Raw genomic sequence first — 72,089 nt, forward strand, 5'->3', positions numbered from 1 at the left:
CAGTATTCAGGCACCAAATAGCACTCTCTGGATTTTTCTTTTGCTCTCTGTTCGCGTGTATCCACGCGTCAACACTGCTAAAACTCGCGTGTATCTACGCGGATACCCTGGAAATTACGCGTGTATTAACGCGTATAAACTGCCAGTAATGCGTGTATAAGCGCATCTAAATTAAAGAAACGCGTATATAGAGGCAAGTAAAAAAGCGTCTGGGACATGGGAACTGAGCGGGATGCGGCTATACACCCGTGTATAAGCGCGTCTAATATAATAAAAAGCGTGTATACGGGCGTGTATTACCGCGTCTGTGGAAAAAAACGCGACTATATACCCGTGTATACGCGCGTCTGAGAGGTACTGTACACGCGGTTTTACACGCATGTCTCTGGCCGCGATTATACACGCGCTGATACACGGGCCCGCTACTTTTTTTCACAAGTCATTTTTAGCGGCTAAGAGCGCGGGTATGAGCCCAATCCCTTGTAGTGAATCAATTATCATGTTCTAACGAGTGAGGTCATCTCTAGTCACTATAACTAAGTCTTAACTATGCTTATGCATTAGTCCATCCGGTGTATATAGACAAGGTAGTCAATCTTGATAGCAATTTCTAAGACAAAGCCTAATAACTGGTTTCTTTGGGAGAGTAATATCTTTCAATCTATGTAGAATTAGAGAAAGGACAAAACTATAAAGTTTTAGGACTTCTAATGCTCTTTAAAGCACGTCTCAGTGATGGTTCTCTAAAAATGAGTCCTAAGGTCTCTTTGAGAGCATTCAAAACAGCCAAAGTTGTGTTTTCAGCGTGAAACTATAAAAAACAGCCAAGTGCCCCCTTTGCACTCGAATAACTCAAAAACAAAAGGAATTTGGCTTTCTATAGTCTCTTACACTCTTGTAGAGTTGTTTATCTCAAAATCTGATTCTAAACACACGGACAGATAGAGTCTTTGCAAAATACCCCCTAATGAAGGTTATTCCTAGACTCTAGTCATAAACTAGTCAAATATTCTATCTTCTAATTCTTTAACTCCAAAGTTTTATTCTATGAGTCGAACTAAGGCAATCAACAATAGTTCTTTGTGGGAACCCCCCCTCCTCCTCTTCTCGTGGTGGTTTCCCATCATTCCCATGGTTAAGCATGCCATACATCGACTCAAATTCTCCCAAATATGCGCTTATCAATATATTTATTTAATCTCAAAATAAATTAAAGAAAATAATAGAAAGAGTGTTTGTATACTTCCCTGATATATTTGATGATGTCTTGATTGATTTTGGGAATCCATGTCTACTCTCTTGAAGTTGTGGAAAAATCGCTTCTAGATTTGGCAAGGCTCTCAAATCTGCTGTCAGGGCTATAATCTGCGACAACAGGTATAACTCCGCGCAGAGTTATCAGATACTAGCTGTATGGATACCTAAAATTACTGGAATATGTGCGGCCTACAACCCAACGTGGGTGAAATCGCTAAAATCTGTTGTATGTGAAAGTCGTTACCAAAAATAGGTCACGTTTTACTTTTTTATAAAATTTTGGTTTGCATGTCCATCTACACACTTAAAGGCTTCTTTTAAGTATGCTAACTAATTGAAAACTCAATCTTAAACTTTCACTTCATTTTAACACTTAGAATCTTTACTGCTAAAAAACCACTGAAAACCTATTGGAATTCATTACTGAAATCTGTAGCATCCAAAACTTAGGATTATCTTTAATCATAACTTGGTTAATCTCAGAGGTATGTTACAATGGATCAGTGGCATGGCTAGTACGGACGACATGATGATGGTTACACATTTTTGGCGTACATATTGGTACACATTTTGGCATGATTATATTTATCGCGATATTATATTTTTAGCAAAGTTAAAATGAGTGAAGGTATTTGGACAAGACTGTAAATAACAAAAAAGTATGCAAAATTAGACATTTATACGATCTAATATTTATGTTGTGACTTTCTTTAGAATTCAATGCATCAGAGGAGTACTTTTGACATACATTAGTTTTGCAGGCCTAAAAATAGATAAAATTAAGATGTTTTATTTTATCTAATATTTAATTACCTTCTTTAATATTTGTAAAAGGACACTTCTTGTAAACAGGTCACTTTGGCCTGAAACAAAATTAATACATTTAAATACTCATGCAAGGGGGGGGGATGATTGTACTCGGTGATAGTGTTGACGGTGTACTCTGTCTATTTCTTTCTCTCTCTCACTCATGTCTACTATTGAAGATTATTATCTATCATGCTCTATGTTGTAATTTATTTATGTGTTCCAATTCTAATTTCTTGTTTATGAATTATGGAGGGGAGGGGGAGTTGACTTTCACATACAACTAATTTTGGCAATTTCGCCCACACTTGGTTGTAGAATACACATGTTCTAGTAATTTTAAGTACCCACACGACAAGTTTCTGATAACTGTGCATGAAGCTATACCTGTTGCACGTTGCACCCCTGACAGCAGATCTAAGAGGCTTGCTAAATCTACAAACAGCTCTTCCACAACTTCTTGAGAGTAGACATGGATTCCCAATCAATCAAGACATCTTCAAATATATCAGGGAAGTACACAAACTCTCTTTTTATTATTTTTCTTCAAATTCTTTTGATATGAAATAAATAAATAGATAAGTGTATACAAGAGAATCGGAGTCGATATAGGGCGTGCTTAATGATGAGTTATTCTTAATTTTATTAATCATACATGATCATCTTGGTCTATGAGACTCATGGAATAAATAGTTTTGGTGGGGTAAAGAATTAGAAGATAGAATATTTGACTAGTTTTTACGACTAAAAACTTGAACAAATAATCACTTCCTGATGTTTAAGGGTGAAAAGTCAAATGACCCTGACATCCACATCAATACATTTGAGCAGGCCATGAGCAGGCATGGAAGGTCTATAAGCCAATAAGAGAATCCTAAAGGAGCTCAAAAGAGATCAATTTGCTACCACCTTTGAAGATATTCTGATGGATTGGCTCATGCAATTTGATGATGACCATTTTTCTAACTATGCTGAGTTGAGGGATGCATTCGCGAAGATATTCAAAAACATAAGTTTCTCTTTTCTTATTCTTCTTATGTTCTTCCCTCCTTGTCATATTACCTTATGTTTGATGAGAAGTCGAAGTAGAAGAAACATGAAATCTTTTTATTCTTTTTCCTCTCCATATGAAAATAAAAAACAAAGAAAGTAGAGGAAGTGGAGAGTAAATTAAGTAGGCATGTTATTATAAATAATATAAGACATAGATTTGGAAGAAGGAATATCATTCAAATCAACAGAGTGCCCACCATTGTGTGCACAAGGTTTTAGGATCTCTCAACCTAGATAACATGACTTTGTCAAAAGCAATTGGATTTTATATTGATGCTAGTGGCATGGCTCTCTCTCTCTCTCTCTCTCTCTCTCTCTCATATTATGATATACCCTTTTTCACAAAATTCATAGCATCTCTATCAAGTTAAAACTAATAATGTTTGAATAACATGAATGCTACTCCTTTGTTTTGTAAATATATACAAGTAATTTTAACAAGCAAAGAAAGATTGTTCTTTGCTTGATTCTTATTAAAGTGTTCACATTTCACGTTCAATAATCAAGTCATTAGTCTCTTCATAATTATTTTTTAATCCCCTCATTGATTATATCCACCACACTAGTTTTATATCATTTCGGTATAAAAGCCTTTCCCTTGTCCAATAGCATTTAAACCATTACTCATTTTGTCTTTCATTTACCCAAGTTTCTACCCATTAATTTTTATTTTCATTATTAGTTTTTAATTAAACCTGTGAAAACTGCACTATGCTCAAAGCATAATCTACTACTATATGAAGACAATCACATGTTTTTTGTGATAAGGGTTGGTATCTAAGATCTCAAGGCTAGATATTAAACATGATTTTGTAAAGCCTTATAAGACTTATTACTTCTTTCATTAACATTGAGCAATGTGCAGAATAGATTGAGGAAGAGCAACACTTTGCATGATTTGTGCACCACTAGATGATCCTAAGACAAAGCATGCCTTTTAAAGAACCTTGTTGATGTAAACAAGTAGTCAACCCCACTTAAAAACATCCAACAAAATGGTGTGAACCATTGTGTTTGCTTTATAGCGATTGCCAAGATCAAGATTTCATTTGATGTTACAAAATCCAAACGAATGTTTGAAACAAAGATAAATTCTAACCTATGCTTAATATTTGGGATAAATAAGGCTTTAACACCTTCATGGTATAAGAGGGCGTTGCTATTCTACATAAACAAAATCTTTATAGATAATTTATAAGTGCATGTTTTGGCTAAGATGTCTAATCGATAATGTTATGAGTAGTATATATAGTGTGCAAAATCATGAACTGATGAAGTTTTCAGCAGCAGAAAAGTTTTGAAGGGGCTATACATGTAAAATAAGTTTTTTGTATGCATGAATTTTTGTGTCTATAATTGAGTGAGTTGATGATGTCATTAATTCACTAAAGTTTCCTTGCAAAAGTTTTGATCAAGTTTAATGTGCCCACTTAGATTTGCGAGAGGGAGGTATGTTTTTGGAAGCCCACACTTGCATGTGTGAAGAAAGTCAATTTTTTGAAGCCTTTTCTTTTATGTTAAGTTGTTTACAAAGATCTTTAAAATGTTAAAGTTTTATTGGGGCACCATAAAGAAACTAGACAATAAACATTATCATGTGCAGAGATTCAAAATAGGAGCACAGTGACAAGTATAGAGGAGAAACCAGTGCCCTTTGTTCTTCATTATGGGAAACGTAAGCAAATAGTTAAAGAAGCCTACGATTTAGCCAACCACTAGCACATGGAGCTCAAGAATTTGAATCTCAAGAACAAAACAGTGATGAGCAAAATGTAAGGCAAGTAATCACACCTCACATTGAACATTGTGATTTAGTTGAAGAATTATGGGATATTCTTGCAAACATGTATAAGAGTGTGTCCAATTCACGTAAAATGCAATTGAAAGTAGAGTCGTGAATAATGTTAAAAGCTAAAATATTTCCATCTCAAATTATGTTAAAGAATTGTGTTTCAAGCATGCTTGAATAGCTTTTGTTGTGAATATATATTGTTTTATTCATTTATCATGGTGATAGAAGAGTTACCTACTTTTAAGGATCTCATTATAAAAGACGATCCGAGAAGAACACATTCTTGGAGGTATATCAAAGTCTTATAATAATTAGTATGGTCAGGATGCAATCATTTCCTTAAAAATTCTAAAGGAAAAAGAAATAAAGGAAGCGGCTCTGACTCATATGGAAGCGCTAATCAAACCTCATATCAAACCCAACATTAAAATTCTTGGAAATTGCGGAGGATCACAAGTAGGCTTTTTAGAATTCAAGAGGCAAGGTAAGCTTCAAATGTTCAACAAGTAAGAGTAGATTTTTAGAATGTGATACAAAAGGGGAGCTTAAAAATTTCAACAATAGAATGAGGTACATGTTATGCATATCAAGATATAAGAGGTGTTTTTTAAATTTATGAAATCAAAGGCCAATGTATCACTACTATTATAAGCCAAGTCATGTCATAAAATATTGTTTTTCAAGATAAAAATATGTGAAACAGGGTAGATAAAGACATGTGCGAGAAGAAAATTTTAATAAAGGTAGTCATGCATCAACATCAACTTAAAACAACGGTGACAGAGAGGAGCACATACTTTCTAATGCAACATATGGTTAGTGTTATAATTGAAGAGCCATTTGATGATAAGTGTTTTTACCATATAAATTCTCATGAAGTATGGTTTTCATATAAGAAATAAATTAAGGGTCTTGCATTTGTGTCCATAAAATAAGACTCAACACATTCTATTACTGTTATAGGTGACAGTAGTTGATTTTTCAAATAATGTTGTGAAATATTTGCATGATGTATTGTGTGTTCCAAGTATAATTTAAAATATTGTGTCAGTTGGTGAGATTGAGGAATGAAATTTAGAGGTTATTCTCAATTCATATGAAAGCACGCTGTAAGAGCACAACAATAATTGTAAGGTTTTGGGCAAAGCTAACACAGATGGTATAATGTTTATTTTGGATGTTATTTTATAGCACAAAGTGTGCTCTTATGTAAAGAACAATAGTCTACCAAAGTTTGAGCGATGGCATAAGATATTGGGTCATACAAATGTATGAAGATAGAACGACTAGCTAACTTCAAAGATAAGGACTTGTCCAACATTATCAGTCCATGTTTGTTGGAAATTGAATGAAGTATTAAGGCTACACTTTTTCTCATTAGTTAAGGCTTAAAAAGATACGGGATCCAACAAAAAAAATGCCAAGCATTGGTGGATCTCATTATTATATCACCTCAATTCATGATTGCGCAAGGACGTTATGGATCTAATCAGTTAAACATAAAAGTGAAGCTTCTAAGAAGTTTGTTGAATTTAAAAAATTTATAGAAAACTAATGTAATTATAAGTTCAAGTCTTGAGAAGTGATGAAGGTAGTGACTACGTCTTGAAAATTTGACAAATTTGTTAAAACTCATGTAGATGTAGAAGGAGTTTCATAAGTCACATCGACCTCCCAAACATATATGTCATGGAGGACTAGAATATAAAGAGACAAAATTTCCCACAGATTTTGAATCAAGAAATTCAAATGTAGAATATACACTTTAGTCAAGTAAACCTATGTTTGAGCCCCCTTTATACCTACGTAAAACTCTACTCATTCATAGAGAAGAAAGAATGGAATGCAACTTGTCATTGAAATCTTACCTCGCTCTCTCAAGATTATGCCTCTTTAAGTACTAAATCTCAACTACTTGTTGAAGCTCCACTCTCCTTGAAAGCCTATTGAAATTTTTTTCTCAAGGAAGCTACTATATCTGCCTACAAGGATACTCGCTTCTCACGCTCTCTCCAAAGAATTCAAAGACAAAATCCACCAAAAACCCACAAGACTTTACTCTAAACCCTCAGACATAAAATTGATGCAACAATAGTGTGATGGATATAATTAATGAGGGGATTAAGAGATAATTATGAAGAGGCTAATGACTTGATTAATGAGCCCAGAATGCACACGTGTTTGAGCAAGCATCAAAAGACATGCCCACAAAAAGAAGATCATTTCTGTATTTGATAAAAATCCTTGTATGTGTATACAAAGGAATGAGTTGTTTATATAGGCTTTAAAACTCATATGACTTGCCAAATCTACTCGAGTTCATTCTACTTACATGTACTTGATAAAATAAATTCACACTAATCTCCTCATTTATAATATTTTTCCATTCTTTAGCACTTCTGAGAAAATCAAGTTCATTCCATTATGATATAGCTACCATAAAAGCGTAATGTGGAGATAGAAAGGTATCATAAGCTAACCTCTGAATGAGTGACCCTCTTCTTAGTACCTATACACATTGATCTCCATCATTCTATATCTTCAACGTCACATCCATACTTCAAACACACCATAATTGCAAGCTTTTGCCCAATAATGAGCATACATTTTTGTTCCAACATGGCTTTAGCAATTTGTAAAATGTATCAATTATTCCTCTATGCAACACCATTCATCTCTCAATTATATACTTTAAGTTATTTACACAATAAGAAACAATCTCGTTAAGTAAATTATATTTTGGGCTTAAGGTTCTATCTTTTTTGTTAGGCTTTATTTTTATTTTCTCAAAAATAAGGTTCTAAGTGTGTTTATTATCCAGTAGGGACTTGCAATATCTCTTTATCCATTGGTAAGTTTCTCTTTTCTTGTTCTTTTTATGTCTTATTATCTTATTCTTGATGAGAAGTCGAGGTAGAAGAAACATAAAATGTTCTATTCTTCTTCCTCTTTGAATGTAAAGAAAAAGAAGAAAGAAGAGAAATAAGAGAAAGAGGAGTGTAAATTGATTGGTCATGTTATTACAAATACTATAAGATGTAGCATGGCAAGGAATAGCGTTCAAAGCAAGAGAGTGCCCACTGCCGTGTGCTCAAGATTTTAGGACCTATCAACCTAGATAATATGACTTTAGCGAAGGAAAATGGATTCTATATTGATGCTCCTGACACGGCATGCTCTCTCTCTCTCTCTCTCTCTGTCTCTCTCTCTCTCTCTCTGTCATGATAATATTAATCCTTCTTTACAAATTTCATAGCATCTCCATGAGATAAATACTAAAAACAAGAAATTTTATAATTATGAAATTCAATATGTCTCTTATATGATAAGAGGGCACACATATAGAGACTTAGTAGAAATGGCAAGAAGAAGACATGTTATCATGGGCCGGAAAGAACGTAGAAATGCCAAGAAGATGAACCACACACGCTACTAATCATCATCTTGCAATAGACCCAACCAACTCTACGAGTGCCCACATGCCATAGCCTTTCTAGGTGTATCTTTATTCAAGGAAAACTAGAATGAATGAAGGTGCATGGGCCTAAATCTTCCTAGGGTAAAATCCTCTCATATTTTCATTTCCAGCCGAGTAGTTTAAGCAAGGGGGAGGCTCTTAAGGAGAAGAGCCTCGCAAGTCACACCCGGGCCAAAGCTGACGAGCACCCCCCAATCGAATCCCTCGCCAGAAGTGGCGAGCTTCTTTTCCAAAGAGTTGCGCCGCATGTGCTCCATGATGAAGAAAACACAAGCGCTGGACATGTTGCCGTATTCAGCGAGCACTTGTCTAGTGGCTGCGAGTTTCTCGGGTTTGAGCTTGAGTGCCTGCTCCATTTGGTTGAGAATGGCGGGGCCACCTGGGTGCGTGATCCAGAAGATGTCATTGGGACTAGGGGCATGGCCATCATCATCATGGACATTATCCAGGGCATCTTGCAAGACGGCAGGCAGGTTCTGAGAGACAAGCTGTGGAACGGTTTTGTGGAGGTGGAATGTGAGGCCGATTTGCTTCCAGTGGCCTTGGATGGCACCATCACTGTGGGGCAAGATGTAGGAGCCGGTCCAGTGAACCTGAAACCAGGGCTTCTCCACGTGAGCGATGGGGTCGGAGCCGACGATGAGGGCGGACGCACCGTCGCTGAACAAAGCCTGACCCACAAGGCTGTCGATATGGGTCTCATTAGGCCCACGAAAGGTCACCACGGTGATCTCACTGCAGACCACTAGCACGCGTGCGCCCTTGTTGTTCTCGGCCAGCTCCGTGGCCATGCGGAGGGCCGTGCCTCCACCAAAGCAGCCCTGCGAGTACAGCATCAGCCTCTTGATATTGTGGCGCAAACCCAGACGCTTGGTGAGAGCCCAGTCCGCCCCGGGCAAGTCCATGCCGCCCGTTGAGCAGAAGACAAGGTGGGTGATGCAGGACTTGGGGCGGCCCCACTCCTCCAACGCCTTGAGGGCAGCTTCCCCACCAAGCCTGGGTATCTCCTCCACCATGTGCTCTTGCCTCGCATCCAAGGACTGGCCCCAGAAGTCGCACATGCTCGGGTTGGCCCGCAGAATCTCCTCGTTCAGGTACATGTGCCTCTTCTGGATGCCTGATCTGTCACCTGGAGTAGTACGTAGTGTGTACAGAGAGAGCAACGTTAGCTTGGAGTTGCGTCTCACCGGCATATTATTATACAGTATTATTGCAATTATATATTAGTATATATGAGGGGGCTTACAAATGCGCTGGAACTTTTGCTTGAGGTCGGTCATGTGGTTGCTGTTGGTGACGTTGAAGTAGAAGTCCGGGTACTCGTGCTGCTTGAAGAGGTGCGGAGGGGTGGCGCTGCCCATGGCGAGCACGCTGGCAGGGCCATCGGCTTGGGCTTTGGCTAATTTGGCTTTGCATGCGGCGCCATTGGTGGTGGAGATCGGCATGGCGGCGGCGAGCTAGCTAGCGCAGGAGAGGAGACGAGACGAGCAGAGCAGGCAAGAGGCTACTATAATTTGGAACAGTACTGCGCTCGCTGTGTGTAGATCAGCCCAAGGGGTGGCTTAATTATGATATGGCTGGCTGTGCTGTATTAGAGGGGCGCAGCGCTGCTTGCTTTTATAATGCGCTAGCAGCAGGCCTCCCAATTACTAGTCTTGCCTACGACTAGTCAGTACTACTAGTGCCTCCGTTTTCCTGAGAGGACGCCTCCGATTCCATCACACAACTAGTGCTGCTGTCAATATTATATAAATATAAATATAATATAACATTATGGCCACCAACAAAATGTTCTCTCGATATAATTTGTGTGGAGAAAGTGTATAAATTATGCGAACTATACTATATCGACTTCGGACTAAATTCAATATATGTGCGTTAGAATATAATTATACAGATATATAACCATACAATAGTATGGTATATAAATCATACAGAGAGATTAACGTGCTCGTACTGAGGACTTACTGGACGACGGCTACTGAGGGCAAGCGATTAGCGGAGAAAGAGCTCTCCCCGGCTGGATGAGTATGAGAGAGAAATATCTCGTCGGCAGACCGAAGTCTCATGAACTGGTGTGCACAATCGAACTTTGTCACGAAGTCTCATAACTATCCGACTAATATTCTAGTTCCGCTTCAACACAACCTTGTCTCTCTCGCGCCCAGTAACATGCACATCGTGCGTACATTCCCGGTCTAATAGAATTTGTGGTCTCCTTATATACGCATGCGCCACGTTTTTCCCGGTCTAATAGAATTTGTGGTCTCCTTATATACGCATGCGCCACGTTTCAACCAAAGTTGGTGTCACTTACCACCTCCCCCAAAAACAGGGAAAGCCTCTCAAACATCATTAGACTGGTCATTATTATTCACATGCTATATTATTCTTTATATAAGTTATAAAATCATGTTTGCTATCGTTGTCCTCCCTAGAAAAGCTAAAGCTGCTTCTGCAGTGGGAACAATAGACAAGGAAAACCAATAAACCTTGCATACTTAGAAATACAATTAACAATATAGCTAAGGGAGACAACTCTACTCTTGAGGTGAGTGAGCGACATGACCTTTTAATTCTCGCGTGCATGCTCAATCGAGCGGGGCACGTTCCTCGCACAGGGGTATCCAAGGTATGAAGTGAAGGCAAAGCTCCCCAAAATTTGGGCCAAAGACTAGAAGATGGTACCGAAAAGTCAAACACCCCTCCTTTACTTTTGTAGCCTTCATAGAAAACCCCCTGGGGACTGGACCAGTGGTGAAGGTGTGGATAGGAAAGCAAATCTTGGAGAAGCGGCCCCCAAAAGAATGCACTACTCAAGCAATGATGAAAGCCTGTATGCAACTAGGATACCATGTATCTTGGAGCCACTCTTCCTTTGTCTGGTGGAAGAGGATAGGTGAAATATGCTATGTAATCTCTGCTCAATTGCAATGTAAATAAAACTAAACCTAAAACTACAATGATTTAGTGTAAGATTCAAAAGTAAGGTTCCAAAATATTCTTTTTAAGGAAACCTTAGATTGAGTAGATGTTAAAAAATATGGTGCATAATTATAAAAATCATTCTATATGCTTCATTTTTATAAGTAAATCTATAATTTATGAGCTTCTAAATCTCATCATTGGCCAACAATCTTAGTGATTGAAACCATTGACTAGATTTCCCTTTGAGGCTTAACCCCAAGGTTTGGACCTTCGTCACACACTTATCCAGTTCATAAGAAAAAAATTCAAGAAGACATGAGCGAGGGGATAGTCACCCTCGATTCTTCTACTTTGCATAGATGAGAACAAGAAAACAAAATCCAGTTAAGGGACAATCAAAATGGTGAGTCCAATACTTAAATGGGATACAAAAGTACAAATGCAAGCATTCTAAAAGTGGACACAACTTAACGGGATTGAAGAGAGTTATTTGGATTACCTTTTGTGTTCATTAAAGGGTAAGGTAGAAAGGTGGTGTCATCAATACCTTCCCAAGAGACTTAGCCACTTATAAAAAAAAGCTCAAAGATTAATTGAAAGATGTAGAGACACATGTAGTAATGAAGAATTACTCTAAAAAATGTCCAAAATCAAACAAAAAGGGCATTTAGTATGCAGATACATTGACCGAATGTTATGGATACAAAAAGGATATTTAGTATGCAAATACATTGACAGAAGGTTATGGATACATTGATTGAATGTTATGGATAGAAAAAGGGCACTTAGAATGCAGATACATTGATCGAATATTATGGATTATGAAAATTATTTGAATTATTAAAAATGTTATTTTAATAGATAATTTTATCGTCGATATTTATTTCTGATTATCTGCCACATGGTTAGTGAGGTGCTGGTCGCACCGTGTTTGGTAGATAGTCACTAGATATAATCTTGTGCATGTGTGTTTGATAACGGATGAAACGTACCCAAATTCTAACCATATCTTAATCTTACAACTTCATCTAAGAAAACATTAAACTTATTTAATCCTGATGTTTCTACAGCAATACAATCAAATCAACCTTCTCAAATAGCAAACAAGCATGCATGCATATCTAAGATTCTTATCACATAACCAAAGAATCATGTAATCTCAAACAAACATTCACATGATATAAATCTCTATCAATTACAGCATAGCATCTCAATCAATCACAATGTATGTGTCTATCTTAAGACTCTATCATCATCACCATGCTCGACAACATGGTTAGTCATACTGACCAAAATCCAGCCAATCTAGGGCTTTCTCCGATGCCCGTCCACCCAACCTCACCCACTAGACATCGCGGCTATCCTCGGGTATGCCTCTTTGTGAATCTCGTCCTCTTTAGGTTCTACCACATGGCTCCCAAAGCGCATAAATCTCGTTCTCTGTCCGGCGTTCCCTGTCTAAGGATGGCCAGCTTGAATCTCAAAATCTCAACAAGAACAAAACAGTGATGAGCAAAATGTAAGGCAAGTAATCACACCTCACATTGAACATTGTGATTTAGTTGAAGAATTATGGGATATTCTTGCAAACATGTATAAGAGTGTGTCCAATTCACGTAAAATGCAATTGAAAGTAGAGTCGTGAATAATGTTAAAAGCTAAAATATTTCCATCTCAAATTATATTAAAGAATTGTGTTTCAAGCATGCTTGAATAGCTTTTGTTGTGAATATATATTGTTTTATTCATTTATCATGGTGATAGAAGAGTTACCTACTTTTAAGGATCTCATTATAAAAGACGATCCGAGAAGAACACATTCTTGGAGGTACATCAAAGTCTTATAATAATTAGTATGGTCAGGATGCAATCATTTCCTTAAAAATTCTAAAGGAAAAAGAAATAAAGGAAGCGGCTCTGACTCATATGGAAGCGCTAATCAAACCTCATATCAAACCCAACATTAAAATTCTTGAAAATTGCCGAGGATCACAAGTAGGCTTTTTAGAATTCAAGAGGCAAGGTAAGCTTCAAATGTTCAACAAGTAAGAGTAGATTTTTAGAATGCGATACAAAAGGGGAGCTTAAAAATTTCAACAATAGAATGAGGTACATGTTATGCATATCAAGATATAAGAGGTGTTTTTTAAATTTATGAAATCAAAGGCCAATGTATCACTACTATTATAAGCCAGGTCATGTCATAAAATATTATTTTTTAAGATAAAAATATGTGAAACAGGGTAGATAAAGAGATGTGCGAGAAGAAAATTTTAATAAAGGTAGTCATGCATCAACATCAACTTAAAACAACGGTGACAGAGAGGAGCACATACTTTCTAATGCAACATATGGTTAGTGTTATAATTGAAGAGCCATTTGATGATAAGTGTTTTTACCATATAAATTCTCATGAAGTATGGTTTTCATATAAGAAATAAATTAAGGGTCTTGCATTTGTGTCCATAAAATAAGACTCAACACATTCTATTACTGTTATAGGTGACAGTAGTTGATTTTTCAAATAATGTTGTGAAATATTTGCATGATGTATTATGTGTTCCAAGTATAATTTAAAATATTGTGTCAGTTGCTGAGATTGAGGAATGAAATTTAGAGGTTATTCTCAATTCATATGAATGCACGCTGTAAGAGCACAACAATAATTGTAAGGTTTTGGGCAAAGCTAACAAAGATGGTATAATGTTTGTTTTGGATGTTATTTTATAGCACAAAGTGTGCTCTTATGTAAAGAACAATAGTCTACCAAAGTTTGAGCAATGGCATAAGATATTGGGTCATACAAATGTATGAAGGTAGAAGGACTAGCTAACTTCAAAGATAAGGACTTGTCCAACATTATCAGTCCATGTTTGTTGGAAATTAAATGAAGTATGAAGGCTACACTTTTTCTCATTAGTTAAGGCTTAAAAAGATACGGGATCCAACAAAAAAAAATACCAAGCATTGGTGGATCTTATTATTATATCACCTCAATTCATGATTGCGCAAGGACGTTATGGATCTAATCCGTTAAACATAAAAGTGAAGCTTCTAAGAAGTTTGTTGAATTTAAAAAATTTATAGAAAACTAATGTAATTATAAGTTCAAAGTCTTGAGAAGTGATGAAGGTAGTGAGTACGTCTTGAAAATTTGACAAATTTGTTAAAACTCATGTAGATGTAGAAGGAGTTTCATAAGTCACATCGACCTCCCAAACATATATGTCATGGAGGATTAGACTATAAAGAGACAAATTTTCCCACAGATTTTGAATCAAGAAATTCAAATGTAGAATATACACTTTAGTCAAGTAAACCTATGTTTGAGCCCCCTTTATACCTATGTAAAACTCTACTCATTCATAGAGAAGAAAGAATGGAATGCAACTTGTCATTGAAATCTTACCTCGCTCTCTCAAGATTATGCCTCTTTAAGTACTAAATCTCAACTACTTGTTGAAGCTCCACTCTCCCTGAAAGCCTATTGAAAATTTTTTCTAAAGGAAGCTACTATATCTGCCTACAAGGATACTCGCTTCTCACGCTCTCTCCAAAGAATTCAAAGACAAAATCCACCAAAAACCCACAAGACTTTACTCTAAACCCTTAGACATAAAATTGATGCAACAATAGTGTGATGGATATAATTAATGAGGGGATTAAGAGATAATTATGAAGAGGCTAATGACTTGATTAATGAGCCAAGAATGCACACGTGTTTGAGCAAGCATCAAATGACATGCCCACAAAAAGAAGATCATTTCTGTATTTGATAAAAATCCTTGTATGTGTATACAAAGGAATGAGTTGTTTATATAGGCTTTAAAACTCATATGACTTGCCAAATCTACTCGAGTTAATTCTACTTACATGTACTTGATAAAATAAATTCACACTAATCTCCTCATTTATAATATTTTTCCATTCTTTAGCACTTCTGAGAAAATCAAGTTCATTCCATTATGATATAGCTACCATAAAAGCGTAATGTGGAGATAGAAAGGTATCATAAGCTAACCTCTAAATGAGTGACCCTCTTCTTAGTACCTATACACATTGATCTCCATCATTCTATATCTTCAACGTCACATCCATACTTCAAACACACCATAATTGCAAGCTTTTGCCCAATAATGAGCATACATTTTTGTTCCAACATGGCTTTAGCAATTTGTAAAATGTATCAATTATTCCTCTATGCAACACCATTCATCTCTCAATTATATACTTTAAGTTATTTACACAATAAGAAACAATCTCGTTAAGTAAATTATATTTTGGGCTTAAGCTTCTATCTTTTTTGTTAGGCTTTATTTTTATTTTCTCAAAAATAAGGTTCTTAGTGTGTTTATTATCCAGTAGGGACTTGCAATATCTCTTTATCCATTGGTAAGTTTCTCTTTTCTTGTTCTTTTTATGTCTTATTATCTTATTCTTGATGAGAAGTCGAGGTAGAAGAAACATAAAATGTTCTATTCTTCTTCCTCTCTGAATGTAAAGAAAAAGAAGAAAGAAGAGAAATAAGAGAAAGTGGAGTGTAAATTGATTGGGCATGTTATTACAAATACTATAAGATGTAGCATGGCAAGGAATAGCGTTCAAAGCAAGAGAGTGCCCACTGCCGTGTGCTCAAGATTTTAGGACCTGTCAACCTAGATAATATGACTTTAGCGAAGGAAAATGGATTCTATATTGATGCTCCTGACACGGCATGCTCTCTCTCTCTCTCTCTCTCTCTCTCTCTCATGATAATATTAATCCTTCTTTACAAAATTCATAGCATCTCCATGAGATAAATACTAAAAACAAGAAATTTTATAATTATGAAATTCAATATGTCTCTTATATGATAAGAGGGCACACATATAGAGACTTAGTAGAAATGGCAAGAAGAAGACATGTTATCATGGGCCGGAAAGAACGTAGAAATGCCAAGAAGATGAACCACACACGCTACTAATCATCATCTTGCAATAGACCCAACCAACTCTACGAGTGCCCACATGCCATAGCCTTTCTAGGTGTATCTTTATTCAAGGAAAACTAGAATGAATGAAGGTGCCTGGGCCTAAATCTTCCTAGGGTAAAATCCTCTCATATTTTCATTTCCAGCCGAGTAGTTTAAGCAAGGGGGAGGCTCTTAAGGAGAAGAGCCTCGCAAGTCACACCCGGGCCAAAGCTGACGAGCACCCCCCAATCGAATCCCTCGCCAGAAGTGGCGAGCTTCTTTTCCAAAGAGTTGCGCCGCATCTGCTCCATGATGAAGAAAACACAAGCGCTGGACATGTTGCCGCATTCAGCGAGCACTTGTCTAGTGGCTGCGAGTTTCTCTGGTTTGAGCTTGAGTGCCTGCTCCATTTGGTTGAGAATGGCGGGGCCACCTGGGTGCGTGATCCAGAAGATGTCATTGGGGCTAGGGGCATGGCCATCATCATCATGGACATTATCCAGGGCATCTTGCAAGACGGCAGGCAGGTTCTGAGAGACAAGCTGTGGAACGGTTTTGTGGAGGTGGAATGTGAGGCCGATTTGCTTCCAGTGGCCTTGGATGGCACCATCACTGTCGGGCAAGATGTAGGAGCCGGTCCAGTGAACCTGAAACCAGGGCTTCTCCACGTGAGCGATGGGGTCGGAGCCGACGATGAGGGCGGACGCACCGTCGCTGAACAAAGCCTGACCCACAAGGCTGTCGATATGGGTCTCATTAGGCCCACGAAAGGTCACCACGGTGATCTCACTGCAGACCACTAGCACGCGTGCGCCCTTGTTGTTCTCGGCCAGCTCCGTGGCCATGCGGAGGGCCGTGCCTCCACCAAAGCAGCCCTGCGAGTACAGCATCAGCCTCTTGATATTGTGGCGCAAACCCAGACGCTTGGTGAGAGCCCAGTCCGCCCCGGGCAAGTCCATGCCGCCCGTTGAGCAGAAGACAAGGTGGGTGATGCAGGACTTGGGGCGGCCCCACTCCTCCAACGCCTTGAGGGCAGCTTCCCCACCAAGCCTGGGTATCTCCTCCACCATGTGCTCTTGCCTCGCATCCAAGGACTGGCCCCAGAAGTCGCACATGCTCGGGTTGGCCCGCAGAATCTCCTCGTTCAGGTACATGTGCCTCTTCTGGATGCCTGATCTGTCACCTGGAGTAGTACGTAGTGTGTACAGAGAGAGCAACGTTAGCTTGGAGTTGCGTCTCACCGGCATATTATTATACAGTATTATTGCAATTATATATTAGTATATATGAGGGGGCTTACAAATGCGCTGGAACTTTTGCTTGAGGTCGGTCATGTGGTTGCTGTTGGTGACGTTGAAGTAGAAGTCCGGGTACTCGTGCTGCTTGAAGAGGTGCGGAGGGGTGGCGCTGCCCATGGCGAGCACGCTGGCAGGGCCATCGGCTTGGGCTTTGGCTAATTTGGCTTTGCATGCGGCGCCATTGGTGGTGGAGATCGGCATGGCGGCGGCGAGCTAGCTAGCGCAGGAGAGGAGACGAGACGAGCAGAGCAGGCAAGAGGCTACTATAATTTGGAACAGTACTGCGCTCGCTGTGTGTAGATCAGCCCAAGGGGTGGCTTAATTATGATATGGCTGGCTGTGCTGTATTAGAGGGGCGCAGCGCTGCTTGCTTTTATAATGCGCTAGCAGCAGGCCTCCCAATTACTAGTCTTGCCTACGACTAGTCAGTACTACTAGTGCCTCCGTTTTCCTGAGAGGACGCCTCCGATTCCATCACACAACTAGTGCTGCTGTCAATATTATATAAATATAAATATAATATAACATTATGGCCACCAACAAAATGTTCTCTCGATATAATTTGTGTGGAGAAAGTGTATAAATTATGCGAACTATACTATATCGACTTCGGACTAAATTCAATATATGTGCGTTAGAATATAATTATACAGATATATAACCATACAATAGTATGGTATATAAATCATACAGAGAGATTAACGTGCTCGTACTGAGGACTTACTGGACGACGGCTACTGAGGGCAAGCGATTAGCGGAGAAAGAGCTCTCCCCGGCTGGATGAGTATGAGAGAGAAATATCTCGTCGGCAGACCGAAGTCTCATGAACTGGTGTGCACAATCGAACTTTGTCACGAAGTCTCATAACTATCCGACTAATATTCTAGTTCCGCTTCAACACAACCTTGTCTCTCTCGCGCCCAGTAACATGCACATCGTGCGTACATTCCCGGTCTAATAGAATTTGTGGTCTCCTTATATACGCATGCGCCACGTTTTTCCCGGTCTAATAGAATTTGTGGTCTCCTTATATACGCATGCGCCACGTTTCAACCAAAGTTGGTGTCACTTACCACCTCCCCCAAAAACAGGGAAAGCCTCTCAAACATCATTAGACTGGTCATTATTATTCACATGCTATATTATTCTTTATATAAGTTATAAAATCATGTTTGCTATCGTTGTCCTCCCTAGAAAAGCTAAAGCTGCTTCTGCAGTGGGAACAATAGACAAGGAAAACCAATAAACCTTGCATACTTAGAAATACAATTAACAATATAGCTAAGGGAGACAACTCTACTCTTGAGGTGAGTGAGCGACATGACCTTTTAATTCTCGCGTGCATGCTCAATCGAGCGGGGCACGTTCCTCGCACAGGGGTATCCAAGGTATGAAGTGAAGGCAAAGCTCCCCAAAATTTGGGCCAAAGACTAGAAGATGGTACCGAAAAGTCAAACACCCCTCCTTTACTTTTGTAGCCTTCATAGAAAACCCCCTGGGGACTGGACCAGTGGTGAAGGTGTGGATAGGAAAGCAAATCTTGGAGAAGCGGCCCCCAAAAGAATGCACTACTCAAGCAATGATGAAAGCCTGTATGCAACTAGGATACCATGTATCTTGGAGCCACTCTTCCTTTGTCTGGTGGAAGAGGATAGGTGAAATATGCTATGTAATCTCTGCTCAATTGCAATGTAAATAAAACTAAACCTAAAACTACAATGATTTAGTGTAAGATTCAAAAGTAAGGTTCCAAAATATTCTTTTTAAGGAAACCTTAGATTGAGTAGATGTTAAAAAATATGGTGCATAATTATAAAAATCATTCTATATGCTTCATTTTTATAAGTAAATCTATAATTTATGAGCTTCTAAATCTCATCATTGGCCAACAATCTTAGTGATTGAAACCATTGACTAGATTTCCCTTTGAGGCTTAACCCCAAGGTTTGGACCTTCGTCACACACTTATCCAGTTCATAAGAAAAAAATTCAAGAAGACATGAGCGAGGGGATAGTCACCCTCGATTCTTCTACTTTGCATAGATGAGAACAAGAAAACAAAATCCAGTTAAGGGACAATCAAAATGGTGAGTCCAATACTTAAATGGGATACAAAAGTACAAATGCAAGCATTCTAAAAGTGGACACAACTTAACGGGATTGAAGAGAGTTATTTGGATTACCTTTTGTGTTCATTAAAGGGTAAGGTAGAAAGGTGGTGTCATCAATACCTTCCCAAGAGACTTAGCCACTTATAAAAAAAAAGCTCAAAGATTAATTGAAAGATGTAGAGACACATGTAGTAATGAAGAATTACTCTAAAAAATGTCCAAAATCAAACAAAAAGGGCATTTAGTATGCAGATACATTGACCGAATGTTATGGATACAAAAAGGATATTTAGTATGCAACTACATTGACAGAAGGTTATGGATACATTGATTGAATGTTATGGATAGAAAAAGGGCACTTAGAATGCAGATACATTGATCGAATATTATGGATTATGAAAATTATTTGAATTATTAAAAATGTTATTTTAATAGATAATTTTATCATCGATACTTATTTCTGATTATCTGCCACATGTTTAGTGAGGCGCTAGTCGCACCGTGTTCGGTAGATAGTCACTAGATATAATCTTGTGCATGTGTGTTTGATAACGGATGAAACGTACCCAAATTCTAACCATATCTTAATCTTACAACTTCATTTAAGAAAACATTAAACTTATTTAATCCTGATGTTTCTACAGCAATACAATCAAATCAACCTTCTCAAATAGCAAACAAGCATGCATGCATATCTAAGATTCTTATCACATAACCAAAGAATCATGTAATCTCAAACAAACATTCACATGATATAAATCTCTATCAATTACAGCATAGCATCTCAATCAATCACAATGTATGTGTCTATCTCAAGACTCTATCATCATCACCATGCTCGACAACATGGTTAGTCATACTGACCAAAATCCAGCCAATCTAGGGCTTTCTCCGATGCCCGTCCACCCAACCTCACCCAACCTCCACACTAGACATCGCGGCTATCCTCGGGTATGCCTCTTTGTGAATCTCGTCCTCTCTAGGTTCTACCACATGGCTCCCAAAGGGCATAAATCTCGTTCTCTGTCCGGCGTTCCCTGTCTAAGGATAGCCAGCTTGAATCTCAAAATCTCATGTCGCGACTCATCATACACATGCATATCAATAAGTCATACGCGTGCATATTAATCATTCATCCCAAAACAAAGCAATCATAACTCATACATATCATCCCACACTCATCTCTAGTCCATAATCTTTCAAGGCATGCATATTCAAATCAATCAAAATCAATTTCAAGTATAAAACAAGCTTTTAATTTAAAGTCTTGAACTTCTCTTTATCTTTTAAGTCACATGGGAGTCCTTGTTTTGAACATAATCAATTATCATGTTCTAACGAGTGAGGTCATCTCTACTCACTATAACTAAGTCTTAACTATGCTTATGCATTAGTCCATCCGGCAGTGTATATAGACAAGGTAGTCAATCTTGATAGCAATTTCTAAGACAAAGCCTAATAACTGGTTTCTTTGGGAGAGTAATATCTTTCAATCTATGTAGAATTAGAGAAAGGACAAAACTATAAAGTTTTAGGACTTCTAATGCTCTTTAAAGCACGTCTCAGTGATGGTTCTCTAAAAATGAGTTCTAAGGTCTCTTTGAGAGCATTCAAAACAGCCAAAGTTGTGTTTTCAGCGTGAAACTATAAAAAACAGCCAAGTGCCCACTTTGCACTCGAATAACTCAAAAACAAAAGGAATTTGGCTTTCTATAGTCTCTTACACTCTTGTAGAGTTTCTTGTCCTCTAAAACTTTCGTGTTTATCTCAAAATCTGATTCTAAACACACGGACAGATAGAGTCTTTGCAAAATACCCCCTAATGAAGGTTATTCCTAGACTCTAGTCATAAACTAGTCAAATATTCTATCTTCTAATTCTTTAACTCCAAAGTTTTATTCTATGAGTCGAACTAAGGCAATCAACAATAGTTCTTTGTGGGAACCCCCCCTCCTCCTCTTCTCGTGGTGGTTTCCCATCATTCCCATGGTTAAGCATGCCATACATCGACTCAAATTCTCCCAAATATGCGCTTATCAATATATTTATTTAATCTCAAAATAAATTAAAGAAAAATAATAGAAAGAGTGTTTGTATACTTCCCTGATATATTTGCTGATGTCTTGATTGATTTTGGGAATCCATGTCTACTCTCTTGAAGTTGTGGAAAAATCGCTTCTAGATTTGGCAAGGCTCTCAAATCTGCTGTCAGGGCTATAATCTGCGACAACAGGTATAACTCCGCGCAGAGTTATCAGATACTAGCTGTATGGATACCTAAAATTACTGGAATATGTGCGGCCTACAACCCAACATGGGTGAAATCGCTAAAATCTGTTGTATGTGAAAGTCGTTACCAAAAATAGGTCACGTTTTACTTTTTTATAAAATTTTGGTTTGCATGTCCATCTACACACTTAAAGGCTTCTTTTAAGTATGCTAACTAATTGAAAACTCAATCTTAAACTTTCACTTCATTTTAACACTTAGAATCTTTACTGCTAAAAAACCACTGAAAACCTATTGGAATTCATTACTGAAATCTGTAGCATCCAAAACTTAAGATTATCTTTAATCATAACTTGGTTAATCTCAGAGGTATGTTACAATGGATCAGTGGCATGGCTAGTATGGACGACATGATGATGGTTACACATTTTTGGCGTACATATTGGTACACATTTTGGCATGATTATATTTATCGCGATATTATATTTTTAGCAAAGTTAAAATGAGTGAAGGTATTTGGACAAGACTGTAAATAACAAAAAAGTATGCAAAATTAGACATTTATACGATCTAATATTTATGTTGTGACTTTCTTTAGAATTCAATGCATCAGATGAGTACTTTTGACATACATTAGTTTTGCAGGCCTAAAAATAGATAAAATTAAGATGTTTTATTTTATCTAAGATTTAATTACCTTCTTTAATATTTGTAAAAGGACACTTCTTGTAAACAGGTCACTTTGGCCTGAAACAAAATTAATACATTTAAATACTCATGCAAGGGGGGGGATGATTGTACTCGGTGATAGTGTTGACGGTGTACTCTGTCTTATTCTTTCTCTCTCTCACTCATGTCTACTATTGAAGATTATTATCTATCATGCTCTATGTTGTAATTTATTTATGTGTTCCAATTCTAATTTCTTGTTTATGAATTATGGAGGGGAGGGGAGTTGACTTTCACATACAACTAATTTTGGCAATTTCGCCCACACTTGGTTGTAGAATACACATGTTCTAGTAATTTTAAGTACCCACACGACAAGTTTCTGATAACTGTGCATGAAGCTATACCTGTTGCACGTTGCACCCCTGACAGCAGATCTAAGAGGCTTGCTAAATCTACAAACAGCTCTTCCACAACTTCTTGAGAGTAGACATGGATTCCCAATCAATCAAGACATCTTCAAATATATCAGGGAAGTACACAAACTCTCTTTTTATTATTTTTCTTCAAATTCTTTTGATATGAAATAAATAAATAGATAAGTATATACAAGAGAATCGGAGTCGATATAGGGCGTGCTTAATGATGAGTTATTCTTAATTTTATTAATCATACATGATCATCTTGGTCTATGAGACTCATGGAATAAATAGTTTTGGTGGGGTAAAGAATTAGAAGATAGAATATTTGACTAGTTTACGACTAAAAACTTGAACAAATAATCACTTCCTGATGTTTAAGGGTGAAAAGTCAAATGACCCTGACATTCACATCAATACATTTGAGCAGGCCATGAGCAGGCATGGAAGGTCTATAAGCCAATAAGAGAATCCTAAAGGAGCTCAAAAGAGATCAATTTGCTACCACCTTTGAAGATATTCTGATGGATTGGCTCATGCAATTTGATGATGACCATTTTTCTAACTATGCTGAGTTGAGGGATGCATTCGCGAAGATATTCAAGAACATAAGTTTCTCTTTTCTTATTCTTCTTATGTTCTTCCCTCCTTGTCATATTACCTTATGTTTGATGAGAAGTCGAAGTAGAAGAAACATGAAATCTTTTTATTCTTTTTCCTCTCCATATGAAAATAAAAAACAAAGAAAGTAGAGGAAGTGGAGAGTAAATTAAGTAGGCATGTTATTATAAATAATATAAGACATAGAATGGGAAGAAGGAATATCATTCAAATCAACAGAGTGCCCACCATTGTGTGCACAAGGTTTTAGGATCTCTCAACCTAGATAACATGACTTTGTCAAAAGCAATTGGATTTTATATTGATGCTAGTGGCATGGCTCTCTCTCTCTCTCTCTCTCTCTCTCTCTCTCTCATATTATGATATCCCCTTTTTCACAAAATTCATAGCATCTCTATCAAGTTAAAACTAATAATGTTTGAATAACATGAATGCTACTCCTTTGTTTTGTAAATATATACAAGTAATTTTAACAAGCAAAGAAAGATTGTTCTTTGCTTGATTCTTATTAAAGTGTTCACATTTCACGTTCAATAATCAAGTCATTAGTCTCTTCATAATTTTTTTTTAATCCCCTCATTGATTATATCCACCACACTAGTTTTATATCATTTCGGTATAAAAGCCTTTCCCTTGTCCAATAGCATTTAAACCATTACTCATTTTGTCTTTCATTTACCCAAGTTTCTACCCATTAATTTTTATTTTCATTATTAGTTTTTAATTAAACCTGTGAAAACTGCACTATGCTCAAAGCATAATCTACTACTATATGAAGACAATCACATGTTTTTTGTGATAAGGGTTGGTATCTAAGATCTCAAGGCTAGATATTAAACATGATTTTGTAAAGCCTTATAAGACTTATTACTTCTTTCATTAACATTGAGCAATGTGCAGAATAGATTGAGGAAGAGCAACACTTTGCATGATTTGTGCACCACTAGATGATCCTAAGACAAAGCATGCCTTTTAAAGAACCTTGTTGATGTAAACAAGTAGTCAACCCCACTTAAAAACATCCAACAAAATGGTGTGAACCATTGTGTTTGCTTTATAGCGATTGCCAAGATCAAGATTTCATTTGATGTTACAAAATCCAAACGAATGTTTGAAACAAAGATAAATTCTAACCTATGCTTAATATTTGGGATAAATAAGGCTTTAACACCTTCATGGTATAAGAGGGCGTTGCTATTCTACATAAACAAAATCTTTATAGATAATTTATAAGTGCATGTTTTGGCTAAGATGTCTAATCGATAATGTTATGAGTAGTATATATAGTGTGCAAAATCATGAACTGATGAAGTTTTCAGCAGCAGAAAAGTTTTGAAGGGGCTATACATGTAAAATAAGTTTTTTGTATGCATGAATTTTTGTGTCTATAATTGAGTGGGTTGATGATGTCATTAATTCACTAAAGTTTCCTTGCAAAAGTCTTGATCAAGTTTAATGTACCCACTTAGGTTTGCGAGAGGGAGGTATGTTTTTGGAATCCCACACTTGCATGTGTGAAGAAAGTCAACTTTTTGAAGCCTTTTCTTTTATGTTAAGTTGTTTACAAAGATCTTTAAAATGTTAAAGTTTTATTGGGGCACCATAAAGAAACTAGACAATAAACATTATCATGTGCAGAGATTCAAAATAGGAGCACAGTGACAAGTATAGAGGAGAAACCAGTGCCCTTTGTTCTTCATTATGGGAAACGTAAGCAAATAGTTAAACAAGCCTACGATTTAGCCAACCACTAGCACATGGAGCTCAAGAATTTGAATCTCAAGAACAAAACAGTGATGAGCAAAATGTAAGGCAAGTAATCACACCTCACATTGAACATTATGATTTAGTTGAAGAATTATGGGATATTCTTGCAAACATGTATAAGAGTGTGTCCAATTCACATAAAATGCAATTGAAAGTAGAGTCATGAATAATGTTAAAACTAAAATATTTTCATCTCAAATTATGTTAAAGAATTGTGTTTCAAGCATGCTTGAATAGCTTTTGTTGTGAATATAAATTGTTTTATTCATTTATCATGGTGATAGAAGAGTTACCTACTTTTAAGGATCTCATTATAAAAGATGATAGGAGAAGAACACATTCTTGGAGGTACATCAAAGTCTTATAATAATTAGTATGGTCAGGATGCAATCATTTCCTTAAAAATTCTAAAGGAAAAAGAAATAAAGGAAGCGGCTCTGACTCATATGGAAGCGCTAATCAAACCTCATATCAAACCCAACATTAAAATTATTGGAAATTGCCGAGGATCACAAGTAGGCTTTTTAGAATTCAAGAGGCAAGGTAAGCTTCAAATGTTCAACAAGTAAGAGTAGATTTTTAGAATGCGATACAAACGGGGAGCTTTAAAATTTCAACAATAGAATGAGGTACATGTTATGCATATCAAGATATAAGAGGTGTTTTTTAAATTTATGAAATCAAAGGCCAATGTATCACTACTATTATAAGCCAGGTCATGTCATAAAATATTGTTTTTCAAGATAAAAATATGTGAAACAGGGTAGATAAAGAGATGTGCGAGAAGAAAATTTTAATAAAGGTAGTCATGCATCAACATCAACTTAAAACAACGGTGACAGAGAGGAGCACATACTTTCTAATGCAACATATGGTTAGTGTTATAATTGAAGAGCCATTTGATGATAAGTGTTTTTACCATATAAATTCTCATGAAGTATGGTTTTCATATAAGAAATAAATTAAGGGTCTTGCATTTGTGTCCATAAAATAAGACTCAACACATTCTATTACTGTTATAGGTGACAGTAGTTGATTTTTCAAATAATGTTGTGAAATATTTGCATGATGTATTATGTGTTCCAGGTATAATTTAAAATACTGTGTCAGTTGTTGATGAGATTGAGAAATGAAATTTAGAGGTTATTCTCAATTCATATGAATGCACGCTGTAAGAGCACAACAATAATTGTAAGGTTTTGGGCAAAGCTAACAAAGATGGTGTAATGTTTGTTTTGGATGTTATTTTATAGCACAAAGTGTGCTCTTATGTAAAGAACAATAGTCTACCAAAGTTTGAGCCATGGCATAAGATATTGGGTCATACAAATGTATGAAGGTAGAAGGACTAGCTAACTTCAAAGATAAGGACTTGTCCAACATTATCAGTCCATGTTTGTTGGAAATTAAATGAAGTATTAAGGCTACACTTTTTCTCATTAGTTAAGGCTTAAAATGATACGGGATCCAACAAAAAAAATGCCAAGCATTGGTGGATCTCATTATTATATCACCTCAATTCATGATTGCGCAAGGACGTTATGGATCTAATCCGTTAAACATAAAAGTGAAGCTTCTAAGAAGTTTGTTGAATTTAAAAAATTTATAGAAAACTAATGTAATTATAAGTTCAAGTCTTGAGAAGTGATGAAGGTAGTGAGTACGTCTTGAAAATTTGACAAATTTGTTAAAACTCATGTAGATGTAGAAGGAGTTTCATAAGTCACATCGACCTCCCAAACATATATGTCATGGAGGACTAGAATATAAAGAGACAAATTTTCCCACAGATTTTGAATCAAGAAATTCAAATGTAGAATATACACTTTAGTCAAGTAAACCTATGTTTGAGCCCCCTTTATACCGATGTAAAACTCTACTCATTCATAGAGAAGAAAGAATGGAATGCAACTTGTCATTGAAATCTTACCTCGCTCTCTCAAGATTATGCCTCTTTAAGTACTAAATCTCAACTACTTGTTGAAGCTCCACTCTCCTTGAAAGCCTATTGAAAATTTTTTCTAAAGGAAGCTACTATATCTGCCTACAAGGATACTCGCTTCTCACGCTCTCTCCAAAGAATTCAAAGACAAAATCCACCAAAAACCCACAAGACTTTACTCTAAACCCTCAGACATAAAATTGATGCAACAATAGTGTGATGGATATAATTAATGAGGGGATTAAGAGATAATTATGAAGAGGCTAATGACTTGATTAATGAGCCCAGAATGCACACGTGTTTGAGCAAGCATCAAAAGACATGCCCACAAAAAGAAGACCATTTCTGTATTTGATAAAAATCCTTGTATGTGTATACAAAGAAATGAGTTGTTTATATAGGCTTTAAAACTCATATGACTTGCCAAATCTACTCGAGTTCATTCTACTTACATGTACTTGATAAAATAAATTCACACTAATCTCCTCATTTATAATATTTTTCCATTCTTTAGCACTTCTGAGAAAATCAAGTTCATTCCATTATGATATAGCTACCATAAAAGCGTAATGTGGAGATAGAAAGGTATCATAAGCTAACCTCTGAATGAGTGACCCTCTTCTTGGTACCTATACACCTTGATCTCCATCATTCTATATCTTCAACGTCACATCCATACTTCAAACACACCATAATTGCAAGCTTTTGCCCAATAATGAGCATACATTTTTGTTCCAACATGGCTTTAGCAATTTGTAAAATGTATCAATTATTCCTCTATGCAACACCATTCATCTCTCAATTATATACTTTAAGTTATTTACACAATAAGAAACAATCTCGTCAAGTAAATTATATTTTGGGCTTAAGGTTCTATCTTTTTTGTTAGGCTTTATTTTTATTTTCTAAAAAATAAGGTTCTAAGTGTGTTTATTATCCAGTAGGGACTTGCAATATCTCTTTATCCATTGGTAAGTTTCTCTTTTCTTGTTCTTTTTATGTCTTATTATCTTATTCTTGATGAGAAGTCGAGGTAGAAGAAACATAAAATGTTCTATTCTTCTTCCTCTCTGAATGTAAAGAAAAAGAAGAAAGAAGAGAAAGAGGAGTGTAAATTGATTGGGCATGTTATTACAAATACTATAAGATGTAGCATGGCAAGGAATAGCGTTTAAAGCAAGAGAGTGCCCACTGCCCTATGCTCAAGATTTTAGGACCTGTCAACCTAGATAATATGACTTTAGCGAAGGAAAATGGATTCTATATTGATGCTCCTGACACGGCATGCTCTCTCTCTCTCTCTCTCTCTCTCTCATGATAATATTAATCCTTCTTTACAAAATTCATAGCATCTCCATGAGATAAATACTAAAAACAAGAAATTTTATAATTATGAAATTCAATATGTCTCTTATATGATAAGAGGGCACACATATAGAGACTTAGTAGAAATGGCAAGAAGAAGACATGTTATCATGGGCCGGAAAGAACGTAGAAATGCCAAGAAGATGAACCACACACGCTACTAATCATCATCTTGCAATAGACCCAACCAACTCTACGAGTGCCCACATGCCATAGCCTTTCTAGGTGTATCTTTATTCAAGGAAAACTAGAATGAATGAAGGTGCCTGGGCCTAAATCTTCCTAGGGTAAAATCCTCTCATATTTTCATTTCCAGCCGAGTAGTTTAAGCAAGGGGGAGGCTCTTAAGGAGAAGAGCCTCGCAAGTCACACCCGGGCCAAAGCTGACGAGCACCCCCCAATCGAATCCCTCGCCAGAAGTGGCGAGCTTCTTTTCCAAAGAGTTGCGCCGCATCTGCTCCATGATGAAGAAAACACAAGCGCTGGACATGTTGCCGTATTCAGCGAGCACTTGTCTAGTGGCTGCGAGTTTCTCGGGTTTGAGCTTGAGTGTCTGCTCCATTTGGTTGAGAATGGCGGGGCCACCTGGGTGCGTGATCCAGAAGATGTCATTGGGACTAGGGGCATGGCCATCATCATCATGGACATTATCCAGGGCATCTTGCAAGACGGCAGGCAGGTTCTGAGAGACAAGCTGTGGAACGGTTTTGTGGAGGTGGAATGTGAGGCCGATTTGCTTCCAGTGGCCTTGGATGGCACCATCACTGTCGGGCAAGATGTAGGAGCCGGTCCAGTGAACCTGAAACCAGGGCTTCTCCACGTGAGCGATGGGGTCGGAGCCGACGATGAGGGCGGAGGCACCGTCGCTGAACAAAGCCTGACCCACAAGGCTGTCGATATGGGTCTCATTAGGCCCACGAAAGGTCACCACGGTGATCTCACTGCAGACCACTAGCACGCGTGCGCCCTTGTTGTTCTCGGCCAGCTCCGTGGCCATGCGGAGGGCCGTGCCTCCACCAAAGCAGCCCTGCGAGTACAGCATCAGCCTCTTGATATTGTGGCGCAAACCCAGACGCTTGGTGAGAGCCCAGTCCGCCCCGGGCAAGTCCATGCCGCCCGTTGAGCAGAAGACAAGGTGGGTGATGCAGGACTTGGGGCGGCCCCACTCCTCCAACGCCTTGAGGGCAGCTTCCCCACCAAGCCTGGGTATCTCCTCCACCATGTGCTCTTGCCTCGCATCCAAGGACTGGCCCCAGAAGTCGCACATGCTCGGGTTGGCCCGCAGAATCTCCTCGTTCAGGTACATGTGCCTCTTCTGGATGCCTGATCTGTCACCTGCAGTAGTACGTAGTACGTACAGAGAGAGCAACGTTAGCTTGGAGTTGCGTCTCACCTGCATATTATTATACAGTATTATTGCAATTATATATTAGTATATATGAGGGGGCTTACAAATGCGCTGGAACTTTTGCTTGAGGTCGGTCATGTGGTTGCTGTTGGTGACGTTGAAGTAGAAGTCCGGGTACTCGTGCTGCTTGAAGAGGTGCGGAGGGGTGGCGCTGCCCATGGCGAGCACGCTGGCAGGGCCATCGGCTTGGGCTTTGGCTAATTTGGCTTTGCATGCGGCGCCATTGGTGGTGGAGATCGGCATGGCGGCGGCGAGCTAGCTAGCGCAGGAGAGGAGACGAGACGAGCAGAGCAGGCAAGAGGCTACTATAATTTGGAACAGTACTGCGCTCGCTGTGTGTAGATCAGTCCAAGGGGGTGGCTTAATTATGATATGGCTGGCTGTGCTGTATTAGAGGGGCGCAGCGCTGCTTGCTTTTATAATGCGCTAGCAGCAGGCCTCCCAATTACTAGTCTTGCCTACGACTAGTCAGTACTACTAGTGCCTCCGTTTTCCTGAGAGGACGCCTCCGATTCCATCACACAACTAGTGCTGCTGTCAATATTATATAAATATAAATATAATATAACATTATGGCCACCAACAAAATGTTCTCTCGATATAATTTGTGTGGAGAAAGTGTATAAATTATGCGAACTATACTATATCGACTTCGGACTAAATTCAATATATGTGCGTTAGAATATAATTATACAGATATATAACCATACAATAGTATGGTATATAAATCATACAGAGAGATTAACGTGCTCGTACTGAGGACTTACTGGACGACGGCTACTGAGGGCAAGCGATTAGCGGAGAAAGAGCTCTCCCCGGCTGGATGAGTATGAGAGAGAAATATCTCGTCGGCAGACCGAAGTCTCATGAACTGGTGTGCACAATCGAACTTTGTCACGAAGTCTCATGACTGATATCCGACTAATATTCTAGTTCCGCTTCAAACACAACCTTTGCCCTTGTCTCTCTCGCGCCCAGTAACATGCACATCGTGCGTACATTCCCGGTCTAATAGAATTTGTGGTCTCCTTATATACGCATGCGCCACGTTTCAACCAAAGTTGGTGTCACTTACCACCTCCCCCAAAAAGAGGGAAAGCCTCTCAAACATCATTAGACTGGTCATTATTATTCACATGCTATATTATTCTTTATATAAGTTATAAAATCATGTTTGCTATCGTTGTCCTCCCTAGAAAAGCTAAAGCTGCTTCTGCAGTGGGAACAATAGACAAGGAAAACCAATAAACCTTGCATGCCCACTTAAACTTAGAAATACAATTAACAATATAGCTAAGGGAGACAACTCTACTCTTGAGGTGAGTGAGCGACATGACCTTTTAATTCTCGCGTGCATGCTCAATCGAGCGGGGCACGTTCCTCGCACAGGGGTATCCAAGGTATGAAGTGAAGGCAAAGCTCCCCAAAATTTGGGCCAAAGACTAGAAGATGGTACCGAAAAGTCAAACACCCCTCCTTTACTTTTGTAGCCTTCATAGAAAACCCCCTGGGGACTGGACCAGTGGTGAAGGTGTGGATAGGAAAGCAAATCTTGGAGAAGCGGCCCCCAAAAGGATGCACTACTCAAGCAATGATGAAAGCCTGTATGCAACTTGGGTACCATGTATCTTGGAGCCACTCTTCCTTTGTCTGGTGGAAGAGGATAGGTGAAATATGCTATGTAATCTCTGCTCAATTGCAATGTAAATAAAACTAAACCTAAAACTACAATGATTTAGTGTAAGATTCAAAAGTAAGGTTCCAAAATATTCTTTTTAAGGAAACCTCAGATTGAGTAGATGTTAAAAAATATGGTGCATAATTATAAAAATCATTCTATATGCTTCATTTTTATAAGTCAATCTATAATTTATGAGCTTCTAAATCTCATCATTGGCCAACAATCTTAGTGATTGAAACCATTGACTAGATTTCCCTTTGAGGCTTAACCCCAAGGTTTGGACCTTCGTCACACACTTATCCAGTTCATAAGAAAAAAATTCAAGAAGACATGAGCGAGGGGATAGTCACCCTCGATTCTTCTACTTTGCATAGATGAGAACAAGAAAACAAAATCCAGTTAAGGGACAATCAAAATGGTGAGTCCAATACTTAAATGGGATACAAAAGTACAAATGCAAGCATTCTAAAAGTGGACACAACTTAACGGGATTGAAGAGAATTATTTGGATTACCTTTTGTGTTCATTAAAGGGTAAGGTAGAAAGGTGGTGTCATCAATACCTTCCCAAGAGACTTAGCCACTTATAAAAAAAAAGCTCAAAGATTAATTGAAAGATGTAGAGGCACAGGTAGTAATGAAGAATTACTCTAAAAAATGTCCAAAATCAAACAAAAAGGGCATTTAGTATGCAGATACATTGACCGAATGTTATGGATACAAAAAGGATATTTAGTATGCAACTACATTGACAGAAGGTTATGGATACATTGATTGAATGTTATGGATAGAAAAAGGGCACTTAGAATGCAGATACATTGATCGAATATTATGGATTATGAAAATTATTTGAATTATTAAAAATGTTATTTTAATAGATAATTTTATCATCGATACTTATTTTTGATTATCTGCCACATGTTTAGTGAGGCGCTAGTCGCACCGTGTTCGGTAGATAGTCACTAGATATAATCTTGTGCATGTGTGTTTGATAACGGATGAAACGTACCCAAATTCTAACCATATCTTAATCTTACAACTTCATTTAAGAAAACATTAAACTTATTTAATCCTGATGTTTCTACAGCAATACAATCAAATCAACCTTCTCAAATAGCAAACAAGCATGCATGCATATCTAAGATTCTTATCACATAACCAAAGAATCATGTAATCTCAAACAAACATTCACATGATATAAATCTCTATCAATTACAGCATAGCATCTCAATCAATCACAATGTATGTGTCTATCTCAAGACTCTATCATCATCACCATGCTCGACAACATGGTTAGTCATACTGACCAAAATCCAGCCAATCTAGGGCTTTCTCCGATGCCCGTCCACTCAACGTCACCCAACCTCCACACTAGACATCGCGGCTATCCTCAGGTATGCCTCTTTGTGAATCTCGTCCTCTCTAGGTTCTACCACAAGGTTCCCAAAGGGCATAAATCTCGTTCTCTGTCCGGCGTTCCCTGTCTAAGGACGGCCAGCTTGAATCTCAAAATCTCATGTCGCGTCTCATCATACACATGCATATCAATAAGTCATACGCATGCATATTAATCATTCATCCCAAAACAAAGCAATCATAACTCATACATATCATCCCACACTGATCTCTAGTCCATAATCTTTCAAGGCATGCATATTCAAATCAATCAAAATCAATTTCAAGTATAAAACAAGCTTTTAATTTAAAGTCTTTAACTTCTCTTTTTCTTTTAAGTCACATGGGAGTCCTTGTTTTGAACATAATCAATTATCATGTTCTAACGAGTGAGGTCATCTCTAGTCACTATAACTAAGTCTTAACTATGCTTATGCATTAGTCCATCCGGTGTATATAGACAAGGTAGTCAATCTTGATAGCAATTTCTAAGACAAAGCCTAATAACTGGTTTCTTTGGGAGAGTAATATCTTTCAATCTATGTAGAATTAGAGAAAGGACAAAACTATAAAGTTTTAGGACTTCTAATGCTCTTTAAAGCACGTCTCAGTGATGGTTCTCTAAAAATGAGTTCTAAGGTCTCTTTGAGAGCATTCAAAACAGCCAAAGTTGTGTTTTCAGTGTGAAACTATAAAAAACAGCCAAGTGCCCACTTTGCACTCGAATAACTCAAAAACAAAAGGAATTTGGCTTTCTATAGTCTCTTACACTCTTGTAGAGTTTCTTGTCCTCTAAAACTTTTGTGTTTATCTCAAAATCTGATTCTAAACACACGGACAAATAGAGTCTTTGCAAAATAGCCCCTAATGAAGGTTATTCCTAGACTCTAGTCATAAACTAGTCAAATATTCTATCTTCTAATTCTTAAACTCCAAAGTTTTATTCTATGAGTCGAACTAAGGCAATCAACAATGGTTCTTTGTGGGAACCCCCCCTCCTCCTCTTCTCGTGGTGGTTTCCCATCATTCCCATGGTTAAGCATGCCATACATCGACTCAAATTCTCCCATATACATGCTTATCAATATATTTATTTAATCTCAAAAGAATTTAAAGAGAAATAATAGAAAGAGTGTTTGTATACTTCCCTGATATATTTGCTGATGTCTTGATTGATTGGGAATCCATGTCTACTCTCCTGAAGTTGTGGAAAAACCGCTTCTAGATTTCGCAAGCCTCTCAAACCTGTCAAAGCTGTAATATGCAACAACAGGTATAACTCCCCGCAGAGTTATCAGATACTAGCTGTATGGATACCTAAAATTACTGGAATATGTGCGGCCTACAACCCAACGTGGGTGAAATCGCTAAAATCTGTTGTATGTGAAAGTCGTCACCAAAAATAGGTCACGTTTTACTTTTTTATAAAATTTTGGTTTGCATGTCCATCTACACACTTAAAGGCTTCTTTTAAGTATGCTAACTAATTGAAAACTCAATCTTAAATTTTCACTTAATTTTAACACTTAGAATCTTTACTGCTAAAAAACCACTGAAAACCTGTTGGAATTCATTACTGAAATCTATAGCATCCAAAACTTAGGATTATTTTTTATCATAACTTGGTTAATCTCAAAGGTATGTTACAATGGATCAGTGGTTGGCAGGGCTAGTACGGACGACATGATGATGGTTACACATTTTTGACGTACATATTGGTACACATTTTGGCGTACATATTGGTACACATTTTGGCATGATTATATTTATCGCGATATTATATTTTTAGCAAAGTTGAAATGACTGAAGGTATTTGGACAAGACTGTAAATAACAAAAAAGTATGCAAAATTAGACATTTATACGATCTAATATTTATGTTGTGACTTTCTTTAGAATTCAATGCATCAGAGGAGTACTTTTGACATACATTAGTTTTGCAGGCCTAAAAATAGATAAAAAATACTCATGCAAGGGGGGGGATGATTGTACTCGGTGATAGTGTTGACGGTGTATTCTGTCTATTTCTTTCTCTCTCTCACTCATGTCTACTATTGAAGATTATTATCTATCATGCTCTATGTTGTAATTTATTTATGTGTTCCAATTCTAATTTCTTGTTTATCAATTATGGAGGAGGGGGAGTTGACTTTCACATACAACTAATTTTGGCAATTCCGCCCACACTTGGTTGTAGAATACACATGTTCTAGTAATTTTAAGTACCCACACGACAAGTTGCTGATAACTGTGCATGAAGTTATACCTGTTGCACGTTGCACCCCTGACATCAGATCTAAGAGGCTTGCTAAATCTACAAACAGCTCTTCCACAACTTCTTGAGAGTAGACATGGATTCCCAATCAATCAAGACATCTTCAAATATATCAGGGAAGTACACAAACTCTCTTTTTATTATTTTTCTTCAAATTCTTTTGATATGAAATAAATAAATCGATCAGTGTATACAAGAGAATCCGAGTCGATATAGGGCGTGCTTAATGATGAGTTATTCTTAATTTTATTAATCATACATGATCATCTTGGTCTATGAGACTCATGGAATAAATAGTTTTGGTGGGGTAAAGAATTAGAAGATAGAATATTTGACTAGTTTCTGACTAAAAACTTGAACAAATAATCACTTCCTGATGTTTAAGGGTGAAAAGTCAAATGACCTTGACATCCACATCAATACATTTGAGCAGGCATGAGCAGGCATGGAAGGTCTATAAGCCAATAAGAGAATCCTAAAGGAGCTCAAAAGAGATCAATTTGCTACCACCTTTGAAGATATTCTGATGGATTGGCTCATGCAATTTGATGATGACCATTTTTCTAACTATGCTGAGTTGAGGGATGCATTCGCGAAGATATTCAAGATCATAAGTTTCTCTTTTCTTATTCTTCTTATGTTCTTCCCTCCTTGTCATATTACCTTATGTTTGATGAGAAGTCGAAGTAGAAGAAACATGAAATCTTTTTATTCTTTTTCCTCTCCATATGAAAATAAAAACGAAGAAAGTAGAGGAAGTGGAGAGTAAATTAAGTAGGCATGTTATTATAAATAATATAAGACATAGACTGGGAAGAAGGAATATCATTCAAATCAACAGAGTGCCCACCATTGTGTGCACAAGGTTTTAGGATCTCTCAACCTAGATAACATGACTTTGTCAAAAGCAATTGGATTTTATATTGATGCTAGTGGCATGGCTCTCTCTCTCTCTCTCTCTCTCTCTCTCTCTCTCTCTCTCTCTCATATTATGATATATCCTTCTTCACAAAATTCATAGCATCTCTATCAAGTTAAAACTAATAATGTTTGAATAACATGAATGCTACTCCTTTGTTTTGTAAATATATACAAGTAATTTTAACAAGCAAAGAAAGGTTGTTCTTTGCTTGATTCTTATTAAAGTGTTCACATTTCACGTTCAATAATCAAGTCATTAGTCTCTTCATAATTTTTTTTTAATCCCCTCATTGATTATATCCACCACACTAGTTTTATATCATTTCGGTATAAAAGCCTTTCCCTTGTCCAATAGCATTTAAACCATTACTCATTTTGTCTTTCATTTACCCAAGTTCCTACCCATTAATTTTTATTTTTATTATTAGTTTTTAATTAAACCTGTGAAAACTGCACTATGCTCAAAGCATAATCTACTACTATATGAAGACAATCACATGTTTTTTGTGATTAGGGTTGGTATCTAAGATCTCAAGGCTAGATATTAAACATGATTTTGTAAAGCCTTATAAGACTTATTACTTCTTTCATTAACATTGAGCAATGTGCAGAATAGATTGAGGAAGAGCAACACTTTGCATGATTTGTGCACCACTAGATGATCCTAAGACAAAGCATGCCTTTTAAAGAACCTTATTGATGTAAACAAGTAGTTAACCCCACTTAAAAACATCCAACAAAATGGTGTGAACCATTGTGTTTGCTATATAGCGATTGCCAAGATCAAGATTTCATTTGATGTTACAAAATCCAAACGAATGTTTGAAACAAAGATAAATTCTAGCCTATGCTTAATATTTGGGATAAATAAGGCTTTAACACCTTCATGGTATAAGAGGGCGTTGCTATTCTACATAAACAAAATCTTTATAGATAATTTATAAGTGCATGTTTTGGCTAAGATGTCTAATCGATAATGTTATGAGTAGTATATATAGTGTGCAAAATCATGAACTGATGAAGTTTTCAGCAGCAGAAAAGTTTTGAAGGGGCTATACATGTAAAATAAGTTTTTTGTATGCATGAATTTTTGTGTCTATAATTGAGTGAGTTGATGATGTCATTAATTCACTAAAGTTTCCTTGCAAAAGTTTTGATCAAGTTTAATGTGCCCACTTAGGTTTGCGAGAGGGAGGTATGTTTTTGGAAGCCCACACTTGCATGTGTGAAGAAAGTCAATTTTTTGAAGCCTTTTCTTTTATGTTAAGTTGTTTACAAAGATCTTTAAAATGTTAAAGTTTTATTGGGGCACCATAAAGAAACTAGACAATAAACATTATCATGTGCAGAGATTCAAAATAGGAGCACAGTGACAAGTATAGAGGAGAAACCAGTGCTCTTTGTTCTTCATTATTGGAAACGTAAGCAAATAGTTAAAGAAGCCTACGATTTAGCCAACCACTAGCACATGGAGCTCAAGAATTTGAATCTCAAGAACAAAACAGTGATGAGCAAAATGTAAGGCAAGTAATCACACCTCACATTGAACATTGTGATTTAGTTGAAGAATTATGGGATATTCTTGCAAACATGTATAAGAGTGTGTCCAATTCACGTAAAATGCAATTGAAAGTAGAGTCATGAATAATGTTAAAAGCTAAAATATTTCCATCTCAAATTATGTTAAAGAATTGTGTTTCAAGCATGCTTGAATAGCTTTTGTTGTGAATATATATTGTTTTATTCATTTATCATGGTTGATAGAAGAGTTACCTACTTTTAAGGATCTCATTATAAAAGACGATCCGAGAAGAACACATTCTTGGAGGTACATCAAAGTCTTAAAATAATTAGTATGGTCATGATGCAATCATTTCCTTAAAAATTATAAAGGAAAAATAAATAAAGGAAGCGGCTCTGACTCATATGGAAGCGCTAATCAAACCTCATATCAAACCCAACATTAAAATTCTTGGAAATTGCCGAGGATCACAAGTAGGCTTTTTAGAATTCAAGAGGCAAGGTAAGCTTCAAATGTTCAACAAGTAAGAGTAGATTTTTAGAATGCGATACAAAAGGGGAGCTTAAAAATTTCCACAATAGAATGAGGTACATGTTATGCATATCAAGATATAAGAGGTGTTTTTTAAATTTATGAAATCAAAGGCCAATGTATCACTACTATTATAAGCCAAGTCATGTCATAAAATATTGTTTTCAAGATAAAAATATGTGAAACAGGGTAGATAAAGAGATGTGCGAGAAGAAAATTTTAATAAAGGTAGTCATGCATCAACATCAACTTAAAACAACGGTGACAGAGAGGAGCACATACTTTCTAATGCAACATATGGTTAGTGTTATAATTGAAGAGCCATTTGATGATAAGTGTTTTTACCATATAAATTCTCATGAAGTATGGTTTTCATATAAGAAATAAATTAAGGGTCTTGCATTTGTGTCCATAAAATAAGACTCAACACATTCTATTACTGTTATAGGTGACAGTAGTTGATTTTTCAAATAATGTTGTGAAATATTTGCATGATGTATTGTGTGTTCCAAGTATAATTTAAAATATTGTGTCAGTTGGTGAGATTGAGGAATGAAATTAAAAGGTTATTCTCAATTCATATGAAAGCACGCTGTAAGAGCACAACAATAATTGTAAGGTTTTGGGCAAAGCTAACACAGATGGTATAATGTTTGTTTTGGATGTTATTTTATAGCACAAAGTGTGCTCTTATGTAAAGAACAATAGTCTACCAAAGTTTGAGCGATGGCATAAGATATTGGGTCATACAAATGTATGAAGGTAGAAGGACTAGCTAACTTCAAAGATAAGGACTTGTCCAACATTATCAGTCCATGTTTGTTGGAAATTAAATGAAGTATTAAGGCTACACTTTTTCTCATTAGTTAAGGCTTAAAAAGATACGGGATCCAACAAAAAAAAATGCCAAGCATTGGTGGATCTCATTATTATATCACCTCAATTCATGATTGCGCAAGGACGTTATGGATCTAATCCGTTAAACATAAAAGTGAAGCTTCTAAGAAGTTTGTTGAATTTAAAAAATTTAGAGAAAACTAATGTAATTATAAGTTCAAGTCTTGAGAAGTGATGAAGGTATTGAGTACGTCTTGAAAATTTGACAAATTTGTTAAAACTCATGTAGATGTAGAAGGAGTTTCATAAGTCACATCGACCTCCCAAACATATATGTCATGGAGGACTAGAATATAAAGAGACAAATTTTCCCACAGATTTTGAATCAAGAAATTCAAATGTAGAATATACACTTTAGTCAAGTAAACCTATGTTTGAGCCCCCTTTATACCTATGTAAAACTCTACTCATTCATAGAGAAGAAAGAATGGAATGCAACTTGTCATTGAAATCTTACCTCGCTCTCTCAAGATTATGCCTCTTTAAGTACTAAATCTCAACTACTTGTTGAAGCTCCACTCTCCTTGAAAGCCTATTGAAATTTTTTTCTAAAGGAAGCTACTATATCTGCCTACAAGGATACTCGCTTCTCACGCTCTCTCCAAAGAATTCAGAGACAAAATCCACCAAAAACCCACAAGACTTTACTCTAAACCCTCAGACATAAAATTGATGCAACAATAGTGTGATGGATATAATTAATGAGGGGATTAAGAGATAATTATGAAGAGGCTAAAGCGTAATGTGGAGATAGAAAGGTATCATAAGCTAACCTCTGAATGAGTGACCCTCTTCTTGGTACCTATACACCTTGATCTCCATCATTCTATATCTTCAACGTCACATCCATACTTCAAACACACCGTAATTGCAAGCTTTTGCCCAATAATGAGCATACATTTTTGATCCAACATGGCTTTAGCAATTTGTAAAATGTATCAATTATTCCTCTATGCAACACCATTCATCTCTCAATTATATACTTTAAGTTATTTACACAATAAGAAACAATCTCGTCAAGTAAATTATATTTTGGGCTTAAGCTTCTATCTTTTTTGTTAGGCTTTATTTTTATTTCCTCAAAAATAAGGTTCTAAGTGTGTTTATTATCCAGTAGGGACTTGCAATATCTCTTTATCCATTGGTAAGTTTCTCTTTTCTTGTTCTTTTTATGTCTTATTATCTTATTCTTGATGAGAAGTCGAGGTAGAAGAAACATAAAATCTTCTATTCTTCTTCCTCTTTGAATGTAAAGAAAAAGAAGAAAGAAGAGAAATAAGAAAAAGAGGAGTGTAAATTGATTGGTCGCTCTCTCTCTCTCTCTCTCTCTCTCTCTGTCTCTCTCTCTCTCTGTCATGATAATATTAATCCTTCTTTACAAAATTCATAGCATCTCCATGAGATAAATACTAAAAACAAGAAATTTTATAATTATGAAATTCAATATGTCTCTTATATGATAAGAGGGCACACATATAGAGACTTAGTAGAAATGGCAAGAAGAAGACATGTTATCATGGGCCGGAAAGAACGTAGAAATGCCAAGAAGATGAACCACACACGCTACTAATCATCATCTTGCAATAGACCCAACCAACTCTACGAGTGCCCACATGCCATAGCCTTTCTAGGTGTATCTTTATTCAAGGAAAACTAGAATGAATGAAGGTGCCTGGGCCTAAATCTTCCTAGGGTAAAATCCTCTCATATTTTCATTTCCAGCCGAGTAGTTTAAGCAAGGGGGAGGCTCTTAAGGAGAAGAGCCTCGCAAGTCACACCCGGGCCAAAGCTGACGAGCACCCCCCAATCGAATCCCTCGCCAGAAGTGGCGAGCTTCTTTTCCAAAGAGTTGCGCCGCATCTGCTCCATGATGAAGAAAACACAAGCGCTGGACATGTTGCCGTATTCAGCGAGCACTTGTCTAGTGGCTGCGAGTTTCTCGGGTTTGAGCTTGAGTGTCTGCTCCATTTGGTTGAGAATGGCGGGGCCACCTGGGTGCGTGATCCAGAAGATGTCATTGGGACTAGGGGCATGGCCATCATCATCATGGACATTATCCAGGGCATCTTGCAAGACGGCAGGCAGGTTCTGAGAGACAAGCTGTGGAACGGTTTTGTGGAGGTGGAATGTGAGGCCGATTTGCTTCCAGTGGCCTTGGATGGCACCATCACTGTCGGGCAAGATGTAGGAGCCGGTCCAGTGAACCTGAAACCAGGGCTTCTCCACGTGAGCGATGGGGTCGGAGCCGACGATGAGGGCGGAGGCACCGTCGCTGAACAAAGCCTGACCCACAAGGCTGTCGATATGGGTCTCATTAGGCCCACGAAAGGTCACCACGGTGATCTCACTGCAGACCACTAGCACGCGTGCGCCCTTGTTGTTCTCGGCCAGCTCCGTGGCCATGCGGAGGGCCGTGCCTCCACCAAAGCAGCCCTGCGAGTACAGCATCAGCCTCTTGATATTGTGGCGCAAACCCAGACGCTTGGTGAGAGCCCAGTCCGCCCCGGGCAAGTCCATGCCGCCCGTTGAGCAGAAGACAAGGTGGGTGATGCAGGACTTGGGGCGGCCCCACTCCTCCAACGCCTTGAGGGCAGCTTCCCCACCAAGCCTGGGTATCTCCTCCACCATGTGCTCTTGCCTCGCATCCAAGGACTGGCCCCAGAAGTCGCACATGCTCGGGTTGGCCCGCAGAATCTCCTCGTTCAGGTACATGTGCCTCTTCTGGATGCCTGATCTGTCACCTGCAGTAGTACGTAGTACGTACAGAGAGAGCAACGTTAGCTTGGAGTTGCGTCTCACCTGCATATTATTATACAGTATTATTGCAATTATATATTATTATATATGAGGGGGCTTACAAATGCGCTGGAACTTTTGCTTGAGGTCGGTCATGTGGTTGCTGTTGGTGACGTTGAAGTAGAAGTCCGGGTACTCGTGCTGCTTGAAGAGGTGCGGAGGGGTGGCGTTGCCCATGGCGAGCACGCTGCCAGGGCCATCGGCTTGGGCTTTGGCTAATTTGGCTTTGCATGCGGCGCCATTGGTGGTGGAGATCGGCATGGCGGCGGCGAGCTAGCTAGCGCAGGAGACGAGACGAGCAGAGCAGGCAAGAGGCTACTATAATTTGGGACAGTACTGCGCTCGCTGTGTGTAGATCAGCCCAAGGGGGTGGCTTAATTATGATATGGCTGGCTGTGCTGTATTAGAGGGGCGCAGCGCTGCTTGCTTTTATAATGCGCTAGCAGCAGGCCTCCCAATTACTAGTCTTGCCTACGACTAGTCAGTACTACTAGTGCCTCCGTTTTCCTGAGAGGACGCCTCCGATTCCATCACACAACTAGTGCTGCTGTCAATATTATATAAATATAAATATAATATAACATTATGGCCACCAACAAAATGTTCTCTCGATATAATTTGTGTGGAGAAAGTGTATAAATTATGCGAACTATACTATATCGACTTCGGACTAAATTCAATATATGTGCGTTAGAATATAATTATACAGATATATAACCATACAATAGTATGGTATATAAATCATACAGAGAGATTAACGTGCTCGTACTGAGGACTTACTGGACGACGGCTACTGAGGGCAAGCGATTAGCGGAGAAAGAGCTCTCCCCGGCTGGATGAGTATGAGAGAGAAATATCTCGTCGGCAGACCGAAGTCTCATGAACTGGTGTGCACAATCGAACTTTGTCACGAAGTCTCATGACTGATATCCGACTAATATTCTAGTTCCGCTTCAAACACAACCTTTGCCCTTGTCTCTCTCGCGCCCAGTAACATGCACATCGTGCGTACATTCCCGGTCTAACAGAATTTGTGGTCTCCTTATATACGCATGCGCCACGTTTCAACCAAAGTTGGTGTCACTTACCACCTCCCCCAAAAAGAGGGAAAGCCTCTCAAACATCATTAGACTGGTCATTATTATTCACATGCTATATTATTCTTTATACAAGTTATAAAATCATGTTTGCTATCGTTGTCGTCCCTAGAAAAGCTAAAGCTGCTTCTGCAGTGGGAACAATAGACAAGGAAAACCAATAAACCTTGCATGCCCACCTAAACTTAGAAATACAATTAACAATATAGCTAAGGGAGACAACTCTACTCTTGAGGTGAGTGAGCGACATGACCTTTTAATTCTCGCGTGCATGCTCAATCGAGCGGGGCACGTTCCTCGCACAGGGGTATCCAAGGTATGAAGTGAAGGCAAAGCTCCCCAAAATTTGGGCCAAAGACTAGAAGATGGTACCGAAAAGTCAAACACCCCTCCTTTACTTTTGTAGCCTTCATAGAAAACCCCCTGGGGACTGGACCAGTGGTGAAGGTGTGGATAGGAAAGCAAATCTTGGAGAAGCGGCCCCCAAAAGGATGCACTACTCAAGCAATGATGAAAGCCTGTATGCAACTAGGGTACCATGTATCTTGGAGCCACTCTTCTTTTGTCTGGTGGAAGAGGATAGGTGAAATATGCTATGTAATCTCTGCTCAATTGCAATGTAAATAAAACTAAACCTAAAACTACAATGATTTAGTGTAAGATTCAAAAGTAAGGTTCCAAAATATTCTTTTTAAGGAAACCTCAGATTGAGTAGATGTTAAAAAATATGGTGCATAATTATAAAAATCATTCTATATGCTTCATTTTTATAAGTAAATCTATAATTTATGAGCTTCTAAATCTCATCATTGGCCAACAATCTTAGTGATTGAAACCATTGACTAGATTTCCCTTTGAGGCTTAACCCCAAGGTTTGGACCTTCGTCACACACTTATCCAGTTCATAAGAAAAAAATTCAAGGAGACATGAGCGAGGGGATAGTCACCCTCGATTCTTCTACTTTGCATAGATGAGAACAAGAAAACAAAATCCAGTTAAGGGACAATCAAAATGGTGAGTCCAATACTTAAATGGGATACAAAAGTACAAATGCAAGCATTCTAAAAGTGGACACAACTTAACGGGATTGAAGAGAGTTATTTGGATTACCTTTTGTGTTCATTAAAGGGTAAGGTAGAAAGGTGGTGTCATCAATACCTTCCCAAGAGACTTAGCCACTTATAAAAAAAAAGCTCAAAGATTAATTGAAAGATGTAGAGGCACAGGTAGTAATGAAGAATTACTCTAAAAAATGTCCAAAATCAAACAAAAAGGGCATTTAGTATGCAGATACATTGACCGAATGTTATGGATACAAAAAGGATATTTAGTATGCAACTACATTGACAGAAGGTTATGGATACATTGATTGAATGTTATGGATAGAAAAAGGGCACTTAGAATGCAGATACATTGATCGAATATTATGGATTATGAAAATTATTTGAATTATTAAAAATGTTATTTTAATAGATAATTTTATCATCGATACTTATTTCTGATTATCTGCCACATGTTTAGTGAGGCGCTAGTCGCACCGTGTTCGGTAGATAGTCACTAGATATAATCTTGTGCATGTGTGTTTGATAACGGATGAAACGTACCCAAATTCTAACCATTTCTTAATCTTACAACTTCATCTAAGAAAACATTAAACTTATTTAATCCTGATGTTTCTATAGCAATACAATCAAATAAACCTTCTCAAATAGCAAACAAGCATGCATGCATATCTAAGATTCTTATCACATAACCAAAGAATCATGTAATCCCAAACAAACATTCACATGATATAAATCTCTATCAATTACAGCATAGCATCTTAATCAATCACAATGTATGTGTCTATCTCAAGACTCTATCATCATCACCATGCTCGACAACATGGTTAGCCATACTGACCAAAATCCAACCAATGTAGGGCTTTCTCCGAGGGCTTTCTTCGATGCCCGTCCACCCAACCTCACCCAACCTCCACACTAGACATTGGGGCTATCCTCGGGTATGCCTCTTTGTGAATCTCGTCCTCTCTAGGTTCTACCACATGGCTCCCAAAGGGCATAAATCTTATTCTCTGTCCGGCGTTCCCTGTCTAAGGACCGCCAACTTGAATCTCAAAATCTCATGTCGCGTCTCATCATACACATGCATATCAATAAGTCATACGCGTGCATATTAATCATTCATCCCAAAACAAAGCAATCATAACTCATATATATCATTCCACACTCATCTCTAGTCCATAATCTTTCAAGGCATGCATATTCAAATCAATCAAAATCAATTTCAAGTATAAAACAAGCTTTTAATTTAAAGTCTTTAACTTCTCTTTATCTTTTAAGTCACATGGGAGTCCTTGTTTTGAACATAATCAATTATCATGTTCTAACGAGTGAGGTCATCTCTAGTCACTATAACTAAGTCTTAACTATGCTTATGCATTAGTCCATCCGGTGTATATAGACAAGGTAGTCAATCTTGATAGCAATTTCTAAGACAAAGCCTAAGAACTGGTTTCTTTGGGAGAGTAATATCTTTCAATCTATGTAGAATTAGAGAAAGGACAAAACTATAAAGTTTTAGGACTTCTAATACTCTTTAAAGCACGTCTCAGTGATGGTTCTCTAAAAATGAGTTCTAAGGTCTCTTTGAGAGCATTCAAAACAGCCAAAGTTGTGTTTTCAGTGTGAAACTATAAAAAACAGCCAAGTGCCCACTTTGCACTCGAATAACTCAAAAACAAAAGGAATTTGGCTTTCTATAGTCTCTTACACTCTTGTAGAGTTTCTTGTCCTCTAAAACTTTCGTGTTTATCTCAAAATCCGATTCTAAACACACGGACAGATAGAGTCTTTGCAAAATAGCCCCTATTGAAGGTTATTCCTAGACTCTAGTCATAAACTAGTCAAATATTCTATCTTCTAATTCTTTAACTCCAAAGTTTTATTCTATGAGTCGAACTAAGGTAATCAACAATAGTTCTTTGTGGGAAACCCCCCCTCCTCCTCTTCTCGTGGTGGTTTCCCATCATTCCCATGGTTAAGCATGCCATACATCGACTCAAATTCTCCCATATACACGCTTATCAATATATTTATTTAATCTCAAAAGAATTTAAAGAGAAATAATAGAAAGAGTGTTTGTATACTTCCCTGATATATTTGCTGATGTCTTGATTGATTGGGAATCCATGTCTACTCTCCTGAAGTTGTGGAAAAGCGGCTTCTAGATTTGGCAAGCCTCTCAAATCTACTGTCAGGGCTGCAATCTGCACAACAGGTATAACTCCGCGCAGAGTTATTAGATACTCCGCGCAGAGTTATTAGATACTAGCTGTATGGATACCTAAAATTAGTGGAATATGCGCGGCCTACAACCTAACGTGGGTGAAATCGCTAAAATCTGTTGTATGTTAAAGTCGTCACCAAGAATAGGTCACGTTTTACTTTTTTATAAAATTTTGGTTTGCATGTCCATCTACACACTGCAAGGCTTCTTTTAAGTATGCTAACTAATTGAAAACTCAATCTTAAATTTTTACATAATTTTAACACTTAGAATCTTTACTGCTAAAAAACCACTGAAAACCTATTGGAATTCATTACTGAAATCTATAGATTATCTGCCACATGGTTAGTGAGGTGCTGGTCGCACCGTGTTCAGTAGATAGTCACTAGATATAATCTTGTGCATGTGTGTTTGATAACGGATGAAACGTACCCAAATTCTAATCATATCTTAATCTTACAACTTCATCTAAGAAAACATTAAACTTATTTAATCTTGATGTTTCTACAGCAATACAATCAAATCAACCTTCTCAAATAGCAAACAAGCATGCATGCATATCTAAGATTCTTATCACATAACCAAAGAATCATGTAATCTCAAACAAACATTCACATGATATAAATCTCTATCACAGCATAGCATCTCAATCAATCACAAAGTATGTGTCTATCTCAAGACTCTATTATCATCACCATGCTCGATAACATGGTTAGTCATACTGACCAAAATCCAGCCAATCTAGGACTTTCTCCGATGCCCGTCCACCCAACCTCACCCAACCTTCACACTAGACATCGCGCGGCTATCCTCGGGTATGCCTCTTTGTGAATCTCGTCCTCTCTAGGTTCTACCACATGGCTCCCAAAGGACATAAATCTTGTTCTCTGTCCGGCGTTCCCCATCTAAGGACGGCCAGCTTGAATCTCAAAATCTCATGTCGCGTCTCATCATACACATGTATATCAATAAGTCATACACGTGCATATTAATCATTCATCCCAAAATAAAGCAATCATAACTCATACATATCATCCCACACTCATCTCTAGTCCATAATCTTCCAAGCCATGCATATTCAAATCAATCAAAATCAATTTCAAGTATAAAACAAGCTTTTAATTTAAAGTCTTTAACTTCTCTTTATCTTTTAATTCACATGGGAGTCCTTGTTTTGAACATAATCAATTATCATGTTCTAACGAGTGAGGTCATCTCTAGTCACTATAACTAAGTCTTAACTATGCTTATGCATTAGTCCATCCGGTGTATATAGACAAGGTAGTCAATCTTGATAGCAATTTCTAAGACAAAGCCTAATAACTGGTTTCTTTGGGAGAGTAATATCTTTCAATCTATGTAGAATTAGAGAAAGGACAAAACTATAAAGTTTTAGGACTTCTAATGCTCTTTAAAGCACGTCTCAGTGATGGTTCTCTAAAAATGAGTTCTAAGGTCTCTTTGAGAGCATTCAAAACAGCCAAAGTTGTGTTTTCAGTGTGAAACTATAAAAAACAGCCAAGTGCCCACTTTGCACTCGAATAACTCAAAAACAAAAGGAATTTGGCTTTCTATAGTCTCTTACACTCTTGTAGAGTTTCTTGTCCTCTAAAACTTTTGTGTTTATCTCAAAATCTGATTCTAAACACACGGACAAATAGAGTCTTTGCAAAATAGCCCCTAATGAAGGTTATTCCTAGACTCTAGTCATAAACTAGTCAAATATTCTATCTTCTAATTCTTAAACTCCAAAGTTTTATTCTATGAGTCGAACTAAGGCAATCAACAATGGTTCTTTGTGGGAACCCCCCCTCCTCCTCTTCTCGTGGTGGTTTCCCATCATTCCCATGGTTAAGCATGCCATACATCGACTCAAATTCTCCCATATACACGCTTATCAATATATTTATTTAATCTCAAAAGAATTTAAAGAGAAATAATAAAAAGAGTATTTGTATACTTCCCTGATATATTTGCTGATGTCTTGATTGATTGGGAATCCATGTCTACTCTCCTGAAGTTGTGGAAAAGCGGCTTCTAGATTTGGCAAGCCTCTCAAATCTGCTGTCAGGGCTGTAATCTGCACAACAGGTATAACTTTGCGCAGAGTTATCAGATACTAGCTGTATGGATACCTAAAATTACTGGAATATGCGCGGCCTACAACCCAACGTGGGTGAAATCGCTAAAATCTGTTGTATGTTAAAGTCGTCACCAAGAATAGGTCACGTTTTACTTTTTTATAAAATTTTGGTTTGCATGTCCATCTACACACTGCAAGGCTTCTTTTAAGTATGCTAACTAATTGAAAACTCAATCTTAAATTTTTACTTAATTTTAACACTTAGATTTTTTACTACTAAAAAACCTGTGAAAACCTGTTGGAATTCATTACTGAAATCTGTAGCATCCAAAACTTAGGATTATCTTTAATCATAGCTTGGTTAATCTCAGAGGTATGTTACAATGAATCAGTTGGCAGGGCTAGTACGGGCGACATGATGATGGTTACACATTTTTGGCGTGCATATGGGTACACATTTTGGCATGATTATATTTATCATGATATTATATTTTTAGCAAAGTTGAAATGTGTGAAGGTATTTTAGCAAAGTTGAAATGTGTGAAGGTATTTGTACAAGACTGTAAATAACAAAAAAGTATGCAAAATTAGACATTTATACGATCTAATATTTATGTTGTGACTTTCTTTAGAATTCAATGCATCAGAGGAGTACTTTTGACATACATTAGTTTTGCAGGCCTAAAAATAGATAAAATTAAGATGTTTTATTTTATCTAAGATTTAATTGCCTTCTTTAATATCTGTAGAAAGACACTTCTTGTAAACAGGTCACTTTGGCCTGAAACAAAATTAATACATTTAAATACTCATGCAAGGGGGGGGGATGATTGTACTCGGTGAGAGTGTTGATGATGTACTCTGTCTATTTCTTTCTCTCTCTCACTCATGTCTACTATTGAAGATTATTATCTATCATGCTCTATGTTGTAATTTATTTATGTGTTCCAATTCTAGTTTCTTGTTTATCAATTATGGAGGGGGGGAGTTGACTTTCACATACAACTAATTTTGGCAATTCCGCCCACACTTGGTTGTAGAATACACATGTTCTAGTAATTTTAAGTACCCACACGACAAGTTTCTGATAACTGTGCATGAAGTTATACCTGTTGCACGTTGCACCCCTGACAGCAGATCTAAGAGGCTTGCTAAATCTACAAACAACTCTTCCACAACTTCTTGAGAGTAGACATGGATTCCCAATCAATCAAGACATCTTCAAATATATCAGGGAAGTACACAAACTCTCTTTTTATTATTTTTCTTCAAATTCTTTTGATATGAAATAAATAAATCGATAAGTGTATACGAGAGAATCCGAGTCGATATAGGGCATGCTTAAAAATGAGTTATTCTTAATTTTATTAATCATACATGATCATCTTGGTCTATAAGACTCATGAAATAAATAGTTTTGGTGGGGTAAAGAATTAGAAGATAGAATATTTGACTAGTTTATGACTAAATTTTAGGTATAACCTTTATTAGGAACTGTTTTGCGAAGCATTTATCTTTCTGTGTGTTTAGAATCAAATCTTGACATAAAGACACAAGTTTTAGACAACAGAAAACTCTACAAGAGCGTATGAGAGGCTAGAAAGCCAAATCCCTTTCGTTTTTGAGTTATTCGAGTACAATGTGGGGCACTTGGCTATTTTTTACTGAGTTATTCGAGTACAAAGTGGGGCACTTGGCTATTTTTTACAGTTTTATGCTGAAAACACAACTTTGGTCATTTCGAATGCTCTCAAAGAGACCTTAGAACTCATTTTTAGAGAACCATCACTGAGATATGTTTTATAGAGAATTAGAAGTCCTAAAACTTTATAGTTTTGACTTTTCTCTAATTCCAAATAAATTGGAAGGTATTACTCTCCGAAAGAGACATGTTGTTAGGCTTTGCCTTAGAAATTGCCATCAAGATTGACTATCTTATCTATATTGATTGGGTGGACTAACGCATAAACCGGATGGACTAATGCATAAGCATAAACTGGATGGACTAATCCATAAGCATAGTTAAGACTTAGCTATAGTGACTAGAGATTATCTCGCTAGTTAGAACATGATAATTGTTAACTATGCTTATGGACTAATCCATAAGCATAGTTAAGACTTAGCTATAGTGACGAGATTATCTCGCTAGTTAGAACATGATAATTGATTTTGTTAAAAATAAAGATTCTTGTGTGACTTAAAAGACCAAGAGAAGTTAAGGACTATTTGAATTAAAATCTTGTTTTATACTTGAAGTTGAATTTGATTGATTTGAATATGCAATCCTTAAAAGATTATGGACTACAGATAGTGTAAGATGGTAAGTATGACTTCTGATTGCTTTTTTTAAAAATGAAGGATTGATATGCATGTGTATGAATGATTTATATGCATGCTGGCCGTCCTTAGATAGGGAACGCCGGACACAGAATGAGATTTATGCCCTCTGGAAGCCATGTGGTAGAACCCAGAGAGGACGAGTTTTAGAAAGAGGCATACTCAGGAATGGTTGAGATGTCTAGTGTGGAGGTTGGGTGGACAGGCATCGGAGAAAACCCTAGATTGGTTGGATTTTAGTCATTATGATGAGTAACCATGTTGTCAAGCATGGTGATGATGATAGAATCTTGAAATAGAAACATACATTGTGATTGATTGAGATGAGATGCTTTAATTGATAGAGATTTATATTGTGTGAATGTTTGTTTGAGATTACATCGGATTCTTTACTTATGTGATAAGAATCTTGGATATGACATGCATGCTTATTTTTCTATTTGAGAGGATTAATTTGATTGCTATGTAGAAATAGCACGATTAAGTGAGTTTCAATGTTTGCTTATATTAAGTTATACGATTAAGATATGGCTACATTCGAGACCGTCACATTTTTATATCAATTTAGCTTATAAAAATTCCCTCTTTCCATGACACCGAATCAAGGAAAAGGCCTAGAAAGTGGAAAACCCACCAATGGTGCAAAACCTTAGATGATTGCTACCAATGGTGTGAGGGACAAGGACATTAAGAAAATGGAACAATATAATCCTACAAAGATCTTGGAAGATTTTTTTAAGAATACCATCACGTTTGTTGATAAAGGAACGGAAGGCAAGAAGAACCAAGACACATCTTAGTCACATATAGTGACTCTGATAAGGAGGAAAAAAAGATGAAGAAGAAGAAGTATGAGACCACCTCTGAAGAAGAACAAGTACAAGAGCACCTCCAATGATACTTCAGAATTAGAATCAAAGTCTCAATGGCATCATCAACTTACACACAGGATAATGGCATCAACAACTCAAAACTAGGAGTGTTTTTATGAGGAGAAGCAGTTCAATACAATGTTGAGAAAACTAGATGAAATAGGATATGAGTGGCATTAAAAACTCAGAGAAGTGTTGACTTGACGAAGCACAAAGGTCGAAGTGTGGTTTAAAATAGCTAACAACTTGAACAAATATTCACTTCCCGATGTTTAAGGGTGCAAAGTCAAATGACCCTCACATCCACATCAATACATTTGAGCAGGCATGGAAGGTCTATAAGCCAATAGAAGAACTCTTGAAGGATCTCAAGAGAGATCAATTTGCTACCACCTTTGAAGATATTCTGAGGGATTGGCTCATGCAATTTGATGATGGCCATTTTTCTAACTATGCTGAGTTGAGGGATGCATTCGCAAAGATATTCAAGAACATAAGTTTCTCTTTTCTTATTCTTCTTCTGTTCTTCCCTCCTTGTCATATTACCCTATGTTTGATGAGAACTCGCAGTAGAAGAAACATGAAATCTTTTTATTCCTTTACTGTCCATATGTAAATAAAAACGAAGAAAGGAGAGGAAGTGGAGAGTAAATTAAGTAGGCATGTTATTATAAATAATATAAGACATAGACTGGGAAGGAATATCATTCAAATCAACAGAGTGCCCACCATCGTGTGTACAAGGTTTTAGGATCTCTCAACCTAGATAACATGACTTTGTCGAAGGCAATTGGATTTTATATTGCTGCTAGTGGCATGGATCTCTCTCTCTCTCTCTCTCTCTCTCTCTCTCTCTCATATTATGATATATCCTTTTTTACAAAATTCATAGCATCTCCATCAAGTTAAAACTAATAGTGTTTGAACAACATGAATGCTACTCCTTTGTTTTGTAAATACATACAAGTAATTTCATCAAGTAAAGAAAGGTTTTTCTTTGCTTGATTCTTATTAAAGTGTTCACATTTCACGTTCATTAATCAAGTCATTAGTCTCTTCATAATTATGTTTTAATCCCCTCATTGATCATATCCACCACACTAGTGTTATATCAATACGGTATAAAAGCCTTTCCCTTGTCCAATACCATTTAAACCATTACTCAATTTGTCTTTCATTTACCCAAGATCCTACCCATTAATTTTTATTTTCATTATTAGTTTTTAATTAAACCTATGAAAAGTACACTATGCTTAAAGCATAATCTACTACTATGAAGACAATCAACATGATTTTGTAAAGCGTTATAAGGCTTATTACTTGTTTCGTTAACATTGAGCAATGTGCACAGTAGATTGAGGAAGAGCAGCACTTTGCATGATTTGTGCACCACTAGATGATCCTAAGACCAAGCATGCCTTGCCTTTTAAAGAACCTTGTTGATGTAAACAAGTAGTCAACCCCACTTCAAAACATCCAACAAAATGGTGTGAACCATTGTGTTTGCTTTATAGCCATTGCCAAGATCAAGCTTTCATTTGATGTTACAAAATCCAAACGAATGTTTGAAACAAAGATAATTTCTAACCTATGCTTAATATTTGCAATAAGGCTTAAACACCTGCATGGTGTAAGAGGGCGTTGCTATGATGCACAAACAAAATCTTTATAGATAATTTATAAGTGCATGTTTTGGCTAAGATGTCTAATCGATAATGTTATGAGTAGTATATATAGTGTGCAAAATCATGAAGTGATGAAGTTTTCAGCAGAAATGTTTTGAAGGGGATGCACATGTAAAATATGTTTTTGAAATGCATGAATTTTTGTGTCTATAATTGAGTGAATTGATGATGTCATTAATTCACTCAAGGTTGGTAAAACTAAAGTTTCCTTGCAAAAGTTTTATGTTTTTGGAAGCCCACACTTGCATGTGTGAAGAAAGTCAATTTTTTGAAGCCTTTTCTTTTATGTTAAGTTGTTTACAGAGATCTTCAAGATGTTAAAGTTTTACTGGAGCACCATAAAGAAACTAGACAATAAACATTATCATGTGCAGAGATTCAAAATAGGAGCATAGTGACAAGCATAGAGGAGGAACCAGTGCCCTTTGTTCTTTATTATGGAAAAGGTAAGCAAATAGTTAAAGAAGCCTACGATTTAGCCAACCACTAGCACATGGAGCTCAAGAATTTGAATCTCAAGAACAAAACAGTGATGAGCAAAATGTAAGGCAAGTAATCACACCTCACATTGAACATTGTGATTTAGTTGAAGAATTATGGGATATTCTTGCAAACATGTATAAGAGTGTGTCCAATTCACATAAAATGTAATTGAAAGTAGAGTCATGAATAATGTTAAAAGCTAAAATATTTATATCTCAAATTATGTTAAAGAATTGTGTTTCAAGCATGGTTGAATAGCTTTTGTTGTTGTGAATATAACTTGTTTTATTCATTTATCATGGTGATAGAAGAGTTTCATGTTGGAGCTATATATAGCTAGCCCTGACTCACTCTAGGTCGTGCCTATATATATATGACTTGTGACTAATATGATTCATTCTTATGGAGTGTATATGGTGTCTCTTGTCTCGTCTCTCTCCCTCAACATGGTATCAGAGCGATTCTAATCATAAGGGAAGCATCTACGTCTTCTTGTTCAATTTATGATTATGATTTCATTTCTTACAAGATTGATCTTTGGTAACAGTTTTGTGTAGGTTTGATTGGTTCTTTGATTATATGTTGCCTACATGATTTTAAAAATCCAATTGTTGTAATTAGAATTGTTTCTTAATCGCATCGTTAAAACTCCACTTATTGGTGGTGGTGCGTAGATGGTACAGTGTTGGTGAGTCCTATCAAAACGGTTTGTCAATCGGAGTTCTCAGTCAAAAGTTAGGACAGTTCAAGTAAACTACCTAAAATAGTAAAACAAGTTCTTTGTGAGAGCAAATAGGTAGTTGTCTCTGAGTCATAAGCACGATTTGATCGTGAAAGCTTTCCGTGAAAGCTTCAAACGGATGCTTGCTGTACAAGCTACAATTAGATATAAAACTTATCGTGCAAGTCGCGTCATAACACGGTGTTTTTTTTCTTAACGCGGTGCTTTTTCTTATTATTATTTTCGTCTTTTATGGACCTCTAAGTTTGCTTACGTGCGTGAGACACGGGTCTCCACTTTTAGAGTTCTAATTTTGGTTCATGTTCTATTCTTTACATGAGCACTTTATGCTCGTCGTCTGGTGCATGCCTATTTTTGGCTACGTTTCTCATATCTCGTACATGGTGTGCAAGTTATGTGATCTTATCTTGTATGTGTTCTCACAACCCGACGTGGCAAACACCATACTTGTTAATGGATTTCCTTCTGGGCAGCATTCTGTTCCTCTTTTCCAAGGCCAAGGATTTCCTGGTTGGAAATACAAGATGCTATTAACTTTGGACGGAGATGAATTGGCAGATATTGCTCTTGGTATTCTTGCATGCCCTCCTCAACCTATTGATCCACTTCAGAATGATGTTATTATTACCGAAGGTCCTATTTTTGAACAGTGGAAAATTGATCTTGCACACTGGATTCGTCGTGATAAGGCTACTCATCGGTATATACTTTCTGCCCTTAACGATTCACTCATGCTAGATGTTTATCCGTTATCCACGTCATATGCTATATGGGACTATCTTATCACTATGTTTGAGAAGAAAACTATTACAGAGATTCTGTATCTCCGTAATCTTTTGGGCAAGCTTCAATTCAAGGCAGGTACATCCATGTCTAGTCACATTGAATCATTTAAAGGTATTATGAATCAACTTTCTGCTGCTGCTGCTGCTGTGTAGGGGATCCTATTCCTCGAACTCAATTGGTTACACACCTTCTTGATATGGTGAAGGATCCTTTGTATGATAATATTATCACTATATTATCTAACAAGGATAGAATTGACTTTGAGCATACATGTATTTCTTTGATTGAATATTCTCAACGTCATGATCGTCAGATGTCAGTAACTCATGAAACGGTCATGATTGCCCAAGAGTACACAAAATCAGAGACAGATTTTGCTGTCCGGAGACGTCCATTTCAGCAACGCCCTTCTTCTTCCTCCCAATTTACATCTCGTGGCTTCCAAAGAGGAAGTAATTCTTCTCGTTTGAGATTTCCTTAAAAGCGTTGTTTCTATTGTGACAAAACTGGTCACTTGGTATCTGAATGTTGGGCACGAGAGTACGATGAAGAACACGGTGTATTACAAATAAGCAACCTCATTTATCAAGGGGTTCTTTCTCTTCTGCAACCTGTGAATATTGTGGGAGAACAAGGCATTCATCCAATCGATGCTTCAAGAGGCGTTATGTGATGAAGCTCCAAATCAAGCTTATGCTAGTCAACAAAGTCCTCATGATGAAGACAATGTTCATCAAGCGGCTATTTTGGTTCATTATAATGTCTCTCCAGAAAAGGTACTACATGTTCATGATGGTTCTCTCTTTATTGTTGATTCTGGTGCTACTGGCAACATGACATATCAATTGTGGTTACACAATTATCATCCAATTCCTATCAAGAAAGTGGTTTATCTAACTTGCCAAGTAATGGGTATTGGTGACTTGTATTTGGGAACTTCCTCCTTAACCAAAATACTACAAGGAGTTTTATATGTTCCTGATTTACAAAGAAACTTACTTTCTCTTGCGCGGCTTGTGGATCTTGGTCTATTTGTTGGATTTGATAATACAAAGTGTCGCATCGAAAAGGATGCACCACTATTGCGGTTGCTCCTCGACATGGTAATCTCTTATATTGCTTATATTCATGTCCCAAAAGAGACACGACACAAGCTAGAACCTTCAGGTTTGAAGGTTATTTTTATTGGTTATTCTGACAACTTAAAGGTTTACAAGTTTTACGATCCAAGTTCTCAAAAGGCAATTGTTAGTCGAGATGCTATATTCAATGAGCAATTGATGGAAGGTTCGTGGTCCACAGATGATGCTCATGATACTAAAACATTACTCACTTCTTTTCCTTTTCTACTTTTGGACAATGATTTGCATGATGACAACACTCTTCTGATGGATATTGGAGACAAGTTTATTGATGTTCATCCTACGGTTTCAAAGGAGACTGCTACAGATCTTGATATCTATGTTGATCTTCCTGAACTTGAGCACGGTGCAAATCATGTATATGATAATGATCTTGAAACCTTTAATCACGTATTGGCTGTTTGTGAAGATCCTTCAACTTATGCAGAAGCTATGTCCTCTCCACAAAAGGAACAATGGAAGGAAGCCATGGAAGCTGAATATGAGTCTTTGATCTTGAAAGGTACATGGGTTCTTACCAATCTACCTTCTGATCGTACTCCTATCAAATGTAAGTGGGTTTATAAGACTAAAACAAAGATAGATGGATCCTTTGATAAATTCAAAGCTCGTTTAGTTGCAAAGGGATACTCACAAATTGCAGGGATTGACTATCATGACACTTTTTCACCCGTAGTTCGTAGTACAAGCATTCAAGTACTACTAGCTTTTGCAACTCAGTTTGATTTGGAAATACATCAAATGGCTTTTCTTAATGGAGACTTAAAGGAGGAAATATATATGGAGCAACATGAAGGATTTACAATTTTCGAAAAGGAACATCTTGTATGCCAACTCCACCGTGCTTTGTATGGACTAAAATAAGCCTCACGATCATGGTACATCAAGATTGATCAATTTCTCACATCTCAGGGGTTTGTTTCTTGCTTCTCTGATCCAAATAAAAAAAAAACGCGCAATGTGGATAACCATTTTGTGATATTGGCCCTTTATGTTGATGACACTATACTTGTGTCTAATAATCTATCTTTCATGCAACAAGTAAAAAAGGTTTTATCCTCAGCCTTTGATATGGTGGATCTTGGCGACATCCATTCATGCCTTCGTATTCAAGTTCAAAGGTATCTTCACAATGGTATTTTGCTTCTTTGTCAAACAAAGTTTATCCAAGATATTGTTCAAAAGTTTGGAATAAACGAACCCTTGGACACACTGGTCAAAAATGCCAAGTTAGTGTCCATGGATGAAGCAGTAAGAATGGTAAAAGATTTTGCCAAAGCGTTTGTAGTAAAGGTCCCGCCAAAGCGTGCACCCTCTAACTTTAAAAGATTCCAAGCCCAGGGAAGTACTTCAAACTTTCCACCCCCAAAGAGGCAGCAAGGCTCGAATCAGAATCAGGATGCAGGAAGATTCAGAAGTGAAGGAAGACCCTTCCCCCAAAATACTTTCTCAGGAGCCCCACCTCTTTCAAGAAATCAGAGGGATGAGCTCAGAACTGAAAAAATTGATGTTTTGGATGCCAGGGTTTTGGTCACCAATTAAAAGACTGCCCGACTCCTGCCATGTCAAGGAGATAGGGAAGTCAAGGACCCCGAGTTCAGAGACCAACCCCTTCATACCAGTCTAATCAGGGTCCGTCTTGCCCAAGCCAGGGAAACCCCAGAAGAAGTACAGCTCAGCCATCTGCCTCTGTCCAGAGTAATCTCAGAACTCCTTCCCAGAACTGGGGCAACCAAAGAGAAAGAGTTCCACCTCAGACCTGCAGAGCAGTCACAATTTTAGATATAGTAGAAGAGGAAAAAGGGCATATCTATGCTGTAATTGAAAATCAAGGGCCTAACCATCAGTTCTCAGTCATCCATACTCCAGCAGAGTATCAGGGTAAGCCTTTTAAGCTTTTGATTGATTCAGTCAGTTCTCATTCATTCATTTCCCCTGGATGCTTGCGTAAGCTAGTCTTAGAACAGAAATTAGGGAAACCTATGCAAGTTGAATTGGCCAGTGGGAAGATTCTTTTCACTCACCATGAGACAGATCTTATCCAGTTCAATCTAGATGGTAATGTAACCGACTGTCAGTTTAAAGTCTTATCGCTGGGAGTTTTTTATGGGATCCTTGGAATGGATTGGCTCCACAAAAATCAAGCTGACATACACTGTCACAATGGAACCATTTCCTTCCATGACCTTCACGGGAACAAAGTTCAAGGAGCTGAAGTTTGCGGATCTCCAGACCTTCAGTTAGTAAAAGCTTCCAGGTTGCTGAAAGGACTTAGGAAGAAGCAGCAAATTTATGTTGTCAAAATGAACCCAGTAGACTCAAAGCTTAAGGCTAAAGAACCAGAATGGTTAAGTGAATTTGATGATCTATTCCCAGCAGAGCTAACTGAAATGCCTCCAATTCGGGAAGTAGATCATGTGATTGAATTGACCCCCGGAGCTAACTGAAATGCCTCCAATTCGGGAAGTAGATCATGTGATTGAATTGACCCCCGGAGCTCAGCCAGTAGCCCTGCGCACGTACAAAATGCCAGTTCCTGAAGCCATTCAAGGAACAGCTTAGATAACTGTTAGAACAAGGGTTTGTAAGACCCAGTGTTTCACCTTGGGGTGCGCCAGTTCTCTTTCAGAAAAAGAAAGATGGAACGCTTAGACTCTGTGTGGACTACAGAGGTCTAAATCAACTGACAGTTACGAATAAGTATCCTATCCCAAGAATTGATGAGCTTTAGGACAGGCTAAATGGAGCCCAGATCCTCACAAAAATAGATCTCAAATCCGGATATTACCATATCAGGATCAACAATCAAGATATACCAAAAACATCCATCAATACTCGCTATGGGCATTATGAATTTACTGTCATGCCATTCGGATTAACTAATGCCCCAGCTACATTCAATCGCCTAATGTAGGACATTCTCAAAGAATACTTGGATGATTTTGTTCTAGTTTTCTTTGATGACATTCTGATTTACTTAAGGAATGCAGCTGATCATGAGACTCATGTCTGAAAAGTTCTTGAGATTCTAAGGAAGCATCAACTCTTTGCCAAAAAGAGAAAATGCACTTTCTCTTCCGACCACGTTGAATACTTGGACTTTCTAGTATCCAAAGATGGAATTTCTCCAGATTCTGCAAAAGTCCAAGTAGTCATAGATTGGCCGGAACCAAAGACAGTGAAAGAAGTAGAGGATTCTTGGGATTGACTGGTTGGTATAGAATTTTTATACCAAAGTATGCTCTCATAGCTTCCCCCTTGACTAATCTTCTCAAGAAGAATACCCCGTTTCAATGGTCTGCCAGGTGCTAGAGTGCTTTTGATAAGCTAAAGATCGCCTTGGTAACCAGTCCTGTTCTGAAGCTGCTAGATTTCTCTCTACCCTTTGAGGTAGTAACTGATGCCAGTGGTTTTGCCCTGGGAGGTGCACTCATGCAGGAAGGTCATGCAGTGGCTTATGAATCCCGAAAGCTCAGAACGCATGAGAGGAATTATGCTGTCCACGACCTCGAATTATGCTGTCCACGACCTGGAATTACTTTCAGTAGTACAAGTTGTGGAGACATTACCTATTGGGAAGAAGATTCACTTTGATGACAGATCATCAGAGCATAAAGTGGATCTTTACTCAGAAGGACCTCAACATGCGCCAAAGAAGATGGATGCTGACCTTGCAGGAATTTGATTTTGAAATCAAGTACCGCCCAGGCAAAGAGAATGTGGTAGCAGATGCCCTCAGCAGAGAAAAGCCTCCTTGCTTGCAATTATTGTAATATCAAATCCTTTGATTATTCAAGCAAGTGAGAAGATCATGCAGAATAGATTCTTTGGCCCTATTGCTACCCTACTTATGTAGGAAAGCAAACTCCTCAGGAGTTGAACAGAGTTCAAGGGTACAGCCTGGATGATGAGGGAGCCAAGGGTCAAATTCTGAATGAAGCCCATGATAGCCTTATATAGCAGGACATCTAGGTTTCATCAAAACCTACATGTCTGTAAAGAAAAGCTTCTTTTGGCCTGATTTGAAAAAGGATGTACGGAATCATGTACGTCAATGTCTAACATGCCAAAAAGTCAAAGCTGAAAGAGTAAAGAAGTTACATCCATTAAACATCCCCGAGATGAAGTGGGAATGTATCAGTATGGATTTTATTACTCAATTACCTTCAGTACAATCAGGTTACAACTCCATTTTCGTGGTAGTTGACAGACTAACCAAAGTTGCCCATCTGATTCCAGTAAAAGAAACCTACACTGCAGTGGATGTGGCCAGAGTGTTCCTCAAAGAAATCTTCAGATTGCATGGCCTACCCAGGAGAATAGTAAGTGACCGAGATCTCAAATTTACTTCAAGGTTCTGGACTGCATTTTTTGAAGCAGTGGGAACTTTCTTGGATCGCAGCACAGCTTATCACCCTGAGACCGATGGTCAAACTTAAAGAGCAAACCAAGTAATTGAAGATATACTTCGGTCATGCTCTGGTGGTAGGGAACCCAAGAAGTGGCTAAGCTATCTACACCCAGTCGAGTTCGCCTACAATGCTTCTTATCACCGAAGTATCGGGATGAGCCCTTTTAAAGCTATGTATGGACAAGATTGCTTAACTTCATTAACTTGGTCCGACCCATTGATTAGGGTCGAGATGTCCAGATAGATGCTTGACGACATGGAGCAGCAGATGCAGGCAATTCGTAAAGATATAAAAGCTGCCCAGGATTGACAGAAGCAGTATGCAGATAAGAAGAGGATAGACAGAGAATTCAAAGAAGCAGATATGGTCTTCATTCGAGTACGGCCCAAAATAAGTTCTTTATCTCTTGGGAAGTACAAGAAGTTATCCCCCAGATATTGTGGGCCATATCTGATTACAAAGAAATTAGGTGACTTAGCCTACGAGCTTCTTCTGCCTCATCATCTTAAAGTTCATAATGTATTTCATGTAAGCCTTCTAAAGAAATATGTGCCAAGCCCAAATCATGTGCCAAGACCTCTTCAACCCAAGGGCAGATGGAACTCCAACCTGAAGAAATTCTTGATGTTCGAGAAAAGATTCTCAGGAACAAAATTCTTAGAGAATTATTAGTAAAATGGAAGTTCTATCCTTTTGAAGATGCCACCTGGGAGAATGAAGCCGATCTGTTGCGGGATTACCCCCAGTTTACGAGATGAGGACATCTCGCATTTTTCAAGTGGGAAAGAATGTAAGATTCCTCCCCAGCCTCTCAAGATGTCCAGCATCTTCTCGTGTAATCAAATCCCTCTTCAAAAATATAGAAGATCTTGTTTCTACCAGTTTTGGCCTAGAGAGAGAAAATATTCTAGAAAGAGAATATTGAGATTTTAAATATTTTTGGATAGAAAAATATCTCATCTTATTAAAATAAGTTCCCCTGAAACAGAAGTTCAAAAAGATTTTCAGAAGGTGCATTAGATATTAAGTATAATCTGTTCAAGAGGCATTATCCTGGGGGCGAAGATTTTTTTGAAATTTTAAATTAAGGTTCCTATGGACCAATAAGATTCATCCAAATAGGGAGGAGATAAAAGAAAAATCCCCCAAAAAGAAGTAAATACTCACATAAGATGAAGAGTTGACTAAGGACAAGGTTAATAGTTAAAAAAGAGAGATATTTAGGTGAAATGATGCATTTTTGACACCTCTGCATGGGGGAATTCCCCTCATGAAGGAGGTGCCTATTTCACATGCTTGAATGAGTTTTAAACTACTAAATAATGGGATATTTTTATCTCTCCTTTCTCCTGTTTCAACTAGATCCAAAAAGTGAGCAAAACTGACCTAAAAATGGTCAAAAATTGACCAAACTGATCTGGAAAATTCTAGAATCAATTGGCTTGGTTAGGAGCTCATTTTTTCCTATAAATAGAAGCCTTCCCCTTTGTTGAAACTTAATAGTGTTTTGCACTGTTACCCTATCTCTCCCAAGTGCCAAAAACAGTGAATTGTATTCATAATTCATTAGTTTTTGACCTTCCTTCTTCTAGAAGATTGGTGGCCACTCTTGTCTCAAACAAGAGTTGAACCCTCAAACCATCAAGCCAAAGGAAAGCTCTCAAATTCATTAGTAAGTTGGTGATTCTTCTCTTTTCCATTTATTTTATGGTTTTTATGGTTTTTTATGCTTTTTGTCTTCTCTAAAATTGCAAGTGATGTTATGCCTCATTGCAAAAGGCATTCCCCTCTCTTCTCTAGTAAATCCAACCATTCTCTATCCTAGGTGAATGATTAATGATTAAAGTCAAGCTTTTATAATGTTTGTCTTAAATAAGTAGAAAAATGTTTACTTTAGAATAATTTCAATACTCTTGGTGCACTTTTAATTAATTTTAGAGACTTAAAAATTGAAAAATGGTCAGCCATACAAAGGAGGTTATGGCGAAATTTTTGAAAATTAGTGAAATAAATTTCATCTTTTATTATTCTAAAAGAGTAATCCTTATGGTTTCTATATTCTAAAGTATCATTTTCATGCATAGAAGATGCATTTTGATTATTTGTATAAAAGAAATATAGTATTATTATAAAAGTATTACTTTCATTATATTTGATTTTCATGCATAGAAGTATGCATAAAAGATTATTTTTTTATTATAAAAGTGTTACTTTTATCATATTTGATTTTATGCATAAAAGTATGCAAAAAAGATTATTTTTTTATTATAAAAGTGTTACTTCCATCATTTATTGATTTTTATGCATAAAAGTATGCATAAAAGATAATTTTTTTATTATAAAAGTGTTACTTTTATCATAATTGATTTTCATGCATAGAAGTATGCATAAAAGATTATTATTTTTATTATAAAAGTATTACTTTTATCATATTTGATTTTCATGCATAGAAGTATGCATAAAAGATTATTTTTTTATTATAAAAGTGTTACTTCTATCATATTTGATTTTCATGCATAGAAGTATGCATAAAATATTTTTTTTTAATTATAAAAGTGTTACTTTTATCATAATTGATTTTCATGCATAGAAGTATGCATAAAAGATTATTTTTTTAATTATAAAAGTGTTACTTTTATCATATTTGATTTTCATGCATAGAAGTATGCATAAAAGATTAATTTTTATTATAAAAGTGTTACTTTTATTATAATTGATTTTCATGCATAGAAGTATGCATAAAAGATTATTTTTTTAATTATAAAAGTGTTACTTTTATTATATTTGATTTTCATGCATAGAAGTATGCATAAAAGATTAATTTTTATTATAAAAGTGTTAATTTTATCATAATTGATTTTCATGCATAGAAGTATGCATAAAAGATAATTTTTTATATTAATAAAAGTGTGATTTTCATCATAAATGGTTTTTATGCATAAATGGGTGCATAAAAGATATTTTTTTATATTAAAAGTGTGATTTTCATCATAAATGGTTTTTATGCATAAATGGGTGCATAAAAGATTTTTTATATATTAAAAGTGTGATTTTCATCATAAATGGTTTTTATGCATAAATGGGTGCATAAAAGATTTTTTTTATATTAAAAATGTGATTTTCATCATAAACGGTTTTTATGCATAAATGGGTGCATAAAAGATATTTTTTTATATTAAAAGTGTGATTTTCATCATAAATGGTTTTTTATGCATAAATGGGTGCATAAAAGATATTTTTTATTAAAAGAGTGATTTTCACCATAAATGATTTTTTTATGATGATAAAAGTGTGACTTTCATCAGAATTGGATTCTATGCAAAATTAGATGCATATAGAATCTTTATAATTACATAAGGGTTCTCTTTAATCTTCTGTTAATTTTCGTAAAAATTAGAAAAATGAATAGGTAGATAATATGTGAGGAAATTCTACCATTTCATATTCACCAAGATGGTAATGAGAAAATTCAATTAAACTATTGAAGTCGGAGATCGAGATAAATGATTATTTTATTCCTTTTAAGAAATCCATGTTTTAGAAATCTGTAAGCAAATATTCATCGAACAAAACTTAGAAAAAGAGAAATTGAAATAGTACCTTTCAAGAAAGATAGTTTAGGAAGAACCTTTCCAGACCACCCAAACTCTGATTCAGACTATTGACCAAGACCTAATCCCTTCGTCAATGACGATGTGATCAGTTCAGGAAAAATGCACTCAAAACACCCACCGAATCTGAAACTAGTTAAGACTTTTGATTTTGATCTGAGGATCTAGTTTACAGAATTCGAGGAATTTTGTTTGGAATTCAGACCTGGATCTAGAAGTATTGGGATACAGATTTAAGATTACTCATGGTTTTCAAACAAAAATCAAAACAAAACTTGCATAGAAATCTTGTTTTCTTAAAAGACTGTCTTACGCCAGAATGCTGGTGGAGGGAGCATTTGGCATATATGTTTATCTAAGGGAAGTTCGGTTACAACAGCTGGCGGGGAGTGTTCGAGGGACAACTCATGCGGCAAAGCTTGCCGAGGTCTTGATCAGCCTCGGTATGGTTAAAATGGTGCGCTTCCGGTACGATGGAAGAGGGCCGACGAAGCGGTCCCTGAGTGAAGTGCCAGGATACCTAAGGAGCATCCTGGAGGGTTCTGACCAGGCGATGCATGGGCTCGCGGTGCCAAGGACACCCATTCGTATGTCGAGGAAGATATTGTATGACAGACCAATGTTATTGTAATCTATCACTACATCTCATTGTTGACTCGCTGGTCTCACAGAGAGTCCAAAGTGATACTGTTTTGAGAGAAACAAAGACTCAATGGAAATTTTGAAGTATGACATGTGTAACCAGTAATTTGTTTGTCAATGGATTGTTTTTATTAAAGTTTTAAAGAGGAGTGTGTGCGTATTTGTTTTCTAAAGCTAAAGTTAAGAAAGGTATTTCAATTAAGGGTGGGTGAGTACTTGTTTGGTTCCACCGATTCTAGTGGTAGGGTGGTAGCTAACCCATGGGCCGGATGGGGTTAGGCTGGAATCACAGAGTTTTAATAATCAAACTGAAAAATCTTAGGATTACGCTAGGCTTCGAGTAGATAGTTAATGTTGAAATGTAGAGAGAAAGAGACGAGACAAGAGACACATCATGTACGCTCCCAAAGACTGATTCATATTGAGGACAAGATACATATATATAGGTGAGACCAAGTTAGGTAGAGTGAGCCATATGTAGAGCTCCAACACCCCCACTCAAACAAGGGTCTCTAGCTATGGATGAAAAAACCCATGGGGAGTACAAGGGAAAAACCCAAGCCCCTATACAAATGTGAAAATATGAACCAGAAGTAATGATGTGAAAGTGCATTGTGCATCTATGTACAAATATACAAAAGGACCAAGAGGTCATAGTGAGCAATTGTGGAATGTGCAAAGTGCATGGTGTCTAGAAGATTACAACGATATATGTACAAAGCTACCATAAGAGTAAAGAGCCTAATCTAGAAAGAGTGAGCCCGAGGCAACTCCAAGCTCTGAGCGCAAGAGAATGAAGCGTGACTCATTGAGACCTTTGGTAAGAATATCTACAATCATCTGGTCACTTGGACAATGTTCAATCATGATAGTGCCTTTGCGTACTTCGTATCGAACATAATGGTAATGCACAGCAATATGTTTTGACTTGTTATGTTGGACATAGTCTTTTGCAAGACTAATAGCACTCTGATTATCACACCGCAAGGGTGTACCAGAAAGAGGAGAATGGCCGATATCTGTCAACACTTGTCGAAGCCAAATGAGTTCACGAGCTGCAAGTGATGCCGCAACATATTCAGATTCGGTTGTAGAAACTGCAACACAACGTTGTTTCTTGCTGGTCCAAGAAATAAGACAACCATTAATGAAGAAACAATTGCCACTAGTAGATCGCATAGATAAATGTGAGCTGGCCCAATCTGCATCTGTGTAACCCAAAAGAGAAAGAGATGGAATGGAGTCGGATGTGAATTGTCGTTGATAAACCAAACCATAATCTATAGTGCCTTTCAAGTATTTCAACACGCGCTTTGCTGAAGACCAATGCTTAAGAGAAGGACATGCAAGGTGTTGCCCGAGATAGTTAGCAATAAACAAAATGTCAGGACGAGTGTTCAAACCAACAACTTGAAGACATCCAACCAAATTAGCATATGGTTGATTTGTAACAAGCTGGCCACCACCATCAGAAGTGTTTTTCATGGAGCTCGCAAGACAAGGAGTAGTTGCTGAATGTGCAGATTCCAAACCAAACTTCTTAATAGTATCTTCAATAAACTTTGACTGTCGAAGTAATAAAATACCTTTACTGCGATCCCTTTGAATCTGAATGCCAAGACACGAGTGAAGCTCTCCAAGATCCACCATATCAAATGCCGAAGATAACAACTGCTTACTTTGGTGTAGAAATCCCAAATCATTGAAAACAAGGATTGTATCATCCACATAAAGGGCAAGGATTACAAAACTACCATTTTGGTGTTTGGTAAATAAGTTGGGATCAGAAGAGCAAGAGAGAAAACCATGGGAGGTAAGAAAAAGATCAAACTTGATGTACCAGGCCCGTGAAGCTTGTTTAAGACCATATAAAGCCCTATGAAGACGAGCAACAAGATCTTCCTTCCCTGCAATAACAAATCCTTCTGGCTGCTCCATGTAAATTTCTTCATTCAAATCTCCATTCAAGAAAGCTGTGTGCACGTCCATCTGATGAATTTCTAAGTCAAATTGAACAGCAAATGCCAATAAAACCCGAATACTAGTAATGCGAACAACTGGAGAAAAGGTTTCGTGATAATCAACGCCAGCAACTTGAGAATAACCTTTGGCAACTAAACGTGCCTTGAATTTGTCAAAGGATCCATCTGCTTTAAATTTTGTCTTATATACCCACTTACACTTAATGGCAGTACGGCCAGGAGGTAGCTCAGTGAGTATCCATGTACCTTTAGAGATAAGAGAATCATACTCTGCTTCCATAGCCTCTTGCCATTGATCCTTTTGTGGAGAACATATAGCATCACTGTACGTGGCTGGATCTTCAGAAGTAGAGAAAACATTAGCCTCAAAATCTTCATCATAAACATGACAAGAACCATGCTCAAAATCAATAGGCAGATCAATAAAAATGTCAACATCATCAATGACAGCATTCGGAATCAATGGTTGTGAAGAGGAAAGTTGCTCTTTAGATGGTTGTGAAGAGGAAATTTGCTCTATAGAAGAAGATTCATCATCACACAAGAATGGAAAAGCTTGAAGCAAAGATTTAGTATCATCAGAATCATCCATGGACCATGTACCGCCCATAAGCTGTTCATTGAAAATAGCATCACGATTTACAAGCACTCTCTTGGAGGACGGGTCATAGAATTTGTAGCCTTTGGAAGTATCAGAATACCCAATAAAAATAACTTTAAGGCCAGGAGCATCAAGCTTTGCAGTTGTTTTCTTGCTTCAACAAAAATCTGAGGCGTTATCTGTTTTTAAGCAATTTCACAAGGCTGCCGAACTTCAAACTGGACGTCGCCTCAAGAAACTTCGCAGCGATAATGGTGGAGAATATGTGTCTCGTGAGTTTGAGAGTTATTGTACGGACCATGGTATTCATCATGAACATACAATTCCATATTCACCTCATCAGAACGGTGTTGCTGAACGTAAGAATCGCACTATTATCAATGCTATACGATGTATGCTGATTCATTCTGGGTTATCTCGCGTCTTCTGGAGTGAAGCTCTCTTGACAGTAGTCTTTGTTCAGAATCATCTTCCTACTACTGCTCCTTCTGGTAAGATACCCATCACAGCATGGACAGGTGAAATTCCTTCTGTATCTCATTTTCGAACCTTTGGATGTATTGCTTACATTCATGTTCCTAAAGAAACACGAGCAAAGCTTGATGCTCTTGGCCTTAAAGTTATTTTTATTGGGTATTCTGACACTTCCAAAGGCTACAAATTCTATGACCCGTCCTCCAAGAAAGTGCTTGTGAATCGTGATGCTATTTTCAATGAACAGCTTATGGGCGGTACATGGTCCATGGATGATTCTGATGATACTAAATCTTTGCTTCAAGCTTTTCCATTCTTGTGTGATGATGAATCTTCTTCTATAGAGCAAATTTCCTCTTCACAACCATCTAAAGAGCAACTTTCCTCTTCACAACCATTGATTCCGAATGCTGTCTCATTGATGATGCTGACATTTTTATTGATCTGCCTATTGATTTTGAGCATGGTTCTTGTCATGTTTATGATGAAGATTTTGAAGCTAATGTTTTCTCTACTTCTGAAGATCCAGCCACGTACAGTGATGCTATATGTTCTCCACAAAAGGATCAATGGCAAGAGGCTATGGAAGCAGAGTATGATTCTCTTATCTCTAAAGGTACATGGATACTCACTGAGCTACCTCCTGGCCGTACTGCCATTAAGTGTAAGTGGGTATATAAGACAAAATTTAAAGCAGATGGATTCTTTGACAAATTCAAGGCACGTTTAGTTGCCAAAGGTTATTCTCAAGTTGCTGGCGTTGATTATCACGAAACCTTTTCACCAGTTGTTAGCATTACTAGTATTCGGGTTTTATTGGCATTTGCTGTTCAATTTGACTTAGAAATTCATCAGATGGACGTGCGCACAGCTTTCTTGAATGGAGATTTGAATGAAGAAATTTACATGGAGCAGCCAGAAGGATTTGTTATTGGAGGGAAGGAAGATCTTGTTGCTCGTCTTCATAGGGCTTTATATGGTCTTAAACAAGCTTCACGGGCCTGGTACATCAAGTTTGATCTTTTTCTTACCTCCCATGGTTTTCTCTCTTGCTCTTCTGATCCCAACTTATTTACCAAACACCAAAATGGTAGTTTTGTAATCCTTGCCCTTTATGTGGATGATACAATCCTTGTTTCCAATGATTTGGGATTTCTACACCAAAGTAAGCAGTTGTTATCTTCGGCATTTGATATGGTGGATCTTGGAGAGCTTCACTCGTGTCTTGGCATTCAGATTCAAAGGGATCGCAGTAAGGGTATTTTATTACTTCGACAGTCAAAGTTTATTGAAGATACTATTAAGAAGTTTGGTTTGGAATCTGCACATTCAGCAACTACTCCTTGTCTTGCGAGTTCCATGAAAAACACTTCTGATGGTGGTGGCCAGCTTGTTACAAATCAACCATATGCTAATTTGGTTGGATGTCTTCAAGTTGTTGGTTTGAACACTCGTCCTGACATTTTGTTTATTGCTAACTATCTCGGGAAACACCTTGCATGTCCTTCTCTTAAGCATTGGTCTTCAGCAAAGCGCGTGTTGAAATACTTGAAAGGCACTATAGATTATGGTTTGGTTTATCAACGACAATTCACATCCGACTCCATTCCATCTCTTTCTCTTTTGGGTTACACAGATGCAGATTGGGCCAGCTCACATTTATCTATGCGATCTACTAGTGGCAATTGTTTCTTCATTAATGGTTGTCTTATTTCTTGGACCAGCAAGAAACAACGTTGTGTTGCAGTTTCTACAACCGAATCTGAATATGTTGCGGCATCACTTGCAGCTCGTGAACTCATTTGGCTTCGACAAGTGTTGACAGATATCGGCCATTCTCCTCTTTCTAGTACACCCTTGCGGTGTGATAATCAGAGTGCTATTAGTCTTGCAAAAGACTATATCCAACATAACAAGTCAAAACATATTGCTGTGCATTACTATTATGTTCGATACGAAGTACGCAAAGGCACTATCATGATTGAACATTGTCCAAGTGACCAGATGATTGCAGATATTCTTACCAAAGGTCTCAATGAGTCACGCTTCATTCTCTTGCGCTCAGAGCTTGGAGTTGCCTCGGGCTCACTCTTTCTAGATTAGGCTCTTTACTCTTATGGTAGCTTTGTACATATATCGTTGTAATCTTCTAGACACCATGCACTTTGCACATTCCACAATTGCTCACTATGACCTCTTGGTCCTTTTGTATATTTGTACATAGATGCACAATGCACTTTCACATCATTACTTCTGGTTCATATTTTCACATTTGTATAGGGGCTTGGGTTTTTCCCTTGTACTCCCCAAGGGTTTTTTCATCCATAGCTAGAGACCCTTGTTTGAGTGGGGGTGTTGGAGCTCTATATATGGCTCACTCTACCTAACTTGGTCTCACCTATATATATGTATCTTGTCCTCAATATGAATCAGTCTTTGGGAGCGTACATGATGTGTCTCTTGTCTCGTCTCTTTCTCTCTACATTTTCTGACAACGTTCTTATCACGGAAGGCCCTGTTTTTGATGCATGGCGTCTTGCTTATATGGATTGGCAGAGGCGTGATAAAGCAGCTCGTCGGTATATTCTTTCAGCTCTTAGTGATTCTCTCATGCTTGATGTGTATGACTTTCCTACTTCCCATGACGTATGGGAGTATCTTATAGCAAATTTTCATAAAAAGTCTGTTAATTACAGAAACACTTTATTTGAGAGGTTTGCTTTCAAAGTTACAGTATGAAGTTGGTACTGCTATGACGGGACATATTGATTCTTTCAAATCTATTATTAATCAACTTGCTGCTCTGCGGGTGATCCTGTTCCACGAAAGCAACTTATTACAATTCTTCTTGATACAATAAAGGATCCGTCTTATGACAACATTGTTACCATTCTTTCTAACAAGGACGGTCTTGATTTTGACCAAACTTGCATATCTTTGATTGAGTATTCTCAACGTCAACAACGACGTAGTGTTGGTCATGATGCAGTTATGTTTTCACAACAAGAGGAGCCTGAGTCACAACAGTTGGAACGGGCCTTTAATGTGCGAAGGCGTTCTTTTCAACGAGGAAACCGTAGAGGTGGTCGTCGTGGTGGTAGTTTCTCTCGTCTCAAATTTCCTAAACAAGCATTGTTCTTACTGCAATAGGAATGGTCATATTGAAGATGACTGTTGGGCACGTCAATATGATGAAGAACACAACATTACCACAAAACAACCACGTTTATCTAGAGATTCTTCTTCTTGTGACTATTGTGGAAAATCTGATCATCCCTCTTCCATGTGCTTTAAGCGTCGATTTGATGTAGATCGAAATCGAGCATATGCAGTCGAGCATCATGATAATGTTATGCCTGAAACAAGTTGTGTTTTATGTTCAGTTCCCCCAGACAGAATACTTCATGTACGTGATGGTTCACTTTTCATTATTGATTCTGGTGCTACAGGAAATATGACATATGAATCTAAGTGGCTACATAACTATCATTCTTTACCTGTTAAGCGTGTTGTTTATCTTGCTGATGATACAACTTGCCAAGTCAAGGGCATTGGAGATTTATATCTTGGCACCTTATCTTCTTCAACTCGAGTTTTACGAGGGGTTTTACATGTCCGATTCTTACGTTCAGCAACACCGTTCTGTTGAGGTGAATATGGAATTGTATGTTCATGATGAATATCATGGTCCGTACAATAACTCTCAAACTCACGAGACACATATTCTCCACCATTATTGC

The 72,089-nt window shown here is 37.4% G+C and overlaps 4 pseudogenes; all 4 read right to left on the reverse strand.

Moving 5' to 3' along the window:
• Window positions 1–8,506: 8,506 nt before the first annotated feature.
• Window positions 8,507–9,832, reverse strand: LOC147640220 (chalcone synthase pseudogene; annotated as a pseudogene).
• A 6,570-nt stretch (window positions 9,833–16,402) lies between these two features.
• On the reverse strand, window positions 16,403–17,765 carry LOC147640221 (chalcone synthase pseudogene; annotated as a pseudogene).
• Window positions 17,766–28,965: 11,200 nt separating this feature from the next.
• Window positions 28,966–30,338, reverse strand: LOC147640222 (chalcone synthase pseudogene; annotated as a pseudogene).
• Window positions 30,339–40,999: 10,661 nt separating this feature from the next.
• Window positions 41,000–42,372, reverse strand: LOC147640223 (chalcone synthase pseudogene; annotated as a pseudogene).
• Between the last annotated feature and the right edge of the window lie 29,717 nt (window positions 42,373–72,089).

This window comes from Cibotium barometz, chromosome 3 (assembly GCF_041138505.1).
Source record: "Cibotium barometz isolate CiBa-2024 chromosome 3, ASM4113850v1, whole genome shotgun sequence".
NCBI lineage: Eukaryota > Viridiplantae > Streptophyta > Polypodiopsida > Cyatheales > Cibotiaceae > Cibotium > Cibotium barometz.